Raw genomic sequence first — 72,089 nt, 5'->3', positions numbered from 1 at the left:
TCATATAATATGAAATTTATGTATGGATCACATTTGAACATAGTAGCGAAAAACATATAATTCAATACTTTAGATATGTCATATCTAAAACTATTTTCAAACTTTAGGTAAAAAGTAAAAACCGTTGGCATGGTTTTTTGGAACTTTGGTTAAAAGTTCGTTGGACATGGAAAGTTGCCTCAGAACACGAGAAGGATCCAATAAGAGGTGGAAATCTAAACTTTGGATAAAATTTTGGTTAACTAAAATTACAACCAGAAAGTTTGGGTAAATTTTGATAGCGCTAAGAAATTTTTGGTCAAAATACCGTTTAATGGCCGGTCAACGCTCTAGCGATCGCTAGAGTCCCTGCAGTGCCAAAGGCAGGGCCTAATAATGCGTATCAATACGCATGTTATTCAACAAGTGTACATAATATCAACCGCAACATCAAAAAGATTAATGATGATGAAACATCATCGAATATCACCATGTTTCATAATCATTATCAAGGACATTTACTGCCAAATAAGTCATCAATAAGGATTATTAATGTTCATTGTATTTCCATAAATATATGATTGTAATATAACCAATCATCAATAAAATCAAACAAATCAAACAATAAGTAGTGAGTCTAAACCACTAAACATCATGATTTTACAAGACTAGACTTTTAAATAAATCAATAAATCACAAATTGAATAAAACATGAAAAATATTTCCTTATGTAAAACTACAAGTCTAGGTTTTATTACATATTAATACAATTTGATGAATCCAATGGTATGTATTGAATATTTTATGTGAATATAATAATACTAATAGAATCAAGTCTTTATTAGTTCCATTTTCGGTTGATATGTATATCAATATTATATAATTTAACCAATTTTACGGCATGTACATCAAATCAAAGTGGCGAGTTTAACAAATTTTACGGCATGTACATTAAATCAAAGCGATGAAGTATATGAAATGAACGTAAACAAACAATCTAGAAGAATGTGTGATCTTAAAATACTTTCAATATATTAAATACACTTACCATAAATGAAAATAAACCATTGAAAGCTTATATAAATAAAATTCCCACATAAACCAAAATGCCCCAAAGGTAGATGGAGATTTCAAAGCCATCTGTAAACCTTATTTTCATTTTTATTCACTTCTTCTCCATGTTTGTCACTTTGATATATTAAATGTTCTCCTTCTATATGACGTGACTATATCCCTGAAATTTCACAAGTTAATATTCTACCTTTGCATGAGGTGACCGCATACCTAAAACTTCACACATAAAATTTTTGCCCCCTTTATGAGGTGAGTGTTCTCTGAAACTTCACACATTAAATGTTCTCCTTCTACATGAAGTGACCATAGGTTATCATTTTGACATAAAATAAGATTGGGGTTGCGAAAGTCGATAGATGTGTGATGCAATCGACTGCAAATCTCAATTGAACTCATTCACCACTGTTGGAACTTTATCAACGAACATACATGGATATCCTATCATTAAAAGGAAGAATGTCTTCATAGCATAAAGACCTCTAAAATTATTAGAGCACAAATAAGGATCTAACTGAAGAATAATTTTACAAACTCGTAAGAATTAAAAAATAAAATTAGAATAGAGAATGAATTCGATTACTGAATAACTATTTGAGAATCATACATAAAGAAAGAAACTAAGTTGAGCTTAGTTGTATATGAAATAACTAGGGCTAATTATACCTAACTAAATATAAGTGTGTTTTATGTTATGTTAATGTGCACATGCACCACATGCAAGCAATAGAGTTAACTAACTAAAGCCAAGTGCTCACCACATGTAAGCACTCGCGTTAACTAACTAAATCCAAGTGCACATCACATGCAAACACTAGAGTTTAACTAAAGCTAATTAAGGCTAAATAGGTGCATGTACACCAACACGCCCCCTTAAGCATAACTTAGGTGAGTGTGACGCTAAATGAATGAGTCCCAACAACAAGGCCATTTTAAGTACCCATGTACAATGCATGAAAAGAGGAAAGGGGGAAAACCCAGTGGGAAGATCCCCCCCCCCAAAATAAATAAATAAATAAATGCAAACAAAAAATAGAGAAAAAACAACTACCAGGAAGTTGTGTCCTTCACTTGAGACGATCTTGTAGAAATTGAAACTTCTGCTCAGTGAATGTCTTGGTAAAGATATCGACAGTTTGCTTAGAACTAGGATAATATTGTCGATCGATGATCTCATCATGAATCGGTTATCTAATGAAGTTCATGTTGATATCGATATGTTTGGTCTATTGTTGTTGCATTGGATCTTTGCAAAACTTTAGTGTACTCTGATTATCACACAATATGACAGTTGGGCGATAGATGTTGATCCCAAGATCAAAAAGGAAATGTTGTAGCCAAACAAACTAAATAGTGTGATTAACTCCTCCCCTGTCCTCAACCTCCATAGATGATAAAGAAATGACAGTCTACTTCTATCTTGACCAACAAATTGGGTCGGATCTCAAACTAAGTACATAACCAAAGGTGGACTTTCGATCAAGGTTTCCACCAACCCAATCTGAATTTGTGAACCCAATGAGATCCAAAGAACAATTTGTTGCATAATGAATCCCATAGGTGATTGACCCTTGGACATATTGAAGGATGCACTTTCCAACTTTCTAGCGTAACTCATTTGGCTCCTACATGTATCTAAAAACTACTCCTACAACATATGAGAGATCAGGACATGAATAAGTGAGATAAAGATGACTCCCCACAAGCTGATGATACAATGTGCACTCAACCAATGGTGTGTCTCTTTTCCATTCTCAATCTTTATCCCTGATATTAAAGGTGTGGGTGTTGTCTTGCAATCACTCATGTGAAATCATGCTAAAGTATTGCTAGCATACTTTGGTTAAGAAATGGTAATCCTAGAACCAATCTGATTGATCTCTAGTCCAAGGAATAAATTTAGCAAGCCCATATATGCTATAGAAAACCACTTATGCAATGCATTTTTAATCTTAGCAATGAAAAACGTTGAACTAGGTATTATCAAAAGATCATCTACATAGATTACTATGATTAACAAGGAGTCATTTTTCTTCAACAAATAAACATTGGAATCATATTTTCAGCGTACAATATTTTTAGATAATAAATAGGAATCCATCTTTGCATACCACACTCTAGGTGCTTGCTTGAGGCCATAGAGAGATTTCTTTAGTTGGCATACTAGAGATGAATTTTTCATGTATCCCTGTGGCTGCTCCATGTAGATTTCCTCCTTAAGATCACCATGAAGAAAGGCATTCTTCACATCCATATGATGCACCTCCCATCCTCTTACTGATGTAATGGAGAGAGCTAGCAGAATGGAATCCATTTTTTCCATTGGTGAAAAACTCTCATCATAGTCAACACCATGTACATGCTGAAAACCTTTTGCCACCAACCATGCCTTATATCGACTAACTTGGCCATCTGGTACTTTCTTGGCCCAGTAAAACCACTTTCACCTAACAAGTTTACGATTGGAAGGTAGTGGAACCAAATCCCAAGTTTGGTTCTTAATGAGAGACTTGTATTCCTCATCCATAGTTGCTTCCCATTCAAAATGCCTAGTTACTTTTGCATCAGTCTGTCAATCACATGCATGCATCATATAAGCATACATGGGAATGCATGGCTCCATTGCTAAGAGTTCTTCTGGAGCTTTCTCAAACCGAGGTATAGTGGCAGGATCAGCTAAGAGATCACTCATGCTGCACCATTTTTGTGTTGAAGGTGGTCGAGAATCTTCTGAACTGCATGAGGAAGTATTATCTCAATGTTAAAAAACTAGTGGTACAACAAATGTCACAGGCAAAGGCTCATCTAGATCAGAATTCTGATCCAAAGTATCATCTTCATACTCATCAATTAGTGGTGAGGGGAAATTTGTAATAAGTTCATCTTGTGGTGTATGAAAAGCATATTCTTAAAAGTTTACACTCCTTTTTATAAAGAGCTCTTCAGTGTTGATATCAAGCAATTTGTACACTTTAACTTCATCAAAATATATAAGAAAACATGCACTCCTTACTCTGAGGCTCTATTGTCAATCACTGCATTGTGGGATTCAATTGGTTAAGGTTGCCCAAGAGCAGTGATGTTTGGAGCCACTTTCCTAGGCTACAGAAGATCTCAGAGCTTGATCAGATCCCCTTCGGTGCCTAGTTCTCAAAAAGAGATTTCCAATGGTATATAGAAGTCCAAAAAGGACTTCGGGATGAGAAGTTAGAGCATGTTGAAGATTTCCTTGGAAAGCCTTGAAAACCAAGAAAATATATAAGTATCACGGTAATCTAGAATCCCGCATCCTAGCGACCCCGTAGTCCCGCAGCTCGGCATATCGGCGGATCGACAGGTTCTAAACTTAAATGACCTCGCGGGGGCCCATTTTGCGGTATAATGTAACATCGTTAGGGAAGGGTAGAAAAGAGTTAACATAGGAAATAATGGAAAATCCAAGGTGGGTGGATTACTTTCTCTCTCCTCCATGTGGTGCAATCCTGCATCCCGACAACGCCGCAGTCCCACAGCTTGGCATATTGGCACATTAGTGAGTTATAAACTTAAAAGACCTTGCAGGGGCCGATTTTTCGGTATAATGAAACATCGTTGGGGGAGGGATGAAAAGAGTTAACAAAGGAAAGCATGGAAAAACTAAGGCAAGCGACACCCTTTCTCTCTCCTCCACGTGGCAGCGGAGGGTGACATGGTTGTAAAGGGGACACATATCACCCAGTTTTATTGTTTTTAGGGGTGAAATGGGGCCATTTTTGGGTGCCATGTGTCACCACTCATAGTGTGACACGTGGCAGTGATGATGTCACCCCGCAGATCGGTGGTCACTACCGTAAAGGGGAGAAGCTAAAGGTAAAGTTTCCTACGATTGTGATATGCGAGAAACCCTCCTAGTGTGATATGTTTAGTGATTTTCCTTAGGAGGATTTCATGTTAGGACTATCGTTGAGTGCTATGGAAATGGTAAAGGGTCCCCCTCTCCTATAGTGTGATTGCGATGTCTTAGGTGGGCCCGATCCCGCAGATCGGTGAACGCAAGTGTCTGGGGAAGAAGCTTAAGGAAAAAACACAGTAAAGTGCTGATATGTAGGGTTTTGCGACACATAAGGAAAGGCTCCTAGACACGGGTCTAAAGGCATTAGCGCCTGCAGGCTAAGCCCCTGGTTCTAGCCCTTGGTCATATGAGGAAAGCCACATGAGGGGCTATAATAAAAGGGGGCTAAGGGGGAAATTAAAAGTGCTCGTTTCACCTGTTTTAGAGGAAAAAGGCCTACGCCTGAGAGACTGTGCTGTACATTGTAATACATATCACCCATCATATGAAGGCATTGATAGTGTAGGATAGAGGTTTAAAGGGCATGATGGCTCGAAAACTATGGTTTTAAGAGGAACAGGTGGTGCATTCAAAGCGCAGGATGGGTTGATCGTGGAGAAGCCCATTCTGACATGGGTCCAGGAGCCAAAACCGAATGAATTAAAGATAGAAAAGGCAAAGTTGGGTTAAGTAGTGCAGGAAGCCATACCTTAGGTAGAGCAACTCCTGCAGGAAAGACAATCACAAGATGGGTAAGGAGATCTTTGTATATTTTACAACTTATGTTTATTTATTTGTTTTACTATAAAATGCCTCCTTTTAATGAGGCTTTTAATTCTGTAATATTTTGGGTCACAGAGCCATCTTTGACTGAGATATCTAGTCGACTTGACAGCTGAGACTAGGCTAGAGATATTTTTCTATAATGAATGTTCTTTCTCCCCTCTCCAAATAAATAGGGGAAAGCAAGACTTGGAAAATGTTCAAAATTTTTATAGAAAACACAACATACTATTTTCAGATTGTATCTCTTTGTAATACATATCTCTTTCAGAATATTAAGGAAACAATGGTGATTCCCCCTTCAAGTATCACCGTATGTGTTCCCTTTGTCAAACTCATTTTTATGTTCATGCTTCTTCCCCAAATTCATGCAATTATAGTTAGAAATATTTCAAGCTCCCTCATGGATTCATTAGTATCTACATGTTAATGCAAATTCCTTTAATTGTTTCACAGATTCATTTGTCTGAACATTGTTTATGAATATGCCTGTGTGGACTATTGAAATTATATCTTTAAATCTACAACACATGAATCATAGCTTTCAAATCCTCCTTCATTCATTATTTCTGCTTGTAACTCAAATAAGTATAGAAATACTTAATGCCTCAAGCTCTGTGTGTTAAGTGTATAATTCCTGAAGCCTTACGCTCTATGTTATGAGTTGATCCTTCTCTTGGTCCTCCCTCATATGATATGCAAAATATTATTAAGCTGTAAGACCATGAAACACTCGGTCTCCACTATTTTTATACTTATTTATGAGATCTAAACTTGTGAAGAAGTACCCGAAATCCATGTCTTATTTCTTTGGATAAATGAACCAATCCATTTCATATATATCTATATATATATATATATATATATATATATATATATATAACATAAGTGATGTCTCCAGTTTCCTGTAAATTATTTGAGACACCCCAATCTAGCTGTGCCTAGGCACTGGTCTTGTAAGCAATCCAAGGCTATCTCTCAGAGCTACAACATCTTTTGGCATCGTTTCTGAGGAGCTTATTGAAGGATTTTTTTTCCTCGGGATACGACAAACTAAGCACCCTTTAGGTGGGTGAGCGAAAACTGTTCTGATTGCATTCATGTCACCTTGGCGACTCCACACCCCCCACATTATCATTCATAACCCTCGCTTTTAAAAGGCCTCATACTCGCTCAAATACATCCGAGTAGAAAGCCCCATTTGTATCTGAGCGAGAAAGATTGATTTTAAAGAAATTCTGGAAAGAGAAAACTCCCCCAGACTGTGCTACCATATCACCAGCCTTTGAAGTTTCCTCCTCTAGTTCCCAACCTTCTACTGCTCATTATTCAGGGCTTACTCCTAAGGCCCTGACATACCCTCCTTCCCCTACAACCCCTGTGGTATTGACCCCATTTCCTCAAGAAAATTTTAATCCCTCCCACTAGTCTAGATAGCTATTTCAGGCTTTCTGCTAAACAAGTATGCACCTCTTGATCTACCTTATCCCTTGAGTGCAATGCCCTAGTACTACCTAAAGCTTCTGCCTAGGTTCAATGGGGAATATGATAACACGACACAAAGTCACATTGAAACTTTCAGTGCTTTTGCCGAGAACATAAACGTGGAACCACTGGATGTGGTCATGAGACTTTTTGTACAATCCCTAGATGGAGAGGCTAGAAAATTGTTCAAATCCCTACCCAATGCCTCCATCACTACATGGGAGAAATTTGAAAACTCTTTCACCTAGAAGTGGGGAGAAAAGAGGAATCATGAGTACCTCCTCACTGAGTTTAATGCCATAAGAAAAAATCTGAAGGAGGATACTTCATAATTTATCAAAAGATTCAATATGCAGTTTAATAACCTCCCAGCCAATATAAAGCTTCCCCCAGCTATGGCTCGTGTGGTTTTCCTGGGAGCTTTTGACTTCGACGTTGGATTTACCCTAAGAGAAATGAAGTCTACCACTCTAGACCAAATTCATATCGATGCTCTTGAAGTGGAAACAAATCTGGCCTTGGTGGGGAAGTTGAGGGTAAAGCAAGAAACTACTGAACCCAAACGAGGAAAAGAAGAGGCATCCTCCTCTGGTTGAGATGGAGAATCATTAGACTTGAAGTGGGAAAATCTGGACAAAATCATTGAGAGTTTATCACAAAAGGTTGGAAAGCTCGAAATGAAGAACAAGAACCTCTCCAGGAAGAATGCTCAAGTCAACAATTGGGGCTATAACCCATAATATAGAAGGCCTCCACTACAACTACTTCCAAGGGAAAGAAAGGAGCAGCTTGATCAGATCCCTCATCCCTTATACTTGGAAGATGGTCCCGATGAACAATCGTTAGATACACAGGAGATGTAGGGAAATATATATGTTGGTTTTACTGAAGAAGAACATGAGAATAGGCCTCACCAGGAGGCCAGTCATCATAGAGAAGTAGCAACAGAGGAGGAAGATATGGATTATTATTGGAAACAATTTTCATAGTTCATGTAAACACAATCACAATGTAAGTATAATCTAAGTTCTTCAAAGAATAGGACAAGAGAATGAGAACAATAAGTAGAAGCTACTCCCCAAGTGGTTCCTCTAGCACCAAACAAAGGGAAAGGTAAGCTCCATCCCGACCCACCCAAAACAGGAGTCTCTGCAAATAAGTAGAGCAATGGTCCTAAGGGGCAGACAGAAAAGGAGGCACCTGTTCTGCTGACAACTACCAGCGGGAAGGGAGAAAGAACATAGCCAGGAGATATAGAAAAGGCCCAACATCTATTAATTCTCCAGAAGGAGCTGGAAAATTAAAAATTCTTGTTCCTCTAACTCAACTTCTAAAGCAACCACATTACAAAGCTCAAGTCTCTCAATTCATGCATCCAACCACCTCTACACCATCTCATGATAGTTTGAATCTTCAAGAGGAGAGGCCCATGGTTGTTTTTGGGCCACATGTGGAAGAGTTGGATGCTTCTACTGCGCCTTTCTATGTGACTTTGGTGATCCATGACCTTCTATTGCATAATTTCATGCTAGATTCTGGGGCCTCACACAACCTCATGCCACTATTAGTAATGGAACAACTGGGTTTAGAGATCACCAGACCATACAAGGAACTATACTCCTTTGACTCCAAGAGATTCAAGTGCTTAGGCATGATAAAGGATCTGGTCGTAAATCTGGCTCAAATCCCAGTGAAGTGTGTTCTAATGGATATAGTGGTGGCTGATATTTTCCTCACTTTGGAATGTTCTTATCCAGATCTTGGGGTTCCAAGGTGGGTGGCTCTATCAAGCTAGATCTGACTTATGCCACCATTCCCACTTTTGGAGGTGAGAGAAGGAGGCAATACAGAGAATCCAAGTTTGTGAAAACCGTGACCCCAGCTAAAGGCTCAGAAAACTCCCCAGTGCAAGGGAAGGATAGCGACATTTCGTGTCTAATCCTAGAATAGGATGAAACCTTCCTAGAGGAAACATCATTACAGTTGAGAGGGAAGTCAGATCACTTGCGAACAAATGAAAATGAATTATGGAAATTATACTTCGATGGAGAAAACTCAAAAGATTCTAATGGAGATGGAATATTGTTGGTATCTTCAGAAGGCAGCATGATACCCCTCTCTTTCAAGCTCAAATTTTAGGCGACCAATAATGTGGCAGAGTATGAAGCATTTCTCCTTGGGTTACAAATGGAAAGAAACATGAACATTGAATGCCTATTGGTCTATGGATACTTTGAGATAGTCATAAGATAGATCCGAGACCAATGCAAAGCCAAACACCCTAGGCTGAGGACGTACTAAAATGAAGTGTGGGAATTAATCGACAATTTCTCCTTGGCCTTTAACATCCAGCTTTTTCCCAGGGAAGAAAACAGGATGGCTAACTCTCTTACGGTAGCTACAAGCACTTTCAGGCCCCCACAAAATCCACTCCTCATATATGAGATAGAAGTCAGACACATGCCTTCAATACTTGATCATTTCAAACACTAGTAGGTATCCGAAGATGACGAGCAAGTAAAAATATTGATAAAAGTCATTGGGGAGTTTTTCGACTCCACCATCGATCAAGAAGAAGAAGAAGTAGAATAAGAAGCCACGTCGTGGAAAGACATAGTGGATGGGAAAAAAAATTCCAACTAAAAGGGAACACCATTTCTCTTGGACTTGTTCCACTAGAAATAATATTCAATAAAGATGACATAGCGTCCAAACAAATGGCCCTAGAGAAGGATGAGCAAGTAGAAATCTACAACATCAGCTCAGAGGAGGAACCCCAAGTGATCAGGTTGTCCAAAGGAATCCCCTTGTAATACAGACAAAGGTATTTAGATATATTCAAAACTTACAAAGATGTATTTTATTGGTCTTATGATGATTTAAAATCATTTGATACAAATATTATTCACCATAATATTCCTTTGAACATATTTTGGCAACGTTGTTGAGGAGCTTATTGATGGATTTTTTCCCTCGGGATACGACAAACTGAGCACCCTTCGTGTAGGTGAGAGAATTCTGTTATGATTGCATTCATATCACCTTGGTGACTCCACACCCTCCACATTATTATTCGTAACCATGGATTTTAAAAGGCCTCATACTCACTCAGATATATCCCAGTAGAAAGCCCCATTTGTATTTGACCCAGAAAGGTTGATTTTCAAGAAATTATGGAAAGAGAAAACTCCCCTAGAGTGTGCTACCATCTCACCAACCTTTGAAGTTCCCTCATGTAGTTCCCAACCTACTACTGCTCATTATTCAGGAATTACTCCTAAGGCCCTGACATACCATCCTTCCCCTGCAACCCTTGTGGTCTTGACCCTAGTTCCTCAAGAAAATTTTAATCCCTCCCCACTAGTCCAGATGGCTCTTCCAGGGTTTCTGCTAAATATATATGCACCACTTAATCTACCTCATCCCTTGAGTGCAATGCCCCAGGACTACCTAAAGCATCTGCCTAGGTTCAATGGGGAATATGATAAAATGACATGGAGTCACATTGAAACCTTCTGTTCTTTTGCTGAGAATATAAACGTGGAACAACTGGATGTGGTCATGAGACTTTTTGTACAATCCCTCGATGGAGGGGCTAGAAAATGGTTCAAATCCCTACCCAATGCCTCCTTAACTACATGGGAGAAACTTGAAAACTCTTTCACCCAGAAGTGGGGAGAAAAGAGGAATCATGAGTACCTCCTCATTGAGTTTAATGCCATATGAAAAAAGCTGAAGTATGATACTTCAAAATTTATCAAAAGATTCAATAAGTAGTTCAATAACTTGTGTGGTTTTCCTGGGAGCCTTTGACTCCAATGTTTTCTTTACCCTAGGAGAAAGGAAGCCTACCACTCTAGACCAACTTCAGATCGATGCTCTCAAAGTGGAAGAAAATTTGGCCTCGGCGGGGAAGTCGAGGGCAAAGCAATAACCTATTGAACCAAAAAGAGGAAAAGAAGAGGCATCCTCCTCTAGTCGAGATGGAGAATCATCAAACCCAAACTAGGACAATATGGAAAAAATCATCAAGAGTTTATCACAAAAGGTTGGAAATCTTGAAATCGAGAACAAGAACCTCTCTAGGCAAAATTAGCAAGTCAACAACAGAGGCTATAACCCACAATATAGAAGGCCTCCACTACAACTACTTCCAAGGGAAATAAAGAAGCACCTTGATAATATCCCTCATCCCTTATATTTGGAAGATGGTCCCGATTAGGAAATGCAGGGAAATATATATGTTGGTTTTACTAAAGAAGAACATGAGAATAGGGCTCACCGGGAGGTCAATCATCATAGAGAAGCAGAAACAGAGGAGGAAAATATGGATTATTATTGCAAACAATTTGCAGAGTTCATGGAAGCACATTGACAATGTAAGTATAATCTAATATCTTCAGAGAAGAGGACGATAGAACCAAAAAAGCAAGGGGAAGCCGCTCCCCAAGTGGTTTCTCCAGCACTAGAGAAAGGGAAAGGTAATATCCATCCTGACCCACCCAAGACAAGAGTCTCTGCAAATAAGGAGAGGAATGCTCCAAAGGGGCACACAGAAAAGGAGGCACCTGTTCTACTGAAAAATGCCAGTGGGAAGGGAGAAAGAATTGAGCCATGAGATACATAAAATACCCAACATCCATTCAATATACAAAAGGAGCTGGAAAAGGTAAAAATTCTTGTTCCTCTGATTGAACTTCTAAAGCAGCCTCATTACAAAACTCAAGTCTCTCAATTCATACATGCATCCACCTCTACACCATACCATGATAGTTTTAACCTTCAAGAGGAGAGGCCCATGGTTTTTTTTGGGCCACATGTGGAAGCATTGGACGCTTCTACTGCACCTTTCTATGTGACTTTAATGATCCATGACCTTTTGTTGCATATTTTCATGCTGGATTTTGGGGCCTCACACAACCTCATGCCACTATTAGTAATGGAACAACTGGGTTTAGTGTTCACCAGACCATACAAGGACCTATACTCCTTTGACTCCAAAAGAGTCAAGTGCTTAGGCATGATAAAGGATCTGGTGGTAAACCTAGCTGAGATCCCAGTGAAGAGTGTGGTAATGGATATAGTGGTGGTTGATATACCTACTCGCTTTGGAATTCTCTTATACAGATCTTGGGGTTCCAAGGGTGGCTCTATCAAGCTAGATCTGACTTATGCCACCATTCCCACTTTTGGAGGTGAGCGAAGGAGGCTATACAGAGAATCCAGGTTTGTGAAAATCGTGACCCTAGCTAAAGGCTTAGAAAACTCCCCAGTGCATGGGAAGGATAGCGACATATTGTGTCTATTCCTAGAAGAGGATGAGACCTTCCTAGGGGAAACATTAGTAACTTGATAGGGCAGTCAGAGCACTTGTGAGAAAATGAAAAAAAAGTATGGAAATTATACTTCGATGGAGCAAACTCAAAAGATGGGAATGGAGCTAGAATATTTTTGGTATCTCCGAAAGGCATCATGATACCCCCCTCTTTCAAGCTTGATTTTGAGGAGACCAACAATGTGGCGGAGTACGAAGCATTACTCCTGGGGTTACAAATGGCAAGAAATATGAACATTAAATGCCTATCGGTTTATGGAGACTCTAAGCTAGTCGTAAGATAGTTTTGAGACCAATGGCAAGCGAAACACCCCAGGATGAGGACATATTGAAATGAAGTGTGGGACATAATCAACAATTTCTTCCTGGCCTTTAACATCCAGTTTCTACCCAGGGAGGAAAACATGATGGCTAACTCTCTTGTGGTAGCTACAAGCACTTTCATGCCCCCACAGAATCCACTTCTCAGATGAGATAGAAATTAGACACAGGCCTTCAATACCTGATAATCTCAAACACTTGTAGGTATTCAAAGATTACGAGAAAGTAAAAATATTCATAGAAGTTGTTGGGGAGTTTTCCACTCCACCATCAATCAAGAATGAGAAGAAGCAGAACAGGAAGCCACTTCGTTAAAGAAACAGTGTCTAGGCAAAAACATTTGCAACTAAACGGGAACACCACCCCTCGTGGACTTGTTCCACTAGAAAGACTTTTCAATAAAGATGACATATCGTCCAAACAAATGGCCCCAAATAAGGATGTGAAAGTAGGAGACTGCAACATCGGATCAGAGGAGGAACCCCAGTCGATCAGGTTGTCCAAAAGAATCCCCTTACAATACAGATAGAGGTATTTAGATCCATTCAAAACTTACAAAGATGTATTTTCTTGGTCTTATGATGATTTGAAATCGTTTGATACAAATATTATTCAACATAAGATTCCTTTGAAGAGTGGGATAAAGCCATACAAATATAAACTTAGATAGATAAATCCACTCTTACTCCCCTCCATTGAAAAGGAGGAAAGGAAGTTACTATAGGCTAACATCATAGTACCTTTAAGATACTTTGAGTTGGTAGCTAATTTGGTCCCTCTTCAGAAAAAGAACGAAGAGATAAGGCTATGTGTGGACTTCCGTAATATAAATAGTGTGTCTCTAAAAGACAACTACCCTCTGCCCAAGATGGACAATATATTGCAAAAGGTAGTGGGTGCAACCAGAATGTCCATGATGGACAGATTCTCTGGATATAACCAAATGGAATTCCACCCCGAGGACTAGAAAAACACTGCTTTCAGCATCCTGTGGGTAACATTCATGTATGCTCGCATACCATTCGGGTTGATAAATGAAGGGGCTACATTTCAGAGAGCTATGGACATAGATTTCATGGGTGAGCAAGATAAATTTGTGGTAGTCTACTTAGACGACATCATAGTCTTTTCTAGAACTGATGAAGAGCATAGCCTCCATTTAAAGCTTACCTTCGAGAAGTGCAGGAGGCATGGCCTCTCTCTGAATCCTAAGTAATCTCAGTTCACCCTAAGGGAGGGGAAGCTACCTGGACACATAGTAATGCAGGAAGGAGTAAAGATTGACCCTGGAAGTCAAAGCCATCAGTGTTATTCCCTTGCCCAGAAAAAAGAAAGAAGTCCAAGCCTATTTGGGGAGGATAATTTTCTCAAGGTGATTCATACCCAACTATGCTGAGATAGTTAAAGGTATGAAATACATGCTCAAGAAGGAAAAAAAAGTTAAGTGGAGCTCTATCCCCGATGATTCTTTCACTAGGACCAAAGAAGCTTTTACTGACGCCCTTGTGCTAGTCAAACTCAACTATTTAGTGAATTTCTACATCTTTTCTTTTGCCTCTCCACATACCATTGTTGTTGTGCTGTTACAAAAAAATAAAGAAGGTTATGAGCAACCCATTTCCTTTTTTAGCCAAGTCCTAAGGGATGATGAGTTGAAGTATAATATATTAGAGAAACAAGCCTATGCACTGAAGTAATTTGGCATGTATGTGCTGCAATCAGTAATCATAGCGTTCATCCTGACAGCTGCAATCAAGGAAATCTTGGTTTAGGGAGACAACGATGGAAAGAGGGGAAGATGGATAGCTAAAATAAAAGAATATGAGTTAGAAATAAATCCTACCAAGCTCATCAAAGGCTAGGGGTTGGCCAAGATTTTATCTGAATCCAATTGCCAAGCTCTAGGGATAAGACTAATTAGAAAGGAAGGTAGACCAGAGGATCACCATAGTGGAATTAAAAGAGTTGAGCAGAAGACCTATGCCAAATATGAGGGTTCGCCCAGGTATAAGAAAATTGTTCATTACCTCTTATTCCCAAGATGTCCGTTGGGGCTAGATAGATCTAAATACCAGAGTCTAAGATTGCAGGCATAAAAATACATTATATCCAACATACTTCTCTACTGGAAGGACCCGATGGGAGTATTAATGGTATGTTTGGTGGAGGGAGAAACCCAGGAAGTGATTGAGGATTTCCATGGGGGAGTTTGTGGAGAACACTAGAGTTGGAAGGAAAAAATACACAAAATCCTCAAGGTAGGATTCTACTGGCCCACACTATTTGGAGATGTTTATTCTTAGGTCAGATTGTGCCAAAAATGCCAATTGTTTGCTAAGAGACAAAAGTTTGCTCCTCTTCCCCTAATTTCTGTGCACGTAGAGGATCCTTTTAGACAGTGGGGATTGAACTTCATTGGAGAAATAAACCCCCCATCTAGTGGGAAACACAAATGGATTTTAACAGCCACTAAATATTTCACCAAGTGGGTAGAGGCTATCCCAGATAGAAATTCTACTGACTTAGTGGTGATAAAATGCATGGAAGAGAACATACTATCCTGCTTTGGGTGTCCTTTTAAAATCATCACTGATAATGCACAGGTCTTCAAATCTGCCAAGTTCACCAACTTCTGCCATAAATTCAATATCATTATTAGACACTCCACTACATACTACCCTCAAGGAATGGCTTAGATGAGTCTTCTAGTAAAACTATGGTGAGAGTTCTAAAGAAGACCATCACTAAAAATCAAAGGAACTGGGACTCCCAACTGAAGTTTGCTAAGTGGGCTAACCATGTCACGCCCAAACGATCCACTGAGAAATCACCTTTTGAGTTAGTATATGGCAAAGATGTTGTCTTCCCAATCCAACTAGCAATGCCAATAGCTAAGTTGCTACAAGAAGTCGAGCAAGAGCCAAGCACCTTGACTAGAAGGATAAATCAGCTGGTGGAGCTTCACGAGAACAAAGAGCAGGTGGGGAACAAATTGTCAAACTACCAGCAAAGGATGAAATCTCTATTTGAAAAGAAGGCTAAGGACATACCTCTTCAGCAAGGATATTTAGTTCTTAGGTGGGATGTCTAGCGAGAAGACAAAGGAAAACATGGGAAGTGTGGGATGTCCAGCAAGAAGACAAAAGAAAACATGGGAAGTTTGATCCACTATGGTTCAACCCTTTCAATATTGTAGAAGAGAGGGGAAATAACACTTACATACTTGAAAAATTGGATGGTGAACTGCTGGAACTTCCTGTAAATGGTCCGTTCCTAAAATTTTATTTTCAAAATTAGAGATATTTGTCTCTTGCTCATTGTAAATATCTGGTGCATGTGTTGAAATTGTTATTTGAATTTTTCAATTTATTGTAAAATAAAGTCCCTTTTCACATAATTATATTTTATTTAAGAATAACTCCATGCCCAATGGAAGGAAAGGCTACTGGTCTATAGGTCCTTAGCACCTTGCCAGCAAGGCACTGTCTGTAGTTGGAGCCAATGTTGTCACTCACTGCATTGTGGGATTCAATTGGTCAAGGTTTCCCAAGAGCAATGAAGTTTGGAGCCACTTTTCTGGGACATAAAAGATCTCAAATCTTGATTAGATCGCCTCCAGTGCCTAGTGCTCAGAAAGAGATTTCCAATGGTATATAGAAGTCTAAAAAATGACTCATGGATCAGAAGTTAGAGCCTGTTGAAGATTTCCTTGGAAATCCTCGAAAACCAAGAAAATGTCTAAGTATGAGGGTAATCTCGAATCCCACATGCTACAAATCAACTGTCACAGCAGTCCCGCAGTCATAGAAAACTCCTAAACTTGCGAGGGATGATATTGCGATATAATGTGAAATCGTTGGGGGAGGGCCAAAAAGAAATTAACAAAGGAAAGCATGAGAAACCAAGGTGGGTAGCTCCCTTTCTCTCTCCTCCATGTGGCGCAATCCCACATCCCACATCCAAGCGACCCCGCAGTCCCACAGCTTGGCATATTGACGGATTAGTAGGTTCTAAACTTAAAATACCTTGTGGGGGCCAATTTTGCTGTATAATGTAACATCATCGGGGAAGGGTTGAAAACAGTTAACAAAGGAAAGCATGGAAAAACTAAGGCAGGAGGCTTCCTTTCTCTCTCCTTCATGTGGTGCAATCCCGCATCCCGCATCCTGGTGACCCCGTAGTTCCACAGCTCAACATATCAGCAGATCGACAAGTTTTAAACTTAAAAGATGTTGCGAGGGCTGATTCTGTGCTATAATGTAGCATCACTGGGGAAGGGTTGAAAAGAGTTAATAAAGGAAAACATGGAAAAACCAAGGTGGGTGACACCTTTTCTCTCTCCTCCACATGGAAGTACGGAGGGTGATGTGGCTGTACGGGGGAGACGTGTCACCTAGTTTCAACATTTTCAGGGGTGAAATGGGGCCATTTCTGGGTTCCATGTGTCACCACTCACATGGTGACACGTGGCAGTGATGACATCACCCCGCAGATCAACACTGGCAGTTGTTAAGGCGAGAAGCTAAAGGTAAAGTGGCATGCAATTGCGATATGCGGGAAACCCTCCCAGATGCGATATCTTTAGTGATTTCACCTCAGGAGGATTTCACGTTCGGGCTATTGTCATGTGCTATGGAAAAGGTAAAGGTTCCACCTCTCCTATAGTGTGATTGTGATGTCTTAGGTGGGCTCGATCCTGCAGATTGGTGATCGCAAGTGTCTGTGGATGAAGATTAAGGGAAAAGCATGGTAAAGCGCCGATATGCGGGATTTTGCAATACAAAGGAAATGACTCCCAGATGCGGGTCTAAAGGCCTTAGCATCTAAGGGCTAAGCCCTTGGTTCCAGCCCCCAGTCATATGAGGAAATCCACACGAGGGGCTATAATAAAAGGGGGCTAAGGGGGAAATCAAAAGTGCCTATTTCACCTGTATTATAGGAAAGAGGCCCATGCCTAAGAGACTGTGTTGTACACTGTAATACATATCGCCCACCATGTCAAGGCACTAATAGTACAGGGTAGAGGTTTAAAGGGCGTGATGGGTCGACAACTATGGTTTTAAGAGGAACAGGTGGTTTGTTCAAAGTACGGGATGGGCTGATCCAGAAGAAGCAAACTGTGACTTGGGTCTCAGAGCCAACACCTAATGAATTAAGGGTAGAAAAGACAGAGGTGGGTGAAGCAGTGTAGGAAGCCATAACTTAGGTAGATCAACTCCTGCAGATAAGATGATCATAGGATGGGCAGGGAGATCTTTGTATATTTTACATCTTATGTTTATTTATTTGTTGTAATGTAACATGCCTCCTTTCAATGAGGCTTTTAATTTTGTAATCTTTTGGGTCACAAAGCCATCTCTGACTGAGACAGCTAGTAGACCCGATAGTTGAGACTAGGCCAGAGATATTTTATTGTAATGAATGTTCTTGCTCCCCTCTCCAGATAAATAGGGGAAATCAAGACTTAGAAAAGGTTCAGAAATTGTATAGAAAACATTACATGCTATTTTCAGACTGTATCTCTTTATAATACAAATCTTTTTCAGAATATCAAGGAAACAATGGTGATTCCCCATTCAAGTATTACAGTATGTGTTCCCTTTGTCAAACTCATTTTTATTTTCATGCTTCTTCCCCAAATTCATGCAATTATAGTTGCTAGAAATTTTTCAAGCTCCCTCACTGATTCATTAGTATCTACATGTTAATGCAATCCCTGTAAGTGTTTCACAGATTCATTTATCTGAACATTGTTTATGAATATGCCTGTGTGGACTATTGAAATTATATCTTTAAATATGCAACACATGAATCATAGCTTTCAGCTCCTCCTTCATTCATTATTTATTCTTGTAACTCAAATAGGTATAGAAATCATTATTGCCACAAGATCTATTTCTTAAGTGTAGAATGCTTGAAGCCTTAAACTCTATGTGATGAGTTGCTCCTTCTCTTGGTCCTCTCTCATCTGCTTTGCAAAAGCTTATTATGATGTAAGACCTTGAAACACTCAGCCTCCACTATTTTTATGCTTATTTATGAGATCTGAACCTGTGAAGAAGTACCAGAAATCCATGTCTTATTTCATTGGATAAATGAACCAATCTATTTCATATATATATATATATATATATATATATATATATATATATATAGAACATGAGTGATGTCTCTAGTTTCCTGTAATTTATTTAAGACACCCCAATCTAGATGTGCCCAGGCACTAGTCTTGTAATCAATCCAAGGTTGTCTCTGGGAGCTACAATAGGCTCCAAAGCCTTTCTCTTCTTTGTTGGAGTGTGGGCCCATGCTTGAGATTCGAAAATGGGGAAATGACTGACTTTAGGTTGCATGACAGTCCAAGCCTCAAAATTTGTTTTTCTAGTGACATATTTATGACGAGATCTATTATGGATGTATGAGGCATAATTGATAGTTTGAGACCACAATTTGGATTGAAGAGATATTGCATGCAACATACAATTGGCCATCTCTTTCAAAGATCTATTCTTCCTTTGGGCCACCCCATTTTTTTGTGGAGTGTAAGGAACTGTATGATGAAATTGTATGCCTACTTAATTACAAATATTTTGGACATCTTTGTTTACATATTCCTTCCCATTATCTATGCGGAGGATCTTGATTTGTTTTCTAGACTGATTTTCCGCATGCGCTTTGAAAATATTTAGATGTTGAAAAACTTCTGACTTGAGTTTCAAGAAATAAACCCAAGTGAATTTCATGTCATCTATAAATGAGAACACATATATTTTTTTTTCTCATTGAAGCTAATTGAAATGGACCCACGAGATCAATGTGTACAAGCTCCAAAGGTGAAGAGGCTCTCCATGCATGCCCCTTCTCGAACTTGTCTTGTGGGTGCTTTCCAATAGCACATCCATTACAAACACATTTGAAAATTCAATGGTTGACAATCCTTTAACCATCCCTTACTTTCTAATTTGATGCATATATATGAAATTCAAGTGCCCAAATCTCTTGTGCCAAATCCTACTTTCTTCATTTTCATGCGTAAGTAGAAAAATAGAATTTGACTAAGGAACAAAATTAGAAAATGTATACAAATGAGATTGATGATTGTCTTTCTATATGGAATCTTCAAGTTGGTTTTCATATCATAAATGATCATGGAATCTGGGGTAAATTCCACTTTCCTTCCAGTGTCGGTGTGTGTCATCTTATACACTAAAAGAGGATTCAAAAAAAGCCTTGGAATATGCAAGACATTGTCAAAGCTTCCATTTTCAAATTGCACTCTTCCTTGTCAAGTTGCTTCAACTATAGAATTCTCCCCCATGAGAATAGGAGGTCCCAAGTATTCATGTTGGGAAGAAAAGGATTACTTAGAAGAAGCCATATGATGTGAAGCTCCTGAATTGATGATCCATCCTTGTGGTGTAGAATGAAGGGAAATAAAAGCATGATCATTACCCCTTTTTTATAATGGGTTTTCCTCCGTCTTCTTCTTGGCACTTTATAGAATGTGATGACCAAGGTTATTTTGCTGAAGAGTCTTTGCCATCAGATCAATATTCTTCTTCATGCAAGAGGATTTAGGATGATAGCCTCTGTTACAAAAAGGACACTTGGAGTTTCCCTTCTTTCCATTCTTACCCTTGGATCTAGAAGAGTCATATGGATATTTTGGATTTCCTCTCTTTCTTATATCTAGATCTCTTTCCTTTCCTTTGCATTTAGATTACTAATTTGGTTTCGAGCTGGAATTCCCTTTTCATGCATGGAAAGTGCATGTGCATTTGAAGACTTTAAGGAAGACATCTTGATGAGATTATCTTACTCATGAATGATATATTCAATAAATGAATCAATTTTGGGCAATTTTCAATTTATTTCCAGTTGCAAGTCTGCTGTATGAAATGTAGAAATAAAAACAACATATTCAAGAACTAATTTAGGAAAAATAGAAAGGATCAATTGACCTTCCTATTTGGATTTATTGATCCCGCAATCCTGTAATTAAAGAAGCAATGATTTGAATTTCGTAAATAAATCTTGAATGTTCTTAAAGTTGTCTAGATCTAAGCAATTTAACTCATTTTCGAGAATACGAGCCTACGTCTCATCTTGCTTTCCAAATAAATTCTCCAAGGTTGTCCAAAACTCATTCAGAGTGCTACATGTGTCCAAGTGGAAATACAATGCTAGAGATATGGAAAATAATAGAATATCAAAAGCCTCATCCATCCTGTTAGAGTATTTGGATTTTTCAATGGCAGAATTTGGTTCAACTTTTGTGTCCATAACTTGTTGAAAACCCAGATAATACTGAGAGGGTTAGTGAATCAGTATTGTAGGAATTTTAACAATTAACACTTACTTTTTCTTTATGTAAGCATATTGAAACACCAATAAATACTTCAGTAATGAATAATAATAATAGGAATCAATTATCTCAATGGAACATACATAGAACAAGTAAATTTTATGAATTCCACTTCAATTCATTAATAAGGAAAGCTACAACTTGTTGTTACAATTCTATAGCTACAACCAGCAGGAAGCTAAGACTCCCTGGTTTGTCAGCTACAACTAAATGGAGCTACAACCCTAAATATTTTCCAACACCCACTAGAAGGAGAACTGATCCCTGATCTGCAAGATGCAATTTTCTTTGACACTTAGTGGTTCATGTTTTATCCATTTTCATACTAGAAGTAATGAATTCCTTCTCTGCTTTCAAAAATAATTAAATTCCTCAATTACCAACACCTTCAACAATCTATGATCACTGAGAAATACCAGCAGCAATCCAAATCAATCACATGAGATCTCTTCTCTCTCTATCTTGCTTCTACGTCACCACAAAACAGTTTGGTATAGCCTACTTTATAAAGAATTTTTGGCAAAAAAAATTTTGCTTCTTTTTCTGTTGATTGCTGCATGCATTCTTAGTTTTTTCTTTTTTCCTATTTATTTGATTCCTCTCACTATGTTCATCAAGTTATCAACCTTCAACAAAAAATTTCTACAAGTTAAACTGATGGATTTCTCTCATTTTAGTAATTTTGGCCTTTTATAGGTTTTAGCTTGGCTTCTTTTATTTTTATCTACAGCTAACTCTATCTTAACTACTAAATTAACTACCAAAACTGTCAGTTCTACCATTTGAGCTTAAACCTATTTCACTCTAGCCCTTTTCCTTCTTTCTACCATAAGACCAGGTCTCCATGGGCAATGGTAATGGATTTTAGGCTCTTAACCTGTTTAAGCCCTTCACGGGAAAAACTCCTTTATTAATCGCTTCAGACCATTGGTTTTGTTTCTACATGAAAGGACCTAAGGAAAATGCTTAACTAATTTAAGAGTCTCCATGACTCATTATACCTCCCTGCCCTTGCTTTCATTTCTAGACAAAGTGACCCGAGCTGGCACTTATGCTGGAGTTCTCTCTATCTTGGCGCTTTAAGCCTGTGCCTCTTTATACTCTTGTCAGGGTCATTTCGTCGAGTTCACATGTCTGATGAGGATTGCTACATGTGCTTTCATTAGATGTCTCCTTCTTTAGGTATCCATCATCCGTGTTCCATCACCTGCTTCCCAACACATGCCTGTTGCACTACTCTTTAATCTTTCGGGCTCTGACTAGCGGGATGACATAATTTTGATGTCACTTGTACCACATGTCGACCAATGATTGGTAACACGTGTCAGCCAAAAATGGGCCTTTTGGGTGTCCGAAAATGCCAAATATGACTGCCACATGCCCGGATTTGATTGGCTAGTGCTGGCATCATCATCCTCCGTCTTCTGGGCTAGTCAAATTCTGCCACCTATCCTTTGTCATAGAGGAGAGAGAAATGTCTCGAGGCCTTGGTTTTGCACCAAATTCCTTTATAAAATCTTTAATGAGCTCCCAGCTATTTCTTCTACTTTTCTTTAAAATCCTCTCGGCTATCTCTCCTTCATTTGCAGCTTCATTATACATCTAGGCTAGCCCTTAGTGGGCCCTTTTGTGAATATGGGGGTATTCCCTCACTTCCCATTAGGTGGCGCTTTGCTGCCACATCCCGATGTCCGTCGCGTGATACTTTCACTTTGTGTGCTATTTACCAACCTCCGGGGTGCACTCGCCGACGTAAGTCCATCGGGATGGCATCATCACACTTCATTCATCCTGGTGCTAATGAAAATGCCTCCTACTTGTAACATCCTTGGTGAAAATTCCATATAATAAAAGTTAAAAAATAATAACCATAGTTGATGGAAAACTTATTCCAAGTTTAATGTTAGGCAAGACATGCTAGGGGGTGTTCATTTGGTTTATTATGGCTAAGGAACCTGGAAAAGGCAATGGCTAAGGCTTTGGAAAGGAAAAATGGCATTTTTGGCACATTTATTTATGAAAATAATGGAAATTAGGAGAAAAGGGAGGTGAAAGGTCACAGGTTGCTTGTGAGGATGAAATTGAAGGAAAATAATGGAAAATGAAGAAAATAGAGGCCTCATTAATAAAAAGGCATATGAGGATCAGTTAGTAACCTTTTGTCAATTCATTTTTGGAGCTCTCTCATTATTCTCTCCGTCTCTCTCTCACTTTTGGACACTTAGAGTTTTCATGGAGAACCTGGGCATTTGATTAAGAAAGGAAAAGAAGGCAAGAGGAAGCAAAGATTAAGCAAGGAAAAGCAGGATGAAGCAGCTATAACAGGATTCTTTGCAGGTATTAATTTCCATGTGTGATTTTCTTGCTATATTTGGCATACATGGTATTGCATATGGTTCTTTTTCTGTTATGGCATGGTTTTGCGAGGTGTGATAGCATTTTTAACCTATACTTGCCATTTCTTGGTAGCCTTGATGAGATGGGTTCTCATACTTTGGTTGAGCTTTGGGATGGATTCGAAGCTGAGTGGGGTGGATCTCCCAAATGAAAAACACATGACATAGTGGTACTTGACCCAGACTATGGATCATGGTAAATCCACTGGCCTAGTAACCCCTCAGCCAGACTATGGGTTGCGGTAAAGACAATATTGTGTGCCTTAGCGGGCCTAGGAATCCTTACTGGTGAATGGTGGGATATATGGTAAATCCAAGAGGTAGATTTCTCTCGGTTGGGCCTAGTAGTCCCGAGATGGGATGTACGATAAAGCCTAGAGAGTGGGTATTTGTGTAGGGCATAGTGATCTCTGGATTAGACTGCGAATTACAGTAAAGCTTAAGAGACTAGGAGGAATTCAAATTACTCATGGTGTAGGTGGAGAACTTCGGTATCATCTATGTTTGTTTGGTTCTTTTCAGTTGCTTATGAGTCCCACATGCATGCTTGCAATATGGCATGGGGGTGATTGGCTGAAGAGAGATTTGGCTAAGCCAATCTATGGTCGGGTGGAACGTGGTAGTCCCATTGTTATAGACATTTTTGGGCACTGCAACCCCAATCAAACATGTCCATAAACCAAGGACTCCTAAGTCCCTAAAAGTGTTGTTCCATCCCCTAAAAGAACAAGGTCAGCTAATTACATCATCTCCCAGAAGTTCTCCATGAAAAACTACTCAGAACTGGTCAAAACTGGACCATCTCACCTACTCCATGGTCAAAGTGTGCTGCATCCCACCTAAATGCACATGGGAGGTGCGATGCATACTGAAAATCCCTTCTATGGGGTGTGATGGGCGAGAATGGACAAATGGCAGGGTCAATTTGCGAGGTGGATGATCATGGAATCTTCCAGAAACTTCTCCTATGACACTTGCCTCTCTGCATTCGCCCAAGGATGAGTAAGAGATCATCAATCTCCAAGTAGAATCAAGAACTATCAGAGAGAGGACACTAATCAAATCTCAGAAGATGACTCACCTCCCTGCAATCATCTATATATGGATCCCTCATCCCAGAGATCCAGAGGCTGGAATTTTGTATCTTGTAAGGAAGTGCTGCTGGTTTCTTGGTGTAACATCATAGTGTTGGGTGATCTAAGCTTTTCATGAGGTGAAGAAGGGCTTTCTTGCTGAGAGGATGATGCTGGGTCAGAACAATTGGTTGTAATCCTCTTTGCTATTCTTGATATTAATAAAGCTATTCAAGTTTTCCTCCACATTCTTGTATGATTGATGATATATGCATTTGTGTGGTCAATATATATCTGGTCCTATATTGTTTATGATAGTAGATCTATGTTCTTGGATAGTGTTATGCTGCTTTGATTCCATAGGTGCTCTTTGAAGCTGGGTAGACGAGGAAGCGAGTGGCAAAGATCTATCAGAAGGGAGAGGAATCAAGCAAGGAACCAAGCGCAAGACAGAGGTTGGTCTCCTTTGTTCCCCTCTTATCTACTTCTCATAAAGGAAAATGAAAGTAGTTTTAGTTTGTTTGTTTCTAAGATAGCTACTAGTCTTAGTGGGACTAGCAGATTCGAGGGGACACTAGATTTCCCGATAACAAAATGGCGACTCCGCTGGGGAGCGAATAGATTGTTTGTTTGTCTATATTTGTTTGCTTTATAAACTTACAGATGGAGCCTGAAGTCAAGCCAGCTAGCCTTCGAACTGCATTTGCTATGCAAGTGCAAAGTAGATCAATGCTGCTTCAGTCTATCTCCGGGTTTTGTTTATGAACTGAACAATCGATTTACAAGCTCTCTAATTGCCCTTGTGGTGGCTCTAGTAACCTCCTTAGATCTACCCCTATGATTTATTTACTGATTATCATTTGCTCGGCCTAAATCCCTGAACTGTGTTGCAAACTGTGATCAAGAACTGGATCAAAAGTCTTTCACTGTACCATTGCACCCTCTCTTCAAGGATATCAGTATGCATCGCACTTCCCATGTGCTGTAGGTGGGATGCATACTGGAATCCGTATGTAACAGGTGCGCTCATCAAAGAAGGTTAATTTTGCCTCCAGACTTTGGTTTTTCTTCACTCTTTTCAGCTCTATTCAGGAGTTTTGTTGTCTGTAGTCAGTATACCTCTGTTGGAAACCCCCTCCTTGCCATTATTCCACCTCCATTGTGCAAAGAACTGTAAATGTTTTTATGTATTGTGAGCCATTTTCTGTTCTCTTTTACAAAGAAGTAGCGTAATTGAACTGTCATTTCTTGATTTGGAAGTGTCACAAGTGTCGTTTTCAGTCATAGAAGAGAATCTGATTGTTCTTGATGGTCGATTACACTGTTACTCTTGTATTTGATTTGAATTAGTAGTTTTTCAAGTGTCGAAAGAAAGTTTCCCATTCCAAATCGTAAAGTGTCGTCATTGTCTTCATTTTGTTTTGAAAAGAAGCTTGTTAGTAATGTCGCTTTGAAAAATAATTCAGATTTGCGCTTAGCTTTCTTTTTATCATTCACACATTAAGAAGGCTGAAAACAAATACATGCATGTGCATTTACATTTAGACTGTTTGTTGGTTTGATTTAGGACAGTGCATATAGTGTGTGCTCTCTGCTCTATGTTGAAAGAATATCATCTCTCTTTCTTTAGTAGCTAAGATTTTCATTGCAAAAAGAAGATTAAACGATTGTTTATCATCTTAGATTGCATTTTAGGAGTTGTATATCTACATCATGCGGTGAACCTGAAAGGCAAATTTCTTAAACAAGATCAACTGTAAAATAAATTTAATGAATCTAAAAATGCTTTGGAACCTAACGCACAACATTTAGAAGTCTAGGCTAGAGATGTATTCCAGTGTCATAAAGCCTGGTAACTGTTGTTTTCATTGCTGGTTGGGTGATTCCTCCACTTTGAGACGACAAGTGCTAGTACGGACTTGTGCTCCCACGTACCGTTGAGTATATATTGGGAGACCACAATAGGATATATCCTTTATCCATAGGAAACCGTGTCTGCCACCCTATTGATCGCAATGCACTGAACACATCATTCGGGAAGATTGACTGTCGTATCGTAAAAAGTATTCTGCAGTTTTGCGATTGGTTTGGTAATCCCTCTATCTAGATTTCCAAAGTAGTCTCTTTCGTTCCTTTTTAGACTCCTTAAAGGAAAAGGTCCATCTGAGCACTTGTCACTTCAAGCTCATTAAAAATCGAAGGCGACTAGAGTCATCTATTGTTTTTTCTCGACTCTTAAAAATTGAAAAAACAAGTTGTGTCAAAGCGTCTAAAATTTATTTTAATCGGAATAAATATCACCTTTCCTACGTTGGTCTTAGGTTGAGAAAAATGGAGTCCACCAACCAAGGATTTCCCCTTGGGGGAAATCCTAATCCTTTCTCCTCTTGGGGAGATGTTGGTGCACCCCATATGTCCACATTGTCACTTCTAGGATTGACAATTGGCCTGCCCGTATGGCTCTTCTCGACCTCTGTCGTTTAGAACACCGTGATTCCTGAGCAATCAAGTAAGCAACTAGACGATACCAAAGCTACCCCCCAACCTTCTACTTCGTCTGATTCTCCCTCTCCTCCTTCCTCTTCACTTGATGAAGCTGGTAAAGCCAAAAGTCAAGTAACTAAGAAGAAGAAGGAGAAGAAGAAGAAAGAGAAGAAGAAGAAGGAGCCGAAGACGACAGGGGGCAACCAGGCATCATCTAGTGAAAATCCACACACTGCACTGTCAAAGCCTAAATCTCCATGTGTCATTTTCAAAGGAGATCACTATCATCGAGATTGTCCTTGCATCCCTCGGATCTTAAGGGACTGGTCTCCTCGTTTGCACAATCCGGTGTCAACAACCTCTGATGATCATGTTGAAAGTACACCATCAACTAGTTAAAGCGAAATGTCGGGACAGAAAATGATGCAGGAGCATCCTGACACGTCAATGAAAGAAAATTAGAGGAGGAGGACAAGTGGACAACCACATGGATGGCCAAGGCAATCTTGAACAAGATTCGGTTAATAAACTAATTTTAGTTAAAAATCAGTTAAAAACTGAATGTGTTGTAATAAGAAAGGAAGGGTTCATGAGTGAATGGGGGAGGAAAAAAAGAGAGAGGAGAATCGTGTGTATGAGAGAGAAGGCAAAATGTGATCGCCAGAGACATCTGGATTAAGGTTGAAATGCCTTAAATTGTAATTGACTCTGTAACTAATAGAAATGCGTTTGAAATGAATTTAAGTTTTTCTGTGTATTTTTATTTTATTTGTCAGGCCCTTGTGGCAATTTTGTGATTTAAGACAATTGATTCCCCGCCTTAACTGTTCGCTTTTAATGCCTGGGAGCCGAAAACGATGAAGGATCCATGGCGTAATTGTGTTACCAGTGTAACCAAGAGGTTTCCCTGGAACCCCATGAAGAAGTGTTTGTCGAGATGAACAGGTCGAAGAGTTGACGGGTTGTTATTTAATGAAGTGGCTCGATGTGTATGAATGCTCTTAGTTTTTTTTCCGCTGGCTAAACTGCAGTTGAAAAGGCTGCCACCGGAATTCTATGGGGTTACGTTGCAGGAGCCCGATTCCTTTGTGGTCTCCGCTTGTGCTATCTCAGAAGGAGGAGGAGATACGATTTCTCTGGGAGTAGAAGACGAAGGCTCGGCAGCGTCGACCAAGAAGAGGCAGTTAGTTGCACAGCGAGACGGCGTTGGAAGGGCGTTTAAATCAGTTTATTGTGCGAGATTTTGGAGTGTGCCTATATGTTTTGTGCTTAAATCTGGTTTCCATACTTCCCCCTGGCGTTTGGTTGGCGCTTGCGTTGATGGTTGGAGCTTGCAGCTGCGGTGGTGGACGAATGGAATGAGTTCTTCAAGCGCCTGTAAGAATGCAAATGGACTCACCCAGGTGGCTTGTTCTACACAGACCAGTCAAACGGTTATCCGACGTCTTGAAGATTATGATGAAGGGTTTGACGAGGGGGACAGGAGCGGCAACGGAGGCGTTTTGGGCCCACAACCCACAAGTACCAAGACCGAGCGGGTAAAACAATTCTGAAAATGAAGATCACCCGGTCTTCGTTTTCGTCAGAAAAGGAAAAGTAGATTCCCTTGTAAACTGTGTGAAGGTGACCACACTTATTGGCCTAACGGATGACCCCTTCCAAGGTCGAGCACCTAGTATCACCAACTAATGATGACAATTCATTCGAATGATATTTCTAACCTAAGTATTGTTGACCTGCAAGTTTATAGTTGAAATAGGGAATGAGTTTGCTAGTCGTGTCTTTTTAAAGGTGCTTGAATGAGAATCATTTCTCTTGTGAGCTATTTTCATCAAAATAAATATTCTACTATCATTTATCTTCCTCAGAAAATGTGGTCACTTGCAAGGTCCTACTCTCTTTATATATGACCTATGGTTGACCATTTGGCTTATTAGTGTCTACATAAGCAACATAAAAATATTTCTCTTAGTCCTCGCTTCTATCAAAATAGACCAGAAAATTTTATTTGATCTACCTGTTAAACTGCTAAGGGGATTGACATTTATCAAATGTCCATATTATATTATTCATTGATGGTATTCTTGTCCAGTCTAGGAATAAATGAAATTTTAAGTTATTCCTTTGCATTTATGGTGTAATGCCGTGATACTTACGTGTAAAGTGCAATATTTCCATTGGTGTGTTCGATACCTACAAAACATGAGAATTAGATCCACTTCTTTTATGTACTTGCCATTTATCATTTTGGCATGTTTAGACTAGGGGAATCTCCTTTATAGCACAACATCTCCATCTATAGAGAGATATTTTAGGCCATTATTAATCCACTTGCAATGATGAGAGGGTCATTCAATTCCCTTCTTAGGTTTAACTAAAACATATTCGACTTGTTGTTAGTTGACTGGTGGTTTCTTCTCTTTTAGTTCACTTGTCAACTTGTTGTGTTTTGAACATTTTATCATAATGGGTTACAGATTGGATGAACTACCTGAGAAGAAGGAAAATAATCAATTCTCTAACAAGGTTCTTCACTTGCAGTTAGTGATTGCTCCCCTGCAAATAGGGAAAGAAGAACTCAAGAATTAGTTTAGACTACTATGGACAAAATTAGTAAAGTTGATAGTTTGGGGACACAAATGGAATTATTTTTCCACAATCTGACAGATGAATTTTAGACTAAGGTCAATTTTTCTGATCACTTGGAGGAGGAATTTAAGGATCTCTTTAATTTAGAAAATGTTGGCTTGAAGAAGGAAATTTATATGCTAGAGGACAAAAATGCCCAACACTCTAGAGAGGTTGCTTATTTAAAAGCCTAAGTGAAAATCTTACATGAAAAAATTTCCCCTCTTTAAGCAGACAACAATAGATTATGTGATCAATATCAAGCCTTGTATGAAGATTTTGATGGTTTGTTGCTACAATTGGCTAAGAAGAATGAGATTATTTAAGCATTGCAAGTGTGAAAACATGACCCTAAGTTGGAAGTCAATCAACAACAAAATGTTGAAGGGAAGACAACAATTGCTGAGCTAGATAGATTACCTTCCTCCATCCTTCATGATCTTGATAATAGGCTTAATGTTGATATTGGTGCTTCCGTTACAACTGGATTTCAAAAAAACACAATTAGTATTGGATCTTGACTGCTGAGAAAAATGTGTTATATTAGAGGAGGACTTAGGGAAAATGGGTAGGGAATTTGCATTCTTATTGCACTTGAAGTGCAAACATCTAGAGCATGGCTTGGATATGTTGCTATTTATAACTCACTACCTAACCATAGTCATGTTGAATTTGGGAAAGTGTCATTTGTTACAGGTGGAGTGGAGTTTAGACTAAGTTGGTAGAATAGTAGCCCCCTACTAATAATATTGTAACATATGATGAAATTATTGATCATAATGTTATCGATGTTCAAGGTTGTACTCCTATTAGTGCGGACCTAACTTATAACCTATAGAACAACAATCTGAGCATAAGAATTAAATAACTTTATATAAGAATAAGGTTTCTTAGAAACCTTGTAACTATGCATTCAGAGAATTGTAGAAACAATGTGAAATGCTAAACTATGGACTAGTAACGACCATCATGATCAACTATGGTTGGATTGATGGATGGTTATGGAATCATTTGAACATGTATTTGTGGACTTCATATTGTTATGTATTGTTGACCATAGTTACCGATCAAACGAGAAAATTACCTAGTACCCATTTTTTTGAGGTAGCAAAAAACCTCTTGATTTTGAAAAGTGGTGATTCAAAATACACCTTTTTCTTTGGAGCATATTTTTGGCACTTTAAATTTCCTTATGTATCAAGTATGAACATATTTTTTAAAATGTTAGTGATTTTCATGTTGATTTTGAAAAGTGTTGATGCAACATCAATACATTTTTTTTCGGGCTTATTTTTGACACTTTAAATTTTTTATGTATCAAGTATGAACATTTGTTTTTTAAATGTTAGTGGTTTTCATCTTGATTTTGAATAGTGTTGATGCAACATGAACCCTTTTTGTTTAGAGGGCTTATTTTTTAAATTTTAAATTTTCTAATGTATTAAGTGCGGATATTTTTTTTTAAATGTTGGTGAATTTCATGTTGGTAATAAAATATAAAAATAAAGAAAAAACATGACACAAAAAAAAATGATAAAAAAAATAAATAAATAAAAAAACTTGTAAACATAAAAAATTTAAACAAAAAAAATAATATCAAAAAATAAATAAAACAATGAGGAAATAATTTCAAAAAAACACATAATTTAAAGACAAAAAATAAAAACAACATCAAAATCATTTTTTTTTAATTAAAAATAATAAGTAAATAAACAACATAATTAAAAAATAATAATAAAAAAATTTATTAACATAATAAAAAATAAAATAAAATTAAAACAAATAATATAATTAAAACTAAAATAGTTAAAAAGAAAATTAAAATAAAAAATTTAAAATAATTAAATTTTTATTTGAAAAAAAATAAAAACTAAAAAAAAAATGAATTTCGCTTGCCCCGCGGCCACTAAGGCTCGAGGGCGAATTGCCATAATCGACCTCCCCGCCCAAGTGGTCATGGGCCTAGCCCCTCGGTGAGTGGGGATCTGACAAGCTCCCCGCCCACCCAGGGCGCAAGCTTCGCAGCCTTCTGGGAATCACCCTCCCCATCCAGGTGGCCGCGAAGCATGGCCTTTGGGTGGGTGGGAACCTCAGTGTAATTCCCCACCTACCCAGGGGCCAGGGACCAGGCCCCACGACTTCCATGGCAGGGTTGGCTGATTTTGGGCAGAGAGGTTGATTTCGAGATGGGTCTCGCCGCTCAGGAGGCCACAGGGCCTAGCCCATGGGCGGGCAGGGAGCTGCTCACATTTCCCCACCTGCCTAGGGGCCAGGCCCTGTGACATCTTGGGAATGGACCTCCCCACGCAGGTGGCCACGGGGCTCGACTGCTGGGCAAGCGAGGACTTGAATGTAGCTTCCCAGCCAGGGGGCTAGGCCTCGTGACAACCTAGGCGAGGAGGCTGATTTTGGGAGTTAGCCTCCCCGCCCAGGTGGCCGCAAGGCTTGGCCCCTATGCGGGCAATCTCCTTGAGTGCCCACGGGCTAGGCCCCATGTCCTCTTGGGTGGGTGAGCTCCCCGCCCGCCTAGAGGCAAGGCCCTGCAACCTCCCAGGCAAGGAGGTTGATTCTAGGTGGGGAGGTTGATTCCAGGAATTAGCCTGCCCACCTAGGAGGTCAACTTACTCGCTTAAGGGCCATGCCCCGTGACCTCTTGAGCGGGGAGGCTGATTCTGTGTGGGGAGGCTGATTTTGGGAATCAGCCTCCCCGCCATAGAGGTAACATGGCTTGACACCTAGGCTAGGAGGCTGCTTTCAAGGACTAGCCTCCCTGGCCAGGTAGCTACGGGGTAGGGAGTCTGATTTTAGGAATTAAAATCCCCGCCGAGGCAATCGCGAGGCGAGCATTATTATTTTTTTCTGTAATTTCAATTTATTTTTTTTTATTCTTTTTTAATTTTAATTATTAAAATGTTTCTAAATTTTTAATTTTTAATTTTAAATATATTTTTTTTAATTTGTTTTTTCGAAAAATTATGGTTTTCTTTTTTGTCAAATATTTTTTGTTTTGTTTGTTTTTTTATTTTAATGAATTTTTTATTTTATTTTTAGTTTTAGCTATTTTTAGTTTTATTTTTTAATTATTAGTATTATTATTATTATTATTTTAATAGCTTTTTTTTTAATATGTTTTTTTTTCATTAGTTAAAAAAAAAATTATTTTAATGTTTGTTTTTTTTTCAATATTTTTAATTTTTATCTTCGATATTTTTTATTATTATTATTATTATTATTTTTATAAATTTTTAAATAATTTTTCTTTTTATTTTTTTCATTTTTATTTTATGATTTTTATTTTGAATTAATTTTTTTTAATGTTTTATTTTATTTTAATTAGTTCTTTTAAAGTTCTTTTAATTTTCTTTTTTTAATTGTTTTTATGTTTTATTTTGTTTTGTTTTGTTTATTTCTTTTTAGTTTTATCTCATCAATATTATTTATTTATTTTTCTATTTTTTAAATTATTTTCTTAAAATTTATTTTTTTGAAATACTTTTTTTTTTAATTTTTAATTTTTAATTTTTAATTTATTTTTATTTATTATGTTTTTTTCTCTGTTTTTTTATTTATTTATTTTTGTTGTTGTTGTAATTTTGATATTTTATAAGTTACTTTTGTTTTTATATCTTTTATATCTTTTATATTTGTTTTTATTTTGTTTATTTTTTAATATATTCTTTATATTGTATTCTTTTGGGTTATGTTCTTTAATTTTTTTATGTTAAAGTATATATTTTTATTTAATTGTTATTATTTTTTTCAATTGTTTGTGTTTTCTTTTTCTTTAGTTTTTATTTTTTCAATGTTTCCATACTAGGCAAAGTCTTTTGGTAGAAATCACATAAGAGAAATTTTTGGCCGATGCATTTCGAACCAACTAGTGTGGTTCATCATCAAGACCATATGAAGAGGTAGACCATGACAAAGGCTTAGATAGAGAGCAATGTAGAGACAAAAATTTCAAGAAATGACTATATTTGAACAATAATATTTAAATTGAGATATTAATTTATGAATATATTAAAAACAAATATTATTAAGTAACGACTATATTTTTTTTTTCTCGGTAAAAAACTAAATCTATTAAGAAAACTTATGGTACAATGCGGGATTACAACCAGGAGAAACAAGAACAAAGGCAGCCGGAAAGGATTGGTTGTCCACCTCGGCTCCTAAGAGAGAAAGAGAGAGAACAATGCTGAACAAGAAGAAACAGAAGGAACAGAGGAGTAGGAACAGAACAGAGGAATCTACCCATCATGTGCGGAATCCACTATTCTGCTTTTTTTCCCTTTCTTTTTGCCAACTTTGACCCACTTAGGGGGGTTTTGCTGTGCTGGCGTGATTTGCAAGCTGAGAAGCGCCGACGGAGAGGTCTCCTTGTCCGAGTCCGAGGATGAGGTTTCATGGTTCCTTTTCTGAGAGGCTGGTGTGACAGATGCAACCGTTGGACCTGCCAAGGACGGATCTGGTTCCGACGCTGCTGCCTCACCTTCCTTGTTCTCTTCCTCTTCGTCAGAGCTGAAATCAAAGTCATCCATGGGAGGAGGATCATGAGGCTTCCAGCTTTTGGATTTCTGCTTAGTGCTGGCTTTCTTCTTTTGGGCTGGCATCATGGGACAAGAACTCTGAAGGTGGCCTGTAAGATGGCAGTAGCGACATCGGAAGGCTGTGTTCTCATAGTCCAAAGTCTGAGTCCAGTGGAAATCTCCTATTTTGAGATTGATCTGGTCCGGGAGACCTTTGCTGATGTCTATTTCTACACAGATCTTGGCATAAGTGTATAATCCCTTTTCCCCTCTATATACGTCAGTGTCTAAAAGGCTGCCTAGAGTGTTGCCAATCCCTTGAAGAACCGCAAAATGCCAAAGATTCGCTGGGAGGTTTGGAAGTCTGACCCAGATGGGAAGTTTGGTGATGACTGCTGTGGATGGATCGAACTCTGGGAACCAAGGAGTGAGGAATAAGCCAGCAGCACCCCAGAACCATGGGCCACCAGTTAAGGCTTTTTGATAATCCGTCTCAAAGGCAAACACTACAATAAAAAATCCTTTTGAGCATAGCAGAACCTTGCAGTTGTTGGTCCATTCAGAATGGATCCATTGGTAGAGGTCTGCTGTGCGGGGCCATAGCCCATTAAACCTGCATATAATGCCATGATCCAGAAAATGCTGGGTTTGCTCATCCAGCGATGGATGCATTATTTCTATGGAGGGGGTTTCCTTCAGTTTATCCACCAGGAAAGGCTTGGGAGCTTGAGCAGGTGGATCTGTTTTCTTTGGAGTCTTAGCATGGACAGCATCCTTGTAAGAAAAAGCCTTAGCTGAGGATGACTGTCCTGCTGCGCCTCCTCTTAGACGCAGGATGAGTTCTATGGAGGAATTTCTCTGGATGCTGTAAAAAGACAGGGGGTTGAGATCCTCAAGCTGTTTACCTGCGTGGAGAAGTCGATATGCTGCAGAGGGAATCCCCAACTTGATTTCCAGAGCCTGCTTGAGGTCTTGCACTAGATCCGTCGCTCTTACCCATTGCAACAGGGTTTTGCCAGATATGGTTTTGATCTGGATCTGAAAAGAGGCTTTCGAAGGCTGCCTGAGGACCTGCGATTCATCAGTGATCAGATGGACCTGCATTCCTTTGCAGAGGAGCGCTACTCCAGCATTGGCAGGGCCGGGCTGGGGTCTGACGGCGTCCGGTGAAGAGACGACAACTGCTGATCTTCTAGTATTCGTCTTCAGGGCCTTGCCAAAAAACGCGTGACCTCTGTTCCTGTCAAACGGATCCCGGCTGGATCTGCGAAGGTAGGGCCTTGCCATCGAATGAAGGCACGGATCTGCCTTATGCCATCCCCTGAGAATGCCTGCATGTGGCTTTTGACTTTCGCTGACCCGTCTCTTGCCGTATTCGCAGGCTGATCTACCAGATCTGTGCACAATATTCACGGCAACGGGTGGTGCAAAGCGTGCCAGGGTAAGATCCAACCGGTTTTGATTAAGAACCTCCAGGCGAAGAGAAAGGGTTTCTACTGCCGCCCTGTGGTTATTGATCTGCATCCAAAGGGAAGAGAACCGCACCAGTCTCTGTATGCAGATCGAAGAATCCGTCCCATCAAAAGTTCTGGCCCAGAACCGGTATGAAGCCACGATTTCTGAGCATCTCGCATCCCGGCCTTTAATCGATCCATTGCAGAGCAGAGATTTTTGGATCTCGACGGCGCAGATGTAGATTGAAACCCTAGACTCGCAGATGGCTTCCATTGCTCCGGCTCTCAATCGATAATCGATTACACTGTTACTCCAAGTAACGACTATATTAAATGGCTACTTTTTTAAAAATAATATTTAAATTATGATATTAGTTTATTAATTTATTAAAAAAAAGTTAATAAGTAACGGTTATATTAAATGACTAGTTTTTGAAAACTAATATTTAAATTAATTTGTTAAAATCAAATATTAAAAAAAACTAACAAAAATGAAAATATCAAAGTCAAACTCCAAACAAGGAGGGAAGTCAAAATTTATAAAAAGGATCAAGACCCTAATCGAGACAAGATCATTTAATAAATAAAAATAATTAATGGAAATATAATAAACTAAATTAAAATTAATTAATGGAAAATAAATAAAACAAAACAAAACTATACACAAGTCAAAAGAAATATATATATATATATATATATATATATATATATATAGAGAGAGAGAGAGAGAGAGAGAGAGAGAGAGAGAGAGAGAGTAGGGTCAACAATCAAATATGGGGCCGAGGCCCATAAAACAAATAACAAAAATACCTAAAGGAGTCAAGAACGAATATGATGATAAAATACTTAAGAAAACATGAAGGGTCAAGAAAATAAACTCTAATGAAGAATAAATCAATAATAAATACTATAAAAATGACACAAATACCTACATCATTAAACAAACAATCAAAATAAATGCAAAAAAGAAACCTAAAAAACTAGGACACGACAAGAACCCAACTTATACTAATATTGCAACCATTGTCTCTATTCAAAATATTGGGTCTTTTTTCAATTTTGAAGGCCTCCCTCAATTTACGATGGTGGAAATGACTAACCCTAGCAACAACTTGGGCCTCCTCAATGTTGATGTGATGCTTAGATTTATCTACATGCTCTTCCAAAGCAGAGGAGCGGGTCCTGCCATGTTTGATGTCAATGACATGCTCACGAATCCTTTGATTAATCGAGCGACCAGTCTTACCAAAGTAGGGAGTCCCACAAGAGTATGGTATAACATAAATATCCTTCATATTCTTGGGGTCCACTTGGTTTACAGATCTAAGGAAGCTCCTGATGGTATTTAAAGGCTTAAAGGTTGAAGCCACCTTATGCTTCCTTAGGACCCTCACAATCTTTTCAGTGGTCCCTTGGATATATATATTTTATTGGATATGTATATTTTATTTACTTGTTATCATTTTTTTATGTTTTTTTTTGTTTGTTTTTGGTTTAATTCTTTCAATGTTATCATATCCCCAATATATTTTATTGCATATATATGTCAAAATAAAAAATATGTAGAAGTAATAAGTCTAGGAAAACATTTTTTTGTTGATGGTGTACTTCCTTAGCAGTCGATATAATTCTGGAAATGACAATTTTTTATTATTAAATGTCTTGTCTCAATTAGGGTCTTGACTCCTTTTTATAACTTTTTACTTCTCTCCTTGTTTAGAGTTTTACTTTGATTTTTTTATTTTTATTTTATTTTTATAATAAATTAATATAGATATTATTTTTCAAAAACTAGCTATTTAATATAGCGGTTACTTATAAATATTTGTTTTCAATAAATTAATAAACTAATATCATAATTTAAAAAATTATTTTTCAAAAACTAATAATATTTTCTTTTAATAAATTAATTTAAATATTATTTTTCAAAAACTAGCGGTTTAATATAGCTGTTACTTATTAATATTATTTAATAAATTAATAAACTAATATCGTTATTTAAATAATATTTTTCAAAAACTAGCCGTTTAATATAGCTTTTACCTAATAATATTTGCTTTTAATATATTAATATATTAATAAATTAATATCATAATTTAAATATTATTGTTCAAATATAGCCATTACTTGAAATTATGTCTCTACATTGCTCTCTATTTAAGCCTTTGCCATGGTCTGCTTCTTCATCTGGTCCCAATGATGAACCACACTTGTTGGTTTGAAACGTGTTGGCCAAAAATTTCTCTTATGTGATTTCTATCGAAAGATTTTTCTTAATTCATTATGGATCACAGAAGGCTGAATACGGAAAATATTTAATATGTTTATTAGTTTTGATTTATAGAATTCAAAAGAAATTTAATTTTAATATTAAATTATTATAGATTTTAAAAACAATTTCAAAATCTTAAATTATTTAAAAATAAAATATTCACACAAATTTCCAAAAAGACTCCAAAGTCACATATAAATTCATTTCTATTTGTAAAATTGTTCATTCATCATAATGGAAGTGTTTGCTATCCAGTTACTTTAATACATTATATAAAACAAAATTATATTTAATAAATTGTTATTAATATGATAAACTTAAATAAAAATAAATTAATATAAATTAAGTGGTAATAATCTTTTAAAATAATATTAACACCATCGCTGAAAATTGTTGTCATTTTAAGGATTTTCATAGAGGTGATATTTTATCTTTAATGTCATCTTTGGAATTTTAAGACTTTTCAAAGACATGATATTTTATCTTTAATACCATGCCTAAAAATCATTGGAATTTTAGGACTTTCGATATTTTAACTTTAATGGCATGTCTATCATTGGAATTTTAAGTTTTTCTAGAGTCATGATATTTTATGTTTAACGTCATTATTAAAAGATGTTGTCAATTTACCCCCCCAAAAAAAGACGTTATTCCAACATCAACACTTTCGTTTTCAGAATGTTTTTTCACAAAAAATTGCTTTTACTTCCATTTTTTAAAAATGTTGAAAATATACCCAAAAAAAAGGGTTATTTAAGCATCAACACTTTTTGTTTTCAGGTTGTTTTTCATGTTTTTTGGGGGTTTTGGGGCTAGAGTATCCGTTTTGAGGTAATAGTTCCCATTTGTTTGGTAACTATGTTATTGGTTTTGTAGTCATACAACATTCCTATTGTCTACTGTTGATTTTTTTTTGGAAGTTGTCGACTATTGTATTTTTCTACTCGATCATTCAACTAAGATATTCATTAGGCTTTTCTCACTGTTGCTCCCTCTTTTATGTTTCATCAAGGGAAGTTTACTGATAATAGAGACTATTGTTGCTACTTTGTTGTCTAGTCAAATGATCAACTAGACTTGTTGTCTTGTTTCTTTTTTGTTAACTACCTTGAAAGTATTTCCTTATTTGTGTTTGATCAATGCTAATGTGGACAATGTTTAGACATCTTCAAGAGTATTGATGTACTATGTTTTGATCAAATTTTGTAGTGAGAACAAAATAAGTAGGAGAAGTTGTGTTGTGTAATTTATTTTTCCTCAAATCTGACTTTGCCATACTTCTTGTTCATACCTTTTAGAGTCAACAAGCCTCATTGTTCATTTTCTAGATGTGAGTGGTTACTTTTGTTTGAAACCTTTGTTTTGGTCCTTTATCGGCACCTATTTGTTTGCTACATTTATAAGGTGGTTGTAAGTAGCCTTTGTTTTGGTCCTCTATCACGCTTATTTTCTTTGCAACATTTATAAGGTCATTGTAAGTATTTTTCAATCACATGAATACGAAAATGTATACTCCAATGTCGGGCATCTCCTTGATGGATAGGGATGATGCTTTTAGATTGGATGGAAAATCATCGATGGGATGGATCTATGATATATATGATTTATCTCTTTGTACAATTCAGTGGGAGTGGACAAGTAGTTTTTCTGGAAGATTTTGTATTGGAAGATGCCAATGAAGCTCAAATGTTTCGGTTTGTTGGTCTCGTGAAACAGAAGACTGATGTGGAACAATATATGCAGGAGAGGCTTCTATGACTTGGAAGATGCTACACGTGCAACATGGTAAAAGAAGATACACTTCATCTTTTTCTCAAATGCTCTTTTGCGATGGAAATATTGACTCGTGTGCTACAAAGATTGAAAATCATTGGCCAATGGGTTTTGAACTCCATGATTCATTGTATACACGCATGGAGAAAGGAATATGAGGAATATAGACAACTTCATTTCTTTATCTTTTGGGGCATTTGGAGAAGCTAGAACACACTCATATTCGATGAACATCCTTTTGATATGGTCCATTGTTGCATCAATATAGTTGTATTTTTCAATGAATATAAAATGGTGTCTTTTAAGAATTTGAAGAGATGTATTAGGCCTAAAAAATTCTTGTCAAGATATCTATACGATTTTTTTGATGGGGCGTCAAATTTTATAGATGTGGATGTGGGCTTACATTATTATGAACACCAACCTTTCTTTCTTTTTTCAGTTAGAATGGTGGATATGGCTCCAATACGAGGTGAGAGATCATTGCCCTAATAGGCATCCTCTTCTGCCCTAAATGCATGTCCATTGATACACTAGATGTTTATGGAGATTCTTGAGTAGCTATTGACTAGGTAAATGGAATGACTGCATTTGATCCTCCACTACTTATAAATTGGATGCATAGAATTGGATGAATGAAAACACTATTTTAGTAAGTGTGTCTCTTATGTTTATAGAGAAAAATATCATACTACTAATGCCCTTTCAAAATAGAGACACTCTTAAAGGTGGGGAAAGATCAATTACATTGTTTACTGCATGAGTAACATATAAAGAATTGATAAAATTTCATTCACATAAATTTTTCTTAACATCTTTGAGATAGGAATATCTACTCGTAGTATTTTACTTATTATCAATCTATATATGTCTTCAAAAGCTATGTAATAAATATATTTGACTTGATTTATGAAATTTTTATAACATAAATGTATATGATAGAACAAATTTACAGAAACATAATTTATGTAACACACTTATAGTTATCAATTTATATATGTCTTCAAAGGCAATGTAATATACAAAGGTTTTCTTTTTGGGAACAATATAAATATATTTGACTTGATTTATCAAATTTTTATATGATAGAACAAATCTAGATAAACATAATTTATGTAACACACTTATAGTTTGGTATATTTACATTATAGCTATATAAGATGGATCGGATCTATCGCATCATACTATGTAATATAATTTTTGTTTTAATACAAATATCCGTGCTTTTTTCTTTCTTGTAAAAAAATGCAATTACGTGGTGCAAAAAAGTCAATCACATGCACGCATACTTCGATTAGGTGATGTAAAAAGTCAATCACATGCTTCGGAAAGGTTCTCTGCATGTGACTCTTGAAAACACAAGTAGCTACTCTCTTTTCTCTAATCAAACATTATTTTTGTGGCCAAGCGAAGGGCCTGCAGATCTTATCCGATCAGAGTGTAGATATTTTCTCTAGTCAAATATTATTTTGTTTCCAAAAGCTTTCCAATCGGAGCAGCTTCAAACTACTGAATTCCGAACCCCCAAATCCTTGAGTTCAGATAGCGTTAGTCCTTCTTGAACAACGAACAAAAGGTGCATTCTGGTCCTGCCTGATTATTAGGATTGGGGATTTCATACTATTAAGAAGAGGACCAGGGACTCTGTAACTCATGCATAATATGGAACCGTGTTGAATGTTTACAGAGGTCGTTATTTTGCTTAGCAATTAATTTTTTGAGTTTTTTCTTTTTAAATGAGATTATATGAGTGTTTTAATACATAAGTCATCAGTCTAAGATCAAACTATCAATCCATTTATTCCTTCTCAGACGAAGAATTTGTCTCAGGCTGAAGAATCAGTTGGGATGTTTACATGGCGCAGCCTTGTTCTGATAGCCTTCAGCACCCTCGTCATACAACATATCCCTGCACAGGATCAGGGACATACCACTTTCGCGTTCCACGGATTTAATGGATCCAACTTGATTTTGGATGAGGGTGCTTCAGTTATCCGCTCCTAATCCGTTCTAGCCCTCACAAATCGCTCGCAATCCCTGATCGGTCGCGCGCTGTATTCAATTCCTCTGCAGATGAAAACAAACAAGATGCTTTCTTCCTTCAGCACTACCTTTATTTTCAGCATAGTGCATCCCCGCGCTGAGGCAGGCGGGAACGGAATGGCCTTCATCGTCACCCCCTACACATCTCTCATGGGCGCTCTGTCGGCCGAGTATCTGGGTTTGCTTAACTTCAGCAGCAATGGACACGCATACAATCACTTGTTTGCAGTGGAGTTCGATACGAACAAGAATGTGGATGTCAATGATACTGACGACAACCACGTGGGCGTGGACATCAACAGTCTCTTCTCTGTGAATACCAATCCTGCAGGGTATTGGAATGGGAAGGACTTCCATGGAATCAGCCTCAAGGGCGGACGGAACATACAAGCCTGGATCGATTATGATCATCTTCAAAGCCGCCTCAATGTTACCATCACGTTGGCCGGCTTGTCCAGACCGGAGAGACCACTGATATCTCTGAAAATCGATCTGCACAGCGTTCTGCAAGAGAAGATGTTCGTCGGCTTTTCAACGGCAACAGGGAATTTCGTTGAAGACCATTACGTTCTGGCGTGGAGTTTCACCACCGAAGGTAAGGCACCAAACCTCGATATCTCGCGTCTGCCTTCCTTTGCTGATACTTATTCCAAACACCGAAGCCGGGAAGTCATAGCCAGTGTTACACTGGGAGCTCTGGTTCTCTTTTTTCTGGTAGCTGTGGCTGTTTTTCTTCACAGGGGGAATTCCAAGGAAACGGTAGAAGAATGGGAGAGAGATTTCTGGCCCCATAGATTTAGTTACAAAGATCTCAAGATCACCACGAAGGGATTCTGGGACGAAAATATTTTGGGGTGCGGGGGTTTCGGCAGGGTTTACAAAGGCATTCTCCCCGGCAGCGGCCAGGAAGTTGCAGTGAAATGCATAACGAAGGAGTTCGGTGAGGGAATGTAGGGATTTGTGGCAGAGATATCAAGCATGGGACGCCTGCAGCACCGGAACCTTGTTCAGCTCCGTGGGTGGTGCAGGAGGCACAGGCAGCTGTTCATCGTTTACGACTACATGCCAAACCTCAGCCTGGATAAATTCATCTTCGGGAACCCGACCACGCTCCTCCCGTGGTCTCAGCGATACGTGATCTTGAAGGGCGTGGCGGCGGGGTTGCTGTATCTGCACGAGGAATGGGAGAAGAGGGTCATCCATAGAGACATCAAGTCGAGCAACGTGCTTCTTGATTCGGAACTGAATGGGCGGCTTGGAGACTTTGGCCTCGCGCGGCTGTATGATCACAGCGAGAATCCTGAAACGACTCATGTGGTGGGAACGATAGGGTACATAGCACCGGAGCTGATACACACGGGGAAGGCCACTCCCAGCTCGGACGTGTTCAGCTTTGGGGCTCTGTTGTTGGAGGTCGCGTGCGGGAGGAAGCCGGTGGATCCATCCGTGGACGCGGAGGAGATATTATTGGCGGAGTGGGCATGGAAGTTGTATAGCAAGGGGAAGCTGCTGGAAGTGGTGGATCCGAAGCTAGGGGAAGAATATGATGTGACGGAGATGGAGAGGGTACTTAAATTGGGGTTGTTGTGTTCCCATCCAGATCCGGAGAGCAGGATGAGCATTCGCCATATTTGTCAAATACTGGAAGGCGAAGCTCCTCTTCCTGACCTCCGCGAAGATTGGGTTAACGTGATCAGTATTAGCGGTCTTTCTCCGGGAGGCCTTTTCAGGTACTCATCTAATGAGATTTTGCAGGAAGTGTCGAGCAAAAGGCAGTCAGAAAGAAGGTTCGCGCTTAGTTCGGCTTCTATTTTGTCGGATCGAGTTGTTGATTGAAAATTTGTGTGGGTGGTACGGTGCTTTTCCAGAACTATCAAACCCTACAAACGATTTCACGTTAAGGATCTGTTCAATAAACATTATTTCAAAATACAGAGTGACGTTTGATCCATCTAACGGTATATAATATAAATATGCAATAGTGATCTATGTGCTAAAATCTAGGAATAAGGTGCGTTTATGAAGATATTATATGTGCTAAATTCGAGGAATAAGGTGTGTTTATGAAGATATTATTTTGTTAGTCAGCCAATCTAGATTATTTTACTCTAGATTTATTATTCTAAGAAGAATTAAATCTCTTTACATGTAATTTTTTTTTGGAGTGTTGAATTTGAGAAAAAATTTAGGAGGAATTTGATCTCTCTAGGAGCATGATAGATGGATCTAGGCTCGTTAGCACCAATGACACATTTTATATTATTATTATGTATATGTTTGACACATTTTAGATTATTATTATTATGTATATGTTTGAGATAAACTTCTCACTTCGAAATTTACATTATGTTTTCTTTGTTTGATATGATTATATCATTCATAGTGGTTATATGTGTTTGGATTTAGATGGTAATGTTTGTGAATGTTACAATTATTGTGTTATATTTCTATATGTGTATGTAATTGTTTGTTAGTAATTAGTTGGTCATGAAGAAGAAACACAATCTTGTCAATAATTTGCAAGATGATTGATACTGAACATTTACCAAATTTAATTTTAGGTATTGCAACTTTTGACAATTAATAATTCTTAATAGTGTCCAAGTATTACCAAGTATTACTAAATATATCTTGAAGAGTAGTTTTAATAATTTACTGCATCAATATTACTCTTGAAATCATTTGTGTCATTGCTTGAAATAATTTTTCCTTCAAAATATTTTGATGATTTTTTTTATCTAGTTTGTTTGTCAAGAAATAATGTAATTTTGAATTTTTTTAATGAGTGGCCATATTTACAAAATATTTACATTATTTGTTTGATTTTCCATCTTTTCATATCAATTATATGAAAAGGATAGTTGACATCATAAACCATTCAATTCCTTAACTTGATCTATTGTAGTAAACACCATACCTTGTCTCTCTTGCTCTCCAATATTAATGGGTTGAATTACTATAACACAAAAATCAATGCACATTGTGAGTCATTTTTTGGGCTTACACTGAAATCAATGCATCTAATGCATGCAATCAAATAAGATTAGAGAATACCTAAGCTGAAATCAATGAATCTAATGCAAGCAATAAAATAAGATTAGAAATCAATATCTACACTAAAATCAATGTGTTTAATGCAAGCAATCAATTAAGATTAGAAATTAGCATCTACATTGAAATCAATGCATCTAGTGCAAGCAATCAAATATGATTAGAAATCAACATCTACACTAAAATCAATGCATCTAGTGCAAGCAATCAAATAGGATTAGAGATCAACATCTACATTGAAATCAATGCATCTAGTGCAAGAAATCAAATAAGATTAGAAATCACCATCTACACCAAAATTAATGCATCTAATGCAAGCAATCAAATAGAATTAGAAATCACCATCTACACTGAAATCAATTCATTTAGTGCAAACAATGAAATAAGATTAGAAATCAACATCTACGCTGAAATCAATGCATCTAGTGCAAGCAATCAAATATCATTAGAAATCAACATCTACACTGAAATCAATGCATCTAGTGCAAGAAATCAAAGAGGATTATAACTGGCCATCTACCATGAATTCAATGAATTTAGTGCAAAAAATATTCTTCCCTCTCCCCCCTTCATCTATATTTATATCTCCGTCCATATCTCCTTCTTTGTCTCTCTATCTCACCCCCAAACGTACACACTTTCTCTCCATCTCTTCCTTTTCACTCCCCCCCTCTCTTACTTCACTTTTCTTTTTATATGGCTTTCTTGTTACCTCCCTCTCTCCCCTTCCAAATCCATCTCCTTGTCCTCCCTCTCTCCTCCTCTCTCTCAAGTTGTCTCTCTCCCTCTCTTCCCCCACCTTCTCGCTCTCTTTTCCCTCAAACCATATCACTATATCCCTCCTTCTCTCTCTTCTCTCTCTCCCCCTCTCTCCCCCTCCATCTTTGTGTCTCCCTTTCGCTCTCTTACCCTTCTCTCCCTTTCTCACTTCTATCATTCTCTCTCTCTCTCTTCATTCCTCCTCTCCCCTCTCCTTCAAATTATCTCCTGCAATGCATGAAATCAAATAGGATTAGAAATCACCATCTACACTGAAATTAATTCATCTAGTGCAAGAATCCTTCTTCCCTCTCTCCCCGATCCATCTATACCTATATCTATATTTATATCTTCCCTCTCACTCCCCCCCCCCCCAAACACCTAACTATCTACCTCCATACCTAACTATCTCTCCCTCTCTCTACCTCTCTTTTTCCCTCTCTTCACCTTCCATCTATATATCTATCTCTCTCCATCTCTCTTTTGTCTCTCTATATCACCCCCAAAACATACACATTCTTTCTCCATATTTATCTATCTCTCCCTCCCTCTTCCTCTTCCTCTCTCTCTCTCTCCCCCCTTCTCTCCCTCTCTACCCCCTTCTATCTCTCTTCCCTCCTACTTTTCTCTCTCCCTCTCTCTCCATCTCCCTTATCATTCCCCCTCTCTCTCTCCACCTTTATCTCTCTGTGTCTTTATTATTACCTCCCTCTTTCTCTCCCTTGCTCTTTCCTTCTCTCTCTCACATCCTTACTCTCTACCTTCCTCTCTCTCCCTTTCTCTCCTGCCTCCCTCTGGCTCTCCCCCTCATCTCTCTGTCTCTCTCTCCGCCCTCCAAATCTGTCAATATCTCTCTTTCTCTCCCCCTCTTCTCTTTATTTATCCTTATTTATCTCTCTAACTCACCCCCAAACATATACACTCTCTCTCCATCTCTCCCTTGTCACTCCCTCTCTCTCTCCAATTTTCTTGTTCTATGTGATTCTTCTTCCCTCCCTCTCTTTCCTTCCAACTCTATTCCTCTATCTCTCCCTCTCTCCTCTTGTCTCTCAAGTCCTCTCTCATGCTTTCTCTCTCTTCCTCTCACTCCCTCTATCTCTACACCTCTATCACTTTGTCATTGTTCTTCCCTCCCATATATATCTAAAGTTAATATATATCATGATATATTAATAAATATTATAATATATCAAATTTAAAATTATATTAAATTTAATATTGTATTAATTCTAAGTTATTAAATTTATACTATTAATATTATAATATTATATTAATATATTAATATTAATATTGGATTTAATGATATTTTCTACATGGCAGGATAACAAAATTTTCAAATATTATAATTTTGATGTGGAAATATTTATGTCTTTAGATATTTTAATATATCCATAGCATATGGTTTTCCTTTTAAAAATTAATTTTACAAATATTAATTAAAGGAAATATTAAAAATATTTTGGAGCGTGATTTTTTATTCTTCATGTTGAATTAACCTTTTTACTATGTTTTACGAAATGGAATTGACTTCAGTAAAATGTAAATATGTTTAAAATTTTGCCTGATTTAGAATTTTAATGTGGTAAAAAAAAATTGTTGAAGGTAAATTTATTATCGTTGAGTTAACGTTTTTACTTTGTTTTACTAAAAGTTATTGACTTTAGTAAAAAGCAAACATGTTTAAAATTTTACTTGATTTAGAATTTTATTGTGGTGAATTTTTTGTTCTCGAGTTTACATGGTTCAGAATGTATGGAACTTTCTTGTAGGTGGAGAGCACTGAGAACATGAATCCAATGATTCCAAGCCAAAACAAATTCAACGAACAAAAATCTAGGGAATGCAAAGAATAATGATGGAACTTTATTGGGTTATTAGATTTTTAATTCTTTATTTATACAATTATTTTAATTTTTTTTATGAATGGACATTAAATTTTATTTATACAATTATTTCTATTTTTTGTGAGCTGGCATTAAATTTTTAGATTTTTAAAAACTATTATTTTGATTATATGCGGACAACATTACACATCATATTGGGTTGTAGAATGCACATATCGATGCAAAAATTGTGTTTTTTAAGTGAGACTTTTTCGAAGTTTTTCATGTGGGATTTCTGGGGATTTCCGGTCTAATTTCTGTACCAATTTATTGAAATCACAAGTTTGATGGGTAATCGATGCACAATCAAAGTGCCCTAAAATTTTTTCAGGTTGCAGAATCCATATATACAATCAAAAGCCAATTTAAATAACAAAAATCAAGATTTCATCTCAAATATTTCTGTATTCATCAGTGGAAAGTCCAAAAAGTCGCACTAAAAACTCTGTTAAAAATTATAAAATTTGATGAATAATTTTTAAAACTTTAAAAATATGTAATAAAGTTCTATAAATGTTCAAATCTAGACTAAAAAAATATTAACTTTATTATCAGCATTGTCTAATTATTATATGTTTTTGTAGTCTTTTCAAGAATTTAGTGAAAAAAATTGGCCAAATTTTGATCATTGTTATTGAATTGTGGATAGTTCAAAACCCTTCAACACTTGAATTTTCAAGAGTGCACAACTCAAACTTGTGATTCAAACAAATCCTTGTGGATTCCCAATTAAACTAAAAAAAACACGAAAAAGCCTTCCAAAACATATAATAGATAGAATGTAACTAAATCAATATTAGCATAAATATATAATAATTTCCATTATAAATCATACATTTGGATTCATTAAAGAAAACTAGTTGTGAAAGACAATGATGTTTGTGAGGTCGCCCATAAGGGTAGTTAAATCAGTTTGTACCCGCAACCAGATCCATCCTAACCAAAGATCTGGCAAGAGCCAAGAGGATCAAATCTCATGAGGTGAAAACTTATTTTAGAGTGAAAAATTTAAATAACATGTTTACACATCAATAGATTTGATCCTCTAAATATATATATAGAGACAACTTGTAATTTTTCATTGTTTAGGTTGCATTTTTTAAAATATAAAATGGATCAAAATTTACATGGGTAATGAAATTGCTTAAAATGTTTTAACTATAAAAAAAACATATAAAATATGTTTCTTTGAATCAATTATATAATGTATATATAGTTCATTTTTAACTTTTAACTACTTTATTTTTCTATAAAAATTATATTGTCTTATATGGACATTGATATATCTTATTTATGGTTGAGAGTGAGAGTGGAATATTTTTACCACTTCTCCTTAGTATCAACAATGAAAGTGAGGTTATTGATGTTGTATTATATTTTTAATTAAACAAACCAATCACATATATTCATTTTTTATTATATCCTAAGGGAAATATTTTTACCAGTTCTCCTTAGTATGGCCACCAAGAGTGAGAGTGAGATTATTGATGTTTTATAATACTTTTAATTAAAAAAACCAAACACATATATTCATTTATGTTTTTTATTATATTTGACCTTGTGATAATTGTTTTTTAATTTATCTGTTAAATCCAAGTTGAACACCCACATACTTACATATCTCTCTCATTTTGGGTTGTGGAATGACCCTCCAGGCTAAAAAAAATTAATATACATATTAAAATTATTAAAATTTATATTTTCTTCTTTTGTTAATATACTAATGAAACTAAATTTCATAACACATTAATGGTTTTTTTCTATTCTTTTATGAAAGATTAAATTGTAAATTATAAATTTTATAATTTATAATTTGTTACTAGTATAGATGATCTTAACCATGGATCTAGCACGAGTCTAGAGGAATCAAATCTCTTGAGGTGGAAACTTCTTTCAGGATGCAAAATTTGAATAAAATGTTTGGACCTCCACATACTTGATCCCTGTATATATATAGAGAGTATAATTTTTTTTATTTTTTTTTCAATTGCATTATAATGTGTATATATATATATATATATATATATATATATATATATATATATATATATATATATATATATATATATATATATATATATATATATATATTATGTGTGTGTATGTGAGATTTTTTTTATTATTTTCTATCACAACAAGGTTATGGAAATCAATTGATGTTTAAATATTATTCCCAAATTCTTTGGCGAGAGATTATTTTCTTATTTAAAAATAATAAAAGGCAATGAACATTTTTTAAAACTTTAAAAATATATGTAATAAAGTTTTCTAAATCTTCCTAGGAATTGAGTGTAAATTGTTTTGGCCTAATCTTTATCTTTGTTATATAAAATCTATTTTTGAATGTAGATATGGGTTCAATGGGTTTAACGCCTTGAAAAATGTCTTGAGAACTTGAATTGTGAACAAATCACAACTCAAATTTGTGATTCCAACAAATCTCTGTCAGACTCTCAATTAAACTAAAAAATACATTCAAAAATCTTTCAAAACATATAACAAATAAAATATACCCAAATCAATATTACCATAAATATACAATAATTACCATTATAAATCACACATTTGGATTCATTAAAGAAAACTAGTTATGATAGACTAATGATGTTTGTGAGGTCGTCCATAAGAATTGTTGAGTCATCCTTTACCTAGAAACCACATTGTGTGTATATTTAAAAAAATCTAAAAAATTCTTAGTATATATATTAAAATTGTTCAAATTTTAATTTTCTACCTTTCTTAATATATTAGTGATGCTAAAGTTCATGACACATGAATGGTTTTGTTCCAATTTTTCTATGAATAATTAAATTATAAATTCCTAAATTCTATAATTTATATATTTTTTTCATAAGTCTATTTTTTCTATTAAATCAAAATGATAATACATCATGAGAAGAGCATTTCTCATGGTTGCAAGACTTCAATCCAACTTGATTTGTTGGACATTAAGTATATACAGAAAATAACAAATAACATCTCCACAAAACTAGAGGATTTTTTATCTAAAGCCCAACATGTATGAAATTTATAAAAACCCAAAACATATCCCACTTTTTTCATTACATATTATTTTCATTTAGAGCATGAGAAACATTACCAACATTCCCATCTTCCATTTGTCAGTGAAAGGCCTCATGGATATGAGATTCCATGTGGGTCATCCACCCTTTGAAGCTAGCCATCCGGTCATGCAACCATTGTAGGTTGTGACATAGTGAAACCTGACGATCCAAGATACAGGCTTGATTATGCAGAATGTCAGAGAAGAAGCTAATGGTGTCATTGCAATCAACTTTCCTATCTTGAGCAAGTTGGTCAACTGAGGCCTATACTACTCAAATCTGGGTTCAATTGAGTCAAATGGGAGTGGTAGACCAACATGGATTAGTGAACCTCCTTGGGCTAGGTCTATCTCTCCTTCCTCCTCTAGTTTCTCCCTCGGGCGTCTCTCTCCCATGCCCCTTTGGCCACCCCCATGGAAATGACATCCTTGTTGTCTCAACATGAGTTTGACGATGTTGATATGGGCTTTGCCGAGAGAGAAGGAGCACATTGATTGATTCTTGCCAGAGATAAGTGCCTACGCCTGCTATGTCTTTGCCTCATAGACAACCAAAGTAAGTCTTCCTTTGAATGGAAACATTTTTAGCCCAAAAAATCTAGGCGTGGGGCACTAACTAGTAGTCCCCTCTAAGAGATAGGGGTCACCTATCTCTACCCTTCCAGGCGAGTTTAATGACATTAGAAAATGGGTTACTATATTTCTCCACAAACAACAAGCTAGAAAAGAAAGAAAATAGACTTCATGAACACCCTTAAACCCCACAAACCAAACCCACTCTATCAACCTATGGGTAAGCCCAACCCACACACAGAAGAAATACCAAAGCAGATCACCAGGTGGATGTGACATATAAAGAATTCTTGCATGGATAATTAAACTATATAACACCACAAAAGTTGTAGCGAAATAACTTACCACCCTTTTGTGCCCAATCGGAGTGGTGTGATTAGCATGCAAAGTGGTGTGATTAGCATGTAGAGTGGTGTGATTAGAATGCAGTTGAGGTTCCTCCAAGTAGTCACAAGTATTTACACATGGATAAACCCACTCTTTCGCCATAGTAAGGCCTCCCCCCATCCAAATAAGGAACAACTTACGAGACCGAGAAGTCCATGTGCATAGAAGGAGCTGGAATCACTCATAGTAACGCTCTAGTTTATTTCATTGCCAAAACCATAGTCCCACTAGCCCTGTGCCACCTTAGATGTACGATATGTTACCTTGAGAATGTTCTCCAATTCGATTCCTGAAGCCATCCCACTACCATGTATCATCATTACCATTGCCATAGGGGGGTGGGGTGGGAGGTTAAATGAGTCAGGATGCTCCTATACTCTCCTCGGTTCACACCCCCATCATGAAATAATTTATAGTATGTTAAAATCGTTCATAATATATACTTTATATTTCAATTTTAAATATAGAATAAAAATATTATTATTTATAAATTTAAATAATCATATATGTGTGTGTGTGTGTGTGTGTGTGTGTGTGTTATGAATTTTTTATTAATTTCTATCAAAAGAAGATTATGGAAACAAATTTACTCTTTAAATATTATTAGTCTTTTAGTTATACAATATATAATATTTAACTTTTAAAAAACATATATGTATATATATATCTATATATATATATATATATATATATATATATATATATATATCTAGAGAGAGAGAGAGAGAGAGAGAGTAAACATATGATTGGTGAATAAATTATAAACTTATTATAGCAATTTGATATATAATGTCATGTGTATTAAAGAGTACTTATCACTTTCTCATTTAATATTTGTGGAATGATTTCCAACTAATAGTATTAGTTTTGATAATTGTTATAAACTATAATTTTATTGTTAATTAATATTATTAGTTGTTATTAGTTAATATATATTAATTCATTATTATTGCTTAATGAAACCACATTAAACTTACATATAATGTCATCTTTTAGGGTACTCCAAATCCTTCATATCCAATGTCAAAAAACCACTAGTGAGAAGAAACACGTGAAGGGTGTTATCACTCCAAATTTTCCTTAGAAGTTATCAGAAGAAGGAAGCAACCGAGGTAACCACAAACCAATCTTTTAAGTATAGGATCTAGCCAACTTATGACTCAGAGAGGGCTCTCTCTATATAATTTAGCTTTTTTTTTTTATGGGATTTTAGGCTAGTTCTTAATGTTCACTGGGGTTTTAATTTTGAATTGAAGGTTGGCTGGTGGAATTCTTGGAGCAGATCGATAGAGCTAGGTCTTCAAGCCATTGGGCAATGGAGTCAACAAATGGGTAGCATAACTGGACCAGATCATTGAAGGGAATGTTCACAGGGCAGGATAGCAAAGCAAAATGCAAATCTTTAGGCCTAATGGGTGAAGTAATTCTGACTTGGGTGAAAGGGCACTTAAGAATCCTTGGACCAAGATCAGAATGAAGAACAAAGGATGATCATGAACAAAGGGCAATTAAGAATTCCTTACAATAGATGGCTAGGGGATATCTAAACTAAGGAGTAGTCAAGAATTCCTTAACTTAGATTTGTGAAGAAAACATACAATAATGCATAACAGTCAAGACAGAGTGCATTTAATCAATTTCTGAAATATCATTCCTTGCTATACATTTAGATTTTAGAAATTTACACAAAAGATTATGGAAAAAACATAAGGAAAAACAACATTGAACATGGGAGAATACTTATTTGTATTTCTATTTACACAAGAATCCTGTAAAATATCTGATCTTTATTCCTTGATCCAGCAAGCCAATCTAGTCATTGATACAATAGAATTTTGATTTGAGAGAAAAAGTCTATAGAAATGTCTTCGAATTGACCCTACATACTTTGAAATATGAAGTATATATACAAAATTGTTTACAAAATATCTCAAGACAATTTGAGATTTAATTTAGGAAAAATAAATATCTTTTTGCATGAAGATAGAGATAGATGTTGAACTACTTCATGTTGTCCCTTTTATTGTAGTGTTGCTGGTTGTTTCAGTTGAGTTGGAGCCCTTTAAGCTGGCTGATATTTGTAGCATTTCTATGCTGGAATCTTCTTTACTTTCATCTTTCAACTGATACTCTTTGACCCTGCTACTCTTTGACCTTGCTGCTCTGCTTTTACCTGTTTTAGCTGGTTTCCTTCATTTACTGTGCAGTAACTTTCTGATGTAAATTTATCATAGTAAATCTGTCATTTTTTCCCACCATTCCGCATCAGGGAATTTTACTATCACCATCCTTTTGTAGATTTCATCTGCCTCTGTGTATTTTGAAAAATTTGGCTTGGTGAGGAACAAATGTTTCACCTCACGCTTTAGGAAAAATAAGTTCTCCAATGTGTCATATAACACTTTGTTTGTTGGCGGGGCTTTAATGGTTGAAGAACTTACTTGTTCCTTAGCCAATTTTCTTAGTCTATCTCCATAGTCCAGTTGGGTCATGAGTTTTTCATTGATGACCATAGGACTGGGAAGACCCTTCTCCCTCAAAATCTGAAACTTAGCCATGAACCTATCAATGGCTACCTGCATGTTATGGAACTTCTCTTCTAAGTTAAGCATAAGATTTCTTTTGGAAAGAACCTTCCTAATCTCCAGAATGGCCTCAGTCCTATCTTCTATGTTAAGCTCATGGAGCTCATATCTGTTCTCATTGTTTAGGAAGTGGATGAGTCAATTAGCATCCTATGGTTTATCCCCCAGTTCTTCCTTTACTTTTTGGATAGCTTCAGTGACTATCTTTACTAATTCTGTGTGCTCAAAGATTACCTGGATTGATGGCTAAATATCATTGACAGAGTCAGTGATATTGGCCCACAACATCTCTTTGGTTTTTCCAAGTGGTTTCTGTAGTGTCAAATCTTTTTCCAGGACCTTGATTTTCTCACCCATTCTCTGAGCTTTCTGTGTTTCTTCTTTTTGCTTGAGCTGGGCAAGTTTGCAGTCAATTTCCAAACTTGCCACCTTTTCCTTTAATCTTTTCAGCTCTGTAGCCTGGATAGATATATCTTCCATGGTTTTCACAAGTTCTGTTGCTTTATCTGCCGGTGTACCTGTTGTTGTAGTAGGCTTAGTTGTTACTAGCAATGTTGTGGCAGGTGGAGCTGTGGGTGCCAACGATGCTTCCAGTGTGGAATGAAGTGCTATAGATACTGTGGGGATGACAGTTCTAGAAATTGTGGCCAAGTCACTTTGCTTCGACTGAATTAAAGTGTCCAACTCCTTCTCTATCTCCTTGAGTTGATCGTTCAGATTCAGGACCAAGTCCATGAGCTCTTCATGTCCTTGTTGTGCTTCTAGGACTTCCCTTGTCTGTGGGTGATGTAGCTGAGGTATCTTAAGCTGCTTCTTAAGTGTAGAAATATCTTCATTTTTCTTTTTAATCAGTTGTTCTATAGCTTTTACATCCTTGGGATCGTGTCCCAATTCAATCACTAAGTCCTCTAAGGACTTGATTCTAGTATCCTTGGCTTGTGAGGATGCCTTCTCCAACTGAAATTGTGTTGATATATTGTTTAGGGAGTTCTGTAATTGGTGGGAAGAAATGGCCTTCCCTGTTAATGTGGAGTATATCATCTCCCCTGTTTGCTTGTGTAGTTCAATCTGGTCAATGGGATGAATATCCCTTGTCAGTACTTCAAAATACACCTTTTTGAAATCTGATGTTGCTCTTGGCTACTGAGTGGTTGGCTTGATGAAAGTCATCTACATTTTCCCCTCTTTGATATCAAAGGCTGACATTAGCCTTTTTTGATTAGTGGGGGTCATCTTCAGATATTGGGCATATGTTTGGGCCTTAAGCCTCTCATTTCTAGCTTTGATCTCTTTGTATCTTTCCTTAATATCTTGGTCCTTATCTGTAGGCATTCTGAAGGAAGATACCTCAACACTTTGCTGCCTCACCAAAATCTAAGTCTGTGATGTGGAAGGCTCCTGCACACTCCTAGATGGAGTGGTGGGTCTGCTTCTTTCAGCCTCTGTGTTGGTGACCTCAGCTGAGTCTTCAGTAAATTCTTGCTTAGAGGCTAGATTGGGCTTTTTCCTTTTGTTTGATTATTGTTGTACATCAGAAATAGGCATTCCTGAAGTGGAAACCCATTCTTTGTTTATTTTTGGGACCTTCTCCTCATTCTGAGGAGTTTGCATGACTAGATGTGCACTTGAAGTAGTTGCTGGTTCTTCTGATGGTTCTGTCCTGGTTGACTGTTCTGGCCTATCTGACTGTTCTAGCCTGCTTGACTATTCTGGCACCTGCAGGAAAGAACCCTCATCAAGTTGTTTTTCTAGGTCGATCAGATCATTTTCTATGTCTATCTTGGTGTTGTCCTGATCAATTACGGTTCCTTCCACCCATTTTGATTGGTTGGCATAGGCATCAATTTCAGGTATGGGATGGTGGATGAAAGGTGCTAACTTGACCTTTTTCCTATTCTTGTATATGAATTCCAAAGGGTCATATCTCCAAAAAAAACTCCTTTGGAATTTCATGCTTTGCAAAATGGCATCTGCTTCCTGACCTGCTTCCCTAGAGTTACATATGAAGGGGCATGTTAGCTCTGCTATAACTGTGGTTTTTGAAGGCCAAACCTAAGCTTGGCCATATTATTTATGCTCAAAAGAAAGCTCACAACGGTCATCTTCCTTCTTCTCCTTTACTCCACTTACTCTCTTTCACCCCCGCTGCCTCTGTTTTTCCTCTAAAACCCAACATAAACCCCTATTTACTCAGGCCCTGATCGCAAAGCCTAAACCCTCATAAAGCCGTGTTCACATGACCCTACACTTCCATAACCCCATTATCACCTTTAAATCACAGCCGTTGACTCTTCCCGCTGATATCGGCTCCTGTCGTGTCAAATAAAGTGACCCGCATGATGAAATCCCCACCATCTGATCATCTCCACCATGATTGGACGGCATTCGCTCTCCTCGCATCCACAAAGTGTTAGGATGATAACGCGATGGAAAGTGGTTTCCTCTCTCCTCCATTGCCACGCGTCACACTCTGAATGGGATCGCGCACTGTTGTCCTTTTACCACCCAACGTCCTACGGCGGTGCGATCAATACCACTTACCACCCAGTCCTCCGTCCTCGCCCAATAACCACTGCGCGCTTCTGCCACCCGACGACTGTTGGATCTGTCCACTTGAGATCCAACGACCCACATTCATTCCACCCCTACTTTTCTTGATAGCCCTCACCAAGTCATCTTCGCCGTCTATCCGTCCGATCCGACAGCCAATCTTACTCCTTCATCCGACTCGTCCACCCGCTATGCAGTCTGCGTCCCTTGAATATTCCGTGCACCCGAAGGACAAAGGTGACCAGTCTTCCAATATTGTTTGCAGTTTCTCCTCAACCACCATATTCAACAAACAGTATGGCCGAGGAGGAAAAGAACGGAGCATGAACAGATAGCTGCATTTAATAGTTATGGGGCCTCATTGATACAAGCACTCTAGCTGCCCGAGAGGACAATAGAGCACAAGAAAAGATCAGATTCATCCACTAAAGCAAGAAAATGCACTCAGAAGCTCCATCAGGCAACTAAAGGCAGTTGGTGGTCAATTATGACCCCTCCACACCTAGAACGGCCAAGTGCCTTTGTATTGAAACTCTATATATACCCAAAAACAAGATGTAATCAGGGTTGATGGTTGATGTTTGGTGTCAGGTCCAACTTCCGAAGATTATAACTATTTTGATACTTGCAGCGTCTCGTCTTTATTTTTAGCTAATACAAGCTTCTTTTATTTTTAATTGCTCACTTTCCATTACTCTTCTCTTCTAAGCTGTGGCTAATATGCTATATTCCTGAACTCTTGATGTTTAGCATTAGAGTAGCTGTCATCCTATCTCTGTGTTAAAGTCTTGTATGTGCCATTGAATGAGTTATTCAAGTTTCTCTTCCTCTAGTGCCAGAGAGTTGTCATCCTATCTGTGCACCAAGAGGATTAGATTTGCAGACTTCTTTACTAGTTGCATCCAGCCATCACATGGTCTTATGCATTGGCTGGTGTGGTCAGTATTCGCCATATTCACCCAATCTTAAAACTGTGAGTAGTTGGTGGTCTAAAGCCTTGTAGTCTGGGGGTGTTCACACATGTTTGGAGTCAAGCAAAGTAGAAGTGGTTATCTAGCTTGGACAAGCATCATTCCTTCCATTCATCCATTTGCAACAATAAATTGAATTTCTATGTTCCCAGGCATCTCCGAGCTACAACCTAGGAGAGTTTCTTGGGGTGATAACATAATTGGTGTTGTTGCCAGGAGAGGAGATTGAAGCTCAAATTCTCTGGGAGAATGACACAGCTGTAGCTTTGATGATAGACAAAGTTTGGGCACATTTTTGGTTGTAATCATCTATCTGACGACTCTACTGGAGGACCAACCTAGTGGTGACTCCACATTACAGTTCTGGCTCAGTTTGTGAGGCATACTCGGAGAAATCCTCAGAAATCACCAGCTAACCCAGTGCCTGACCCTGAGAGGATTGTCAAGCAGAGCAAAACAGCACAGAAAGGAGTATCAGGATCAGGTAAGCCTAAAAAATCTTATGTATCTCTACAAGAGAAGATTATAGCTGAGAATGTACGGTTTGAAGATAATAAGCCTAGCATTGTTAGTGAAGAAATACCCTTAGAGATTCATAAAGCTCCTTGTTAATTCAGCTCCCCTTTGGATCTCAGCCCAAAGAAAGCCTCCCATACAGTTTATCATATTCCTTTGTCTCTGTCATCTATGTCACTGCTCCCTACCATTCAAACTACCAGTATCCTTCCACCTACCCCAGTCATGGTAGGCCAACAAGCACCCACAAAGATGGAAAGAATCATAGCTGCTAGGTATGGACCCTTGGTCTTGCCTGTTCCTTTAAATGTCACGCCTGTAGGAGAGTATCAGAAATACATGCCTAAGCTTACTGGTATAGAGGGAGTAACAGTTGAAGAACACATTGAGTCTTTTTATAGTTATGTGGATAACCTAGATATTAGTGAGGATGATGTTTAGATGAGAGTGTTTGTCTAGAGCCTTGATGGAGAGGCTAGAAAGTTGTTCAAAGAATTGACCCCTAGGTCTATAGCAGACATTGAAGCACTAGATGATGTATTTATGAAGCATTAGGGAGATAAAAAAGACTTGCTATACTATCATACTGAGTTTGGTAACCTCAAGAGGGAAAATGGGGAATCATTGCCTGATTTCAATAAAAGATTCAATCGTATGTATAGTAAGATACCAGCTGAAGTAAAGCCTACCCCCACCTCTACCAAACTCACCTATGCCAATGCTTTTGACTCTGATTTCTGCTTGCTTTGAAGAGAAAGAAGGTGTGCCACTCTAGTTGAAATGCAAGATGCGGCTTTAAAGGTGGAATCTAATATCATGGTTGTAGAAAAACTCAAGGGTCATGCTGATAGAAGGAGGCAGAGAGGTGAGGCTTCTTCTTCCTTTGCTTCATCTTCATAACCTAAATTAAACAAAATGACTAAAATGATAGAGTCATTGGTTGTTGAGATATCTAAGCTGAAGGTTGAGCAAAGCTCTGGAAAGGCAAGGCTTCCAAACACATTTGCTCCAAGAAGCCCAAATCCATTCAGAAGAGCAAACGAACAATTGCAGATCATTCAGAGGGGTAAAGAAGCCACTAAAGAACAAAAGGTTAAAGCTCCCTTCTAGAACGTAGTCATGGAGGAGGAGCAGTTTGAAGAAGAGGATGAAATCCATTGCATGGAAGATAAGGGCAGTGTTGCCTTTTTGACATTGGCTGCCTATGAAGAATCGTTACTACAGGACTAAGCCAATCAAAAGTGGGACAGAGAGGCTGTTCTACAGATTGATGAGCAGCAAAGATATAATATGAGGTCAATAACAAACAATGTCAAGGAGAATCCTTCCCAAAGATCTATTGTCCCAACAAAGCAACAAAATATCAGACAGAAAAGACCAATAGCTGATCCAGTCATCCTCAAAGCACTAGCTCAAGAGGTAAGAGGTCCTGAAAAGTCCCCTTCCCCTTTCAGCTTTGAATTAGAAGTCCAGAAGTTAAAAATATCTGTACCACTGATAGAACTTGTAAAGAGTGAAGTTTTTAGAAAGCCTATCCTTGATGCCCTTGAGCTGAAAGCCTCACAAGCCTCCCATGACTATGTAAATTTGCAAGATGATAAGCATGCAATTGTGCTTAGCCCAATGACTGAACCTGCTGATAATAGTTGCGCATCATTCTATGTCTCCTTGACCATTGATGACAAAACCCTCCATAACTGCCTGATGGACATAGGGGCCAGCCACAATCTGATGCCCAAAGTTGTCATGGATGAGCTAGGCCTTGATATCACTAGACCATACCATGATTTATTCTCATATCATTCAAGAAAGGTAAAATGCCTAGGATTAATCAAAGACCTGGCCATTACCCTAACTTAGATGCCCATGAAGAGCATGATGATGGATATTGTGGTAGCAGATGTTCCTCCTAAGTTTGGCATGCTACTGTCTAGAGGGTGGATTAAGAGGCTGGGTGGGACATTACAAAATGATTTGTCTTATGCCACTGTCCCAGTTTTTGGAGGGGAAAGCAGGAGATTTTACAGAGAAGCACAGTTGGCCTATATCATCAGTGATGAGAAGAACCCCTCTAATCATCCCATTTATGCTATGGACACTGATTCTGGGGCATGTATTCTCCAAATTGAAGAATCCCAAAAGGTCTCAATGCAAATCTAGAAACCAGTGAATCAGGCTGAGGGAGAGCAGGGAAGTTAGGTTTGGGAAATGTTCTTTGATGGAGCTTGTTCAAGGGAAACTGCAGGAGCAGGGGTGGTGCTGATATCTCCAAAACGGGAAAGCACCCATCTGTCCTTTAAGTTGGCCTTCCAAGTTACCAACAATATAGTAGAGTATGAGGCTCTGATATTGGGTCTTAACACAACTAAAGACAGAGGAATCAGGAACATAAAGGTGTTTGGAGATGTTGATCTCGTCATTCAGCAAGTGAACAAAATATTCCAAGAAAAGCACCCAAGGTTGAAATTATACAGAGATGAGGTATGGAGACTCAAAGATTCTTTTGATAGTTTTTGTATCTCATATATTCCTAGAATAAAAAATCAGCTCGCTGATTCCCTGGTTGTGTCTGCTAGCATGTTTGTCCCTCCTATGCCTCCCAGACTAGTTTATGAAGTTCAGATGAAATATAGACCATCCTTGCTTGATAATGTCTAGCATTGGAAAGTTTTTGAAGATGATGATGAAGTGAACAGATTTCTACAAGTCATTGATGAATTCTCTGAAATGCAAATTGATCAAGAGAATGAAGCCTTGGAAGAAAGTCCCCAGTCCCAGCTTAGAAACAAAATTGGCAAAAATAGCATTGTCCAACTACCCAGCAATCAGATACTTAAAGGTCTAGTCCCCTTAGAAAAGCTGTTTGACCAGCATGATGTGCCTTATAAGGCTGCCCAAAAAGAAGACCAATCTGCAGTCCATAGGCATAATATAGGGAGTCCAGATCATCCAAGATATATAAATTTGTCCACTCATCTATCTGTTGCCCAAAGTTTTGAGTACTGCAATTTAATGAAGCAATTTGCTGATAATTTTGCCTGGGAATATAGTGACCTGAAAACTTATGACAAAAAGATCATCCAGCATAAAATTCCTTTAGAGAAAGACACCATCCCTTTCAAGCAGAAGCTAAGACCAATAAATCCTTTACTCTTCCCTCTGATTGAAAAAAAAATCAAGAAATTACTGGCTGCCAAAATCATAGTCCCTCTCAGATATTCAAAATGGGTAGCCAATTTGGTAGTGGTAACGAAGAAAATTGGAGAAATCAGGCTTTGCATTGATTTCAGAAACTTAAACAAATGCTCTAAGAAAGATAATTATCCTCTACCCAAGATGGAGCATTTACTGCAAAAGGTCTCAGGAGCCAAAGTGATGTCTTTCCTGGATGGATTTTCAGGGTATAACCAGGTTGCTATGCATCCAGATGACTAAGAGAATACTGCATTTACCACTCCTTAGGGAACTTTTATGTATTCCAAGATGCCTTTTGGGTTGATGAATGCTGGAGCCACCTTTTAGAGAGCTATGGATATAAAATTTGTAGTAGAGAAGGATAAGTTTGTCCTTATCTACCTTGATGATATAACAGTATACTCCAGCAGCCATCAAGACCATTTGTAGCATTTGAAGAAAGTGTTCTTGAAGTGCAGAAGGTTTGGGATTTCAATCAATCCTAAAAATTCACAGTTTGCTTTAGAAGAGGGCAAGTTGTTAGGACACATTTTTTCTACTGTAGGTGTCAGAATTGACCTAGAAAGAGTAAGAGCAATACAAACCTTGTCTGTCCTAAGATCAAAAAAGGATATTCAGTCCTTTCTGGGAAAGATAAATTTTCTAAGGAGGTTTATTCCTAATTTTGCCGAACTTGTAAGACACATTACCTCCATGTTGAAAAAGGGGTCAGAGATCAAATGGACTAATGTAGCAAGAAGATTTTTTGAATCCATTAAGAAAGCTATTATGGAATCTCCTACTTTAATCAACCCAGATTACAGCAAGGAGTTCCATATATTTTCGTTTGCCTCTGATGACACCCTTGCAGTAGTTTTGCTGCAAGCAGATGAGGAAGGCTCAGAGCATCCAGTGGCATTTTTCAGCAAAACCTTAAGGGATGCTGGGTTGAGGTATGATATCATTGAGAAATATTCATATGCTCTTATAAAATCTTTGAAAGCTTTCAGAATTTACATTCTACATTCCAAGATAATTGTGTATGTGCCCTCTGCTTCAATAAAAGATGTCCTAACGTAGCCTGATGCTGATGGAAGAAGGGCTAAATGGATTGCAAAGCTGATTGAATTCAACATAGAATTAAAGCCCACCAAGATTGATAGAGGTCAGGGCCTTGCTAGACCAATGGCTGAAGAAAATTGTAGAATGTTAGACATGAATTTGATAAGCATGAATTCAGAGGATGGTCAGGCAGAAGGGGAAACAGTTGAACCAGGGCAAAATCAGTCGTTAGCAGAAAATATAGCTTCTTCTGAATGGTATTCTACAATGGCTCAATTCTTGCTGAAGCTAGAAGTTCCTCTAGGCCTTAGTTCAAGCCAAGCTAGAACTAATAAGCTCAGGGTGGCTAGATACTACATTCATGAAAATCTGCTCTACTGGAGGGACCCCTCTGGAATTCTTTTGAGGTGTCTGGACAAAGAATAATCCATAGAGGTTATGTAACAGTTTCATTCCAGCATATGTGGAGGACATCACTATTGGAAAAATACAGCCCACAAGATCCTCAAGGCTAGATATTATTGGCCCGCCTTATTTGCTGATGTTTTTCATTTGTTAAATCTTGTGACAGGTGCCAAAGATTTGAAGGAAAGTAGCAATTGAAGTCCCTGCCCTTAAAACCCATACATGCTAGTGGCCCTTTTTAGCAGTGGGGCTTGGATTTCATTGGAGAAATCAATCCACATTCCAGTGGCCAACACAAATGGATCTTAGTGGTCACTGATTACTTCACTAAATGGATTGAGGCCATCCCTACCAAAAAGGCTGATCACCATGTGGTCATGAAGTTCTTAACAGAGAATATCTTCACTAGGTTTGGCTATCCACATAAACTGGTTACAGACATTGCAGTAGCCTTCAAGGGAAAAGAATTGGTGGACATGTGTGACTCAATGGGCATTAAGCTGGTTCATTCCAGCTCATATTACCCTCATGACAATGATCTAGCAGAATCTTCCAACAAGAGCCTGATAAGGATAATTAAAAAGAAGTTGGAAGACAACAAAAAGAATTGGGATTCTAAGCTCAAAAATGCACTATGGGCTGATAGAGTGACCACCAAGAAATCCACAGGGAATTCTCCATTCAAGCTAGTATATGGCACTGAGGCTGTATTCCCAATTCAGTTAACCCTCTCTATGGCAAAGTTCTTTCAAGAAGAGTAGAATGAGAAAGAGGACATGGCAAAAAGAATCATTGATTTAGTAGATGTACATCAAATCAGAGAACAACTGGTTGAAAAGTCTGCAGCACATCAAAAGAGAATCAAGGAAGCCTTTGACAGGAGGGCAAAAGCAGACAATTTTTAGGTTGGAGACTTGGTTCTTAAGTGGGATGAACTAAAGGAGAAGAAAGGAAACCATGGGAAGTTTGATGCTCTGTGGACTGGACCTTTTGTCATCACTCAGATCCAAGGGAACAATACTTTCATGCTGTAGAGCATGGAAGAAGAAACAATTTTTGATGGCCCGGTTAATGGGCATTTTCTGAAAGTTTATGTTATTTAAGGCCTTTGGCCTTAAATTTGTAAATATGTTATTTTATCAGTTTTAGTGTAGGCTCAATTAGACTCCATGCCCAATGGAACATTAGGAAATTTTGCTAATCTGGTTTTCACAGACCTCACAGGGAGGATCTCATCCCCAGAAGGAGCCAGTGTTAGCTCTGCTATAACTGTGGTTTTTAAAGGCCAAACCTAAGCTTGGCCGTATTGTTTATGCTCAAAAGAAATCTCACAACGGTCATCTTCCTTCTTCTTCTTTACTCTGCTTACTCTCTTTAACCCCCTCTCTCTCCGTTTTTCCTCTAAAACCCAACATAAACCCCTATTTCCCCAAGCCACGATCGCAAATCCTAAACCCTCATAAAGCTATGTTCACATGACCCTGTGCTTCCATAACTCCATCATCACCTTTAAATCACAGCCGTTGACTCTTCCCGCTGGTCCAACAGCTCTTGTCGTGTCAAATAAAGTGACCTGCGTGATCAAATCCCCACCGTCCGATCATCTCCGCCACGATCGGATGGCGTTCGCTCTCCTCGCGTCCACAAAGTGTCGGGATGATAACGCGTGATGGAAAGTGGTTTCCTCTCTCCTTCGCCACCACGCATCACACTTTGAATGGGATCGTGCACCATTGTCCTTTTACCACCCAATGTCCTATGGTGGTGTCATCAATATCGCTTACCGCTGAGTCCTCCGTCCTCGCCCAATAACCATCACGCGCTTCTGCCACCTGACAACTGTTGGATCTATCCGCTTGAGATCTAATGACCCATGTTCATTCTGCCCCCGCTTTTCCCGATAGCCCCCGCCAAGCCATCTCCACCGTCTATCCGCCCGATCCGATGACCAATCTTACTCCTTCATCCTACTCGTCCACCTGTTATGCAGTCCACATCCCTTGACTGTTCCATGAACCCAAGGGATGAAGGTGACCAGTCTTCCAGTACTGTTTGCAGTTACTCCTCAACCACCATATTCAACAAACAGTATGGCCGAGGAGGAAAAGGAAGGAGCACAAACAGATAGCTACAATTAACAGTTATGGTGCCTCATTGATACAAGCACTCCAGCTGCCTGAGAGGACAACAGAGCACAGGAAAATATCAGATTCATCCACTAAAGCAAGCAAATGCACTCAGAAGCTCCATCAGGCAACTAAATGCGTTTGGTGGTCAATTATGACCCCTCCACACCTAGAATGGCCAAGTGCCTTTGTATTGAAACTCTATATATACCCAGAAACAAGATGTAATTAGGGTTGATGGTTGATGTTTTGGTGTAAGGTCCAACATTTGGAGACTGTAACTATTTTGATACTTGCAGCGTCTCGTCTTCATTTTCAGCTAATACAAGCTTCTTTTGTTGTTAATTGCTCACATTCCATTACTCTTCTCTTCTAAGCTGTGCCTAATATGTTGTATTCCTGAACTCTTGATGTTTAGCATTAGAGTAGTTGTCATCCTATCTCTGTGTTAAAGTCTTGTATGTGTCACTGAGTGAGTTATTTAGGTTTCTCTTCCTCTAGTGCCAGAGAGCTGTCATCCTGTCTGTGCACCAAGAGGATTATATTTGTAGACTTCTTTACTCGTTGCAGCCGGCCATCACGTGGTCTTGTGCATCTTTTGGTGTGGTCAGTATTCTCCATATTCACCCAATTGTAAAACTGTGAGTAGTTGGTGGTCTAAAGCCTTATAGTCTAGGAGTGTTCACGCATGTCTGGAGTCAAGCAAAGCAGAAGTGGTTATCTGGCTTGGACAAGCATCATTCCTTCCATTCATCCATTTGTAACAATAAGTTGAATTTCTATGTTCCCAGGCATCTTCGAGCTACAACCTCGGAGAGTTTCTTGGGGTGTCAACAGGGCCTAGTTGGTCTTTTATTTTTAAGTTGGCCTTCTTCTTAGCATTGACAAAGTTTGTTTCTTCTGCACTAATAATTTTCCTCTAGTAATCTAAAGCAAATAACTTCATTGGGAGGTATTTTGGGAGCTTGTATGGAGCGAGCATGCAACCATAGATTCTGATTTCAGTATGGTTTTGGTACAAGTACCAATCACCTACCTTGGTTTGTTTTGACAATTACAAGACCCTTTTTATGTTTGATCTGATTCTTGGAGGAGAGCTTCCTGTCAGCATTGTCAAAATTGGATGCACAAATAGGTCAATGAAGTCAACATATGAATATGGGGGCTGATATTTATGGATTAATGGAGTCCAGAAAATGACTGATCTGGGCTAACCTTTTGTGTCAAGCTTCTAAAGAGTGAATGGGAACTTATCTGACTGATAATATAGGAAAAGATGGTACAAAATAGAGGAGTATTTGAAGACTCTCTCATTGCCCATTCTAAGAAACTAGTCATGCATCCTATCAGCTATAAATTTGGCATAGTCATGGATGACAGCAGGAGGATGCCCTGGAGTATAGATGGTCATGAAAGCTAGGATAATGGTGGGCTCCAGTATTGCAGCAATAATGCTGCAACTCTTGGGACTCCCTTCTTTACTTTTATCAACCTGGTAGTTCGTAACAAACTTGGAAGCGACGGTGCTATATGCACAAGTACTAGCTCTTGCCGTAGGCTGTCACTAGATCAGCTGGCACAAGTCCGCTAGGAGCTTAAGCCAACTTCTATGAGCTCTTAGAAGAAGCTTTTAACTGTGGTGGATGAAATCTATCTCAAAGGAGGCTAATCTACTTGCAGAAAGAAGCTGAAAGCTGAAAGGAAATGAAAACCATAGCAAACCCTAGTTTTACCAACTAACCCTACTGGTGCAAAAAAAAGGATGAAAGCTATAGAAATTGATGCCATTGACTCTTGGAAAGGAAAAGTGCATGTGTCTAAGCTACTTCTAAAGTGAAATCTGAAAAGGAACATCTTTTTGTATTTTTGAGCAATCTTGTAGAATTATTATGCATGTGCTTTAACTGTTTTTGACTATGCAGAGGTTGATTGGCGAAAGGAAATGGGGTAGGTGTTTGTAGGAGATTGGGAAGGTGAGAAGAGGGCCTAAGGGGTCCCTAGCACCTTCCAGAGAGTTTCACAGTGTTCGGATCTCGAAAAACCGCCCTCGTAAACTTCTACAGGAAGTCTGTAGGGGTTCTACAGGATGTTCTATAGGATGTTCCGAAAGGGGATTTTGGAGGGTTGATGGTGGAAGAAAGGTGGACAACTGGAGATGGAGGCTGGATGAGGATGTGAAGAGGTCTAGGACCTGGTGAATGAAGCTGAGGTGTTATGAAACCAGCTCAAGAAAAGATAGAAAAGATAGATCAACGCCTTAGAATTCAGCCTCTTCGAGGGGGAAACCTCCTTTACATTACATAAATGAACAATTCTTGGATGATTCAAATGACAAAACCTCCTTTCTATATATAGGAGTCTAAGGAGTCACAATATAATCCAGCCGACCTAACAATAATAATATAAAGCCACAAAAATAACAATAGAGGGATTCTATGGGGCACAGAAATAACAATATGGGGGTAATAGGGGCACAACAATATAAATAAGGGGTATAACTACAATAGTAATGGGGTAATCACTAGTATTATAGGGACCCAACATGCCCCTCTCCTTCAAAAAAGTGTTGTCCTCAACGCTTGAGTAGTTCTGGATACTTCTGCATAAAATTCTCATCCTCCCATGTGGAATCTTCAGCGGATAAGTTCTTCCACTTGATAAGATACTCTGAAATTGATCGATTTCGTAGCTGTCGAGTTCTTGTTTCTGTGACTGCTTCCGGTTCCAATATAATTTTTCCTTCCTCGTCAAGTTCTGGCAATATTGTTTGAATTGGGAGCTTGTCGCCTATAACCTTCTTTAAACATGAAACATGGAAAACTGGGTGCAATCGAGAAGCTGCAGGAAGCTCCAATTTGTATGCCATAGTACCAATCTTTTGCAACACCTTGTACGGACCATAATACTTTGGTGATAATTTATTATCCTTCTTAGCTTGCTTTAGGGACATTTGCTTATATGGTTGTAGCCGTAGGAATACCCAATCACCTACATCAAAACTTCTTTCACTGCGATGTTGATCTGCCTGTTGTTTCATTCTATTTTGTGCCAACACGAGGTTATCCTTTAAGAGTTGGAGGACTTGTTGTTGATGTTCGATGTGATGTTCCACTGCCTGAACCTTAGAATTTTCTCTTAAATATGATGTGATGGATGGTGGTTGATACCCATAAAGTGCCATAAATGGGGTCATTTTTGTTGCTGTATGGAAGGAAGTGTTATACCACCATTCAGCCAGAGGCAACCATTTGACCCATTGTGTCTGTTTATCAGATACAAAGCAACGAAGATATCCTTCCAAACATTTGTTTACTATCTCAGTTTGCCCATCAGATTGAGGATGATAAGATGAGCTATGAGCTAACTGAGTACCAAGACAAGAAAATAATTCTGTCCAAAAATTTCCAGTGAAAATGGGATCTCTGTCACTTACAATAATCTTTGGGTTTCCATGTAGCTTTTGAACTGTTTCCATAAATGCAGTAGAAACTGTACTGGCTTTAAATGGATGTGATAATGCACAAAAGTGTGCATACTTGGTAAGTCTGTCAACTACCACCATGATGACACTCTTTCCCTCAGACTTGGGTAAACCTGTGATAAAATCCATTGAAACCTCCTCCCAACGTTGGCTTGGAATGGATAAAGGTTGTAATAGACCCGGTGTCTTAATTGTTTCAACTTTATTTTGTTGGCAAACCAAACATTCCGCCACAAACTTTTGAATATCTGATTTAAGGCCATCCCAAAAAAATTCCTTCTTAACCCTGTGGTAAGTTTTTAAAAATCCTGAGTGCCCTCCTAAGGGAGAAGTGTGCAATTCCATAAGAATCTTTTGTTTTAGCTGGGAATTCTTACAGAGGTATAAGCGATCTTTGTACCATAACGAATCATTTTGCCAGCTAAATGTATCAGAAGTACTGGAATCTTGTTGTAGCTTTCGAATAAGTGCCCACACTTCTTCGTCATTCTTCCATTCCTCCCTTGCTTCGTTTATCCAATCTGGTTGGATAATAGAAATGGCACACAACAATGCTTCCACATCCTCATCCTTTCTTGAGAGTGCATCTGCCACCACATTTTGCTTCCCTTTTTTGTAGATGATTTCAAAGTCATAACCCAACATCTTTGTGACCCACTTTTGTTGCTCTTCAGAGGATAATCTTTGTTCTAAAAAGTATTTAAGGCTATCATGATCCGTTTTTACCTTGAAGTGTCTTCCCATTAGGTAGGGTCGCCATTTCTTAAGTGCATGGAGTATTGCCAACATTTCCTTCTCATAAATAGCTTTGCTTAAAAACTTTCCCTTGATTGGACGACTTTCAAAAGCAATGGGTCTTTCATCTTGCATTAGAACAGCACCAATTCCATTTCCTGAAGCATCACATTCCACAATAAAGGTTTTTGTGAAGTCCGGTGTAGCTAAGACCGGTGCTTGGCACATTGCCTCTTTAAGATGTTCAAAGGCCTTTGTTGCTTCCGGAGTCCATGAAAATGAATCTTTCTTCAATAATGTTGTTAGAGGTGCTGCTATTCTCCCATAATTCTTAACAAACTTGCGATAATACCCTGTCAACCCAAGAAATCCTCGCAGATGCTTTATGGATGTGGGGATTTTCCATTCCTTAATGGCTTTAATTTTGCTAGGGTCTACCTTAACTCCTTCATGAGATACAATATGACCCAAATATTCCACCTCCTGGACTCCAAAGAAACATTTGGATCTTTTTGCATATAATTGTTTCTCCTCCAATAGTTGTAGCACCCTGTCAACATGTTCAACATGATCCTTCCAAGACTTGCTGTAGATTAGTATATCATCAAAAAATACTAACACAAATTTTCTAAGGAATGGTTTGAAAATTGAATTCATCAAACCTTGAAATGTTGAAGGTGCATTGGTAAGGCCAAAAGGCATGACCAAAAATTCATAATGACCCTCATGAGTTCTAAATGCCGTTTTCGGAATGTCTTCAATCTTCATTCTGATTTGATGATATCCCGAACGAAGATCCAACTTGGTGAAGTAAATTGATCCATGCAATTCATCCAGTAATTCATCAATGACAGGAATGGGGAACTTATCTTTAATAGTGAGCTTGTTGAGCTCCCTATAATCCGGACACATGCGCCATGATCCATCCTTCTTGTGCACCAATACTACTGGAGCTGAGAAAGAACTTTGACTCGGTTGAATTATACCAGCCTCTAGCATTTCTGCAACCATACGTTCAATTTCACTTTTTTGGACATAGGGATATCTGTACGGCCTGATGTTTGGAGGAACACTTCCTGGAATCAGATGAATAGCATGATCATGATCACGCATAGGTGGGAGACCTTTGGGAGTCTCAAATACCTTGGAATGATTGTCCAGGACTTTTTGGAGATCTGGAGAAATAGATGATTCCAATGTGGAAACATCTAGCGAACATAATTGTGCAATTACACCTCTTTGCTCCTTTTTTAGAAGCTTTGTCATGCCATTAGAGCTGATTATCTTTCCTGGTTTCCCTGCAATACCCCTTAATTCAACTTCCTTTCCTTCCGTAGAAAATTTGATGAAAAGTTCTTGAAAATTAAAAGCTATTGTACCCAAGGATTGTAGCCATTGGACTCCTAGTACAACATCAGCACCTCCCATTGGAATGGAAAGCATTGGGCTAGTCAATACATATTCTCCCATGGATAGCTTGATATTATGGCACTTTCCAGAGCAATTTATTGTTCCTCCATTTGCAATCATCACTTGACACTCTGGTGCTGGATATAGGAAGCAATTCAATTCTTTTGCTACCCTACAATGAATAAAATTGTGGGTGCTTCCTGAATCAATCAACACTATTACCTTTTTCTTCTTGATTTGTCCTTCTATCTTGATGGTTTGAGGAGTGGTAATTCCCGCCAATGCATTACAAGATATGGTCGGATTTATTTGTTCTTCATCTAGGCTTTGTTCCTGGAATATATCCTCTTCTTTTGACCTTTCTTGCTCCTTTTCTTCTTCCTCTTCACAATCTATGTAGAATAATTTCTTCTCAGCACACTTATGACCTTTTGTGTATTTGCTATCACAATTGTAACAAAGCCCTTTTGCTCTTTTTTCTTCCAATTGTTGTGGTGTCAACCTTGTAGGTTGTGGAAGACTAGGGGCAACAACACTTCCGTCTTTATAGTTGTGAGTGGTATGCTTCCTAGTTGCCATAATTTTGCTTTCCATTTTTCTTGCTAACCTGAATGCCTTCTCTAATGAATCAGGTTCCCAAAGGCGAACATCATGTTGGATATTATCCTTTAAAGACCCTATGAACACATCAATCCTATGCTCCTCTGAAATATCTTTTACCCTTATGTTCAATTTTTGGAACTCCTCAATGTGCTCCATTATTGAACCCTTTTGTTTGAGACTTATCAATTGGCTAAAAAAAGTGTTGCTTTTTGTATCCTCATAATGTGCTATCAATTCTTCCGTAAAAATTGCCCAAGTGATAAATTGTTTACGAGAACAAAGCCATTGATACCATACAAACTGATTTGGTTCCAAATATACAGTTGTCATACGTACCTTTTGTGCGTTTTGCACATTATTGAGATCGAAGAATTGCTCCATCTGTAATATCCATGTGGCGGGATCCTTGCCATCAAACTTCCTCATATCGATTTTTGGAATATGGTGATTCTTCGATCCAACATTAGCATCTATGGAATCATGATTAACATTTCTTTTGTTCTCATCATGAGTTTCCTTTACTACCTTTTCACCATTAGTAAGTATTTCTTGTAGAAAATTTGTCAAATCTGTCTTCAAATCTGCCATGCTTGTCTTCAAATTTGTGTTCAAATCTATCTTCAAATTGTCCATCTTAGCTTCCACGCCATTTATCTTAGCATCTGTTAACTTTTGTGAGCGTGACATTTGTTGCACTTGTTCTTGTAATTTTGATATATCATGTAGCATTTCTTCCTCTTCTTCATGAGTCATGCTAGAGCTTTCAGGTTCCTTACTAGGTGTTTGCATTTTCTTTCCTCGGGGCATCAGTTACTGATAATAATGCTCTAATATTCCCTTTGAATTCCTTCAAAATAAATTTTCAATCCAAGCTTAAGCAAAAATTTAAAAAAAATCTACACACCTTTTTTCACTTTGTAGGAGCTCGATATTGCCTCTGATGTATCTCTGT

At 37.9% G+C, this 72,089-nt stretch overlaps 1 pseudogene; it reads left to right on the top strand.

Moving 5' to 3' along the window:
* The first annotated feature begins 41,607 nt into the window (after positions 1-41,607).
* LOC149161600 (L-type lectin-domain containing receptor kinase SIT2 pseudogene) lies at positions 41,608-43,865 on the top strand (annotated as a pseudogene).
* Positions 43,866-72,089: the final 28,224 nt, after the last annotated feature.

This window comes from Pinus tabuliformis, chromosome 5_2, assembly GCF_031772625.1.
Source record: "Pinus tabuliformis cultivar Carrire ecotype Pingquan chromosome 5_2, CPIR1, whole genome shotgun sequence".
NCBI lineage: Eukaryota > Viridiplantae > Streptophyta > Pinopsida > Pinales > Pinaceae > Pinus > Pinus tabuliformis.
The sequence above is the reverse complement of the archived record's forward strand: the minus strand, read 5'-3'. Positions and strand labels throughout refer to the sequence as shown.